Raw genomic sequence first — 64,226 nt, 5'->3', positions numbered from 1 at the left:
CTGTATTGCCACCATGTGATTAGGTAACTGAGCTGTCAATCATGCTAGATATCGTGTTTAGACTTTATGCTGATATTGTTAGGACCCATAGTGGTCGTTTCTTGCTGTCATCTCACTGGTTTCATTGATATTTCGTACTCGGTCATATTCATGAATTCATATCATATCTCAGTCTCAGTTGTTGTTTATTGATGCATCATATAATTGTTGTCGGGCTAGTTTCATGACATTGTGAGCCCGTGAGTGAGACTGGAGAGATTGATGACTGAGTGAGGCTGAGGGACAAATTGTGAGGTTATTGATACTATAGCACACGAGTTGTCTGTGCAGCACGTGAGTTATCCGTGCAGATTCTGATATTGAGACTATAGCACGTGAGTTGTCCGTGCAGCACGTGAGTTGTCCGTGTGGATTCTGATATTGATACTATAGCACGTGAGTTATCTGTGCAGCACGTGAGTTGTCCGTGCAGATTATAGCGCTTCGGCTGAAGGAGCCCCTCCGGAGTCTGCACACCCCCAGTGAGTGCAGTCGACTATGTATATATATATATATATATATATATATATATATATATATATATATGTTGTGGTGTGTGTGTGTGTGTGTGTGTGTGTGTGTGTGTGTCTGTGTGCGCGTGCGCGTGTGTGTATGGATCGGGTTGCACGCCTCAACGAGTACTGTACAGTGCTGAGTGATTGAGTGTGCTGAGTATTGAGCAAGGTAAGAGATAATGCGAGACAGTGAGGTTGAGTACTCTGAGAGTGTGAGTACATGAGTTCATCACTGAGAGGCATTGCATTTGTCATACATACTTGAGAGACATGTATAAAGATGCATTTTCCTTTTTGTTGCCCGGTTTTGGTGGCATTCATGGTTTTTACCTGTATCTTGACATGCAGGCACAGAGATGTACTTTCCTCATGCTATCCGAAAATAAAAAATTTACCTTATGAAAAGTTTTTGGGAAAAAGTTATAATTTTCAAACTTACTCATATTTTTGACGATTTCGGTAAAGGATTTGGCTTTTCACTGATATACTTGAAAAGCGGAACTGTTTTCGGAAACTATGAAAATGCTGAGCATTTTATCTCTGAGCTACTTCTTTATTTACTTGCTTTACACTGTTATGAACTGCTATTGGTTATTGGTGTTGGACCCGACCTATGTTCCAGCTCGTCACTGCTTTCAACCTAAGGTTAGGTTTGTTGCTTATTGAGTACATGTGGTCGGTTGTACTCATACTACATTTCCTGCACATTGCGTGCAGAGTTCGGATGCCGATGTTGCTGTGCATTACGGGTGCTGGATTCGAAGGTGTACCTGCATCCCTGTTGTAGCTGCCTCTTGTTCATGGTAGCCTTAGATTATCAAACTTTGTTTATGTACTTCTCAAACAGAATGTATTTACTTCATATCAGCTTTGTAAACTCTATTCTTAGAAGCTCATGATTTGTACTACCAGTCCTTGGAAAATGTATAAGATTCAGATAACTTCTTTGTTTAATTGTCTTAAATATTATTGAAACTGAATAGTTATTAGTTGGCTTACCTAGCGGGTTGGGTTAGGTGTCATCACGACTAGTGGATTTTGGGTCGTGACAGACGCTATATATTTCGGGATATAATATATATATATATATATATATATAGAGCATGATGATGCTGATATGGCATACATCCTTACTAATATGTTCCACAAAGAATGACATATTTTTACAGTTAAAAAATTTAACTTTAAACTTTTCATTTTTCTTTTTTTATCATTAATGAGAAGTTTTTATAGTTACACAAATGTTGTTGCCACATAAAGCTTTACCCTTTATACTTTAAAGACCATAAGTTTTAATTATTTTTTATATTAAATATTGTGTGGAGTCAAAATATGCCATATAAATTGAAAGGGATAGAATATTAATTTCGGAAATTACAGGTGCAGTTTGATTTGAGTGGTTACATTAATTCTATTAGCAAGCCGTAAACTGCTTATTTTATATAACTTCATTCACATGGATCATGTTTTTGTCCGTTAGTGTATGCATCCCTTTTCGAAAACGATGCGATTAGTTGGTTCCTGAAACTATTTTTCTAATAATGATAATGAATTATTTTCTTTTGGCCTAAAAAGATGAACTATTTTTCTTTTAAAAAGCATATATTTATTACACTCACTTTAATTAATTATTTTGGAATCTTAGATAAAGAAGAAGAAGAAGAAAGAATCAAAAAAAGAAAAGAAAAGGAAACGCATACAAATATATGTTGCTATACCAAATAATCGCAATGCACAAATTGGTCATTCACAAAGTGAGATTTAACTAAAAGGAGCCAATTGTGTAAAAATAATGAGGTACAAAAGAATAATAAGAAAGGACCACATATCTATTACTTAATCAACTTGGCCGTATTTTTGAATTTTAACTAGAATTATAGTAATATTTCCTATTTGCAAAACAAAAAATGACACCACTTAAATCATAATACAGTCACAAAAATGTCCAAACATAAATAAAAGGCAAAATACATAGTTTACCCATCGAACTTACACCGAAATCCCTGTTACACACCTTTTCTTCATGAGAAATCTTTTACACACTCGACCTTTCAAAAGTGTGTCTAAGACACACCTATTCAGTGTCTGACCATTTTTTTCTCAACAAGTGTAGCCACGCACCAATAATAATTTAACACGTATTATTGACTTTTTAAATAAAAAATATATTTCAATTTACAATTATATCCATCTTCTTCATCTTCCCCAAGCTATACCACCATGGCTGTCCCCTCCCAAGTGAGTACTTCTGCACCAGCATCAACCATGATTTTTTTTTTTTTTTTAGTTTCAATTTTTAAAATATTAGGATGATATTGAATTTCTATCATCATTACCAATTAAATATTTCCCTAAAATTATTTGTATCATCCTTGACTTAACTGATATTGAGTACCAGACTATTTATACCAACAACAATAAGACCAGAAAAGAATTAATGAAAAATTTCCAACCCATCCATGACTGAAATGGAAGAAACTCCACGAATCCAGTACCCGCAAATCCTCACGACACATACGAAGAGCTCCATGAATTTTTCTTTCAGATTTGGCCACTCACCAAGCGCACCCGTGACACAGTCATTCAATAATTCACTATGTTGAATGTTAAATTTTAATTTTCTTATCCTCCTTTAATTCTTGGCAATAATATTTGTTGGTATGGTGGTAGAAGAAGGTGATGGTGCAATAATTGAAAGAAGATGAAAAAGACTTGGTAGAATTTTTTCTAAAAACGAAAGAAAATAATTTAGAAAAAATGAGAAAATGAAAAGGCTGGAAAAGTGGCGTCAAAATGAGACTTTAGACATAAAATTTTAATTGTCCACTCGCCACTTATATGTGTATAACACGCGAGTGACACATAATAAAATTGGTGCGTCTTAAACAGACTTTTGAAAGGTTGAGTGTGTAAAAGGTTTCCCGTGAAGAAAAGATGTGTAACAGGGATTTGAGTGTAAGTTCGATGGTTAAATTATGTATTTCGCCTAAATAAAACTCCAATCTAAATTTATATATGTAAGTGTTAAAATATAAAATATATACATGTTTAATTAAAAATAACTTCAATACAGATAAAAAATAAAAAATATTACATAAGAAAGCACTCAAAGCCCATCTTCATCTGAATCTGAAAGAAGAGGAGTTGGTAAATGTGACGTGGGAGATTGACGTCTTCCAGTTCCTTTGCTCTGCACACCAAATAAGTATCTGAAACTTGAGATTTCATTCTCCCTCCACATCAACAGTCTCCTCACTCTCATTTTTCGCTTTCATCTGTTGCGCTGAGTTCATACATTAACTTAGAACGAAAATGTAAGTGCCAACCTGCAAAAATAAAATTCTGACTTAGAATTACGTTTCCTATGTTTTGGTGAATGTGATTTTTGTGTATAATTTTGGGGTTTTCTTTATTTGGTATGTTCAGGGAGGGTGAACTGAAGCCCATGGATGCAGAGCAACTGAGAGAATATGGTCACAAAATGGTGGATTTCATTGCTGATTATTACAAGAATATCGACAACTTTCCTGTTCTCAGTCAAGTTCAGGTTTTTCTATAACTACTCTTCAATTTATTTCCCCTTATTATTTCCCATGCACAATCCTTTTACTCGCCAAGACGTCTGAATCTGAATACATTGTGGTGAATTTACTAGAAATTAACAAACCTATTTTGAATGATATTAGTAAAGCTCACTCTTTTTAGAATACATACATGTCTTACTATCCTAGTTGGTCAACATAGGAGAAATCATCGTTCATCCTAAGAATTCTGTTTAGTTGTTACTAGTCAGTTATTGATTGTTTCCACGCCTTATCTTTGCACAGCCCGGTTATCTACGTAAGCTACTTCCTGAAACCGCACCTGCTCATTCTGAGACATTGCAAGAAGTTCTTGAAGGTGAAATATCTAATAATTTTGTGTATAATTGAAATTATTGAATCATTTGACCTCTCGTGTCGTCTTAAAAAGAAAGGATAGCAGGCTTGTAATTTGGATCTCGTGCCATTTGATCCAGATGTTCAGACAAAAATATTACCGGGGGTGACTCATTGGCAGAGCCCAGATTACTTTGCATATTTTCCTTCTAATAGTAGTGTAGCTGGATTTTTGGGGGAGATGCTCAGTGCCGGGATTAACATGGTTGGTTTTAGTTGGATAACTTCCCCAGCAGCAACCGAGCTCGAAATGATCGTTTTGGATTGGCTTGCTAAAGCACTTAAGTTGCCTGATGAATTCCTTTCAACAGGTAATGACCCTTGTCTTCCACTCACTCGAAAAAGTCAAATTGTAGATATGCGTGCAAAACATTTGTAAATATGAATCTTTTATTTGGCACTTATTGGAACAAGATGAAAATTTGATATCACAGGCAACTTCTCTTTGAGCACACTTTATCTTGAGTTTTGGTTAAAAGTTGTGTACTAGAAAATTGAGATAGGCGAAAAGCTAGGAGGGAATAGAACCTTACTTTTATAAACTGGTTGGAAGATGGATGATCAACTTATATATGTCCACCGTTTCCAAAAGACATCTTTGCTACGGTCAACCAGCGGAGTTGATTGGCCATACAAAATGGTTTCCTTTTGTTGAAATTGACTTTCAGGTCAAGGAGGTGGAGTCATACAGGGCACTGCAAGTGAAGCTGTTCTAGTTGTGCTTTTAGCTGCCCGGGACAAGGTTCTGAGAAGGGTCGGAAAAGATGCAATTGGAAAACTGGTGGTCTATTGTTCTGATCAAACTCATTCTGCTTTACAGAAAGCTTGCCAGGTATATGTCAAAATTGTTTGACGTTGTGCATGATTGCTAATTTACTTGACAAAAGAGGTAACAAGGAAAGGTTGAGGATGAAAAGAATTCACGTTCGGTTCACCAATATTTATCTGCATCAAACATGCGAAAAAGGATGTTTTTCTGCAAATAAAAGTTTTTTTCTCTAACCCACTGGCTTCGTCTTTGAGATTAGTTACTTTTCGTTTCTTTATTGTGGCAGATAGGAGGAATTCATCCTGAGAACTTTCGGATGCTGAAAGCAGTCTCATGCAGGGATTATGCTCTTTCTCCTGACGCACTTTCAGAAGCTGTATCACATGACCTGGCCACTGGTTTAATACCCTTCTTCTTTTGTGCTACTGTAAGGAGAATAGAAAAAAGAAGATACCATGTATATCTTCCAAACCATGTCTTCAAATGTATTAGGAAAAGAACTTTTTTCTTCGGTTTACTTTTTGGGTCTCTTTCATTTCGTGTAAGATGCTGCATAGCCCTTAGGTCTCATTGACAAGATAAGACTGCAAAATCCTGTTCAAGAAAAGAGAAAGTAAAGCATTAAATCCAGCTCAAAACTTTGATGACGTCAAATAGTTATCACTTTACTTTGTTAGGATATAGGTATCTTGAACTTAACTTCGAGTTTGAGACTTTTTAAGGTTGTCCTAACCTTTTAGTATACATATTCGTTTACATTTTAAAAAAATTGTAGTTTCTGTATTCATTCCTTTCAGTGAATTACGAAGCTATTTATATTGGCTTGTCAAGTAAGCATATGGTGATTTCTGTATTGATAACATCAATAAGGACCCTTTCTCTCATTTACAAAAAGTAAAACTTATCTCGGTGATTTTCCATGCACAAGTGTTCGTTTACTTTTGTTTATGTGACAGTAAGTTGGTTGAGATATAAGTACTTTGAGATGTGAGACATCACGAGTGTGAGCTTGGTTATAGTGTTGGATGCAAATTGTTGGTAATCAGTCCTTAGGAATTTATTCAGATGTGTGGAAAGCATAAAACAGTAAATTTAGTACATAAAATTAATGTGTAGTAAAAATTGAAGGATGCCACATTTTGAAATTTTCTAACATCTCTTTTGCTTGTTTTGACATGTAATTTCCTTGCTGTGGATTCTAAAATGCTAAAGCAGTCTTTTGCTGTTCATTCACAGATTGGTACAACATCTTCCACTGCTGTGGATCCTTTGCTTGCGCTGGGAAAGATTACCAAGGTAAAGCATAGTAAAAGGGGTTGGACATCATGAGGGGAGAATCTGTTACGGGGGATAATTTATTTAGCTTATAGGCGAAGAAAGGAAGTATGGCCATTTCTCAAATTAGGGCTGGCCATTGGTTATTTCAGTCTGCTTCGTTTTATTCGATCTCAGTTTTCAGTTTTTAGATGGGCAAACCAAGAAGTTCAATCTTTTTCACTTGGATCGTTTTGACTGTTGGGTTTTTCAGTGTTGGGACTTGGAATTTTCACCTTGGTTTTAAATCTTTTCTCTGCTGCTTCCTCATTATACCTTGTGGACCGACAGAATCGATATATAATCTCTAAGATATTCCTTATTATCTACATTTAGTCATTAATTGCACCATTCATCATATTTTATGTATAAATTTGAATTTACATACTTCAAGTGTATATTTTTAATTCTGTTTGTCATAACTTTAGTTCTCTGCTTTGGGTCGAATCAGAAAACGAAGTTTTCAGGCCGGTCGTTTTTTCCTGTTGCATATAACTCACCACTAGCTCAGATATTAACTTCTCTAATTATAAAGGTCCAAAGGTGTACTTGGATGCTCTAGAGTGAAGCTAAAATGCTGCTTTTTAGTTGTAACCATGAAACAACAATGTTAAGTGTCCAACAACTTTAGGTACACTAAACTTTCCCTCTATTGTGATTGATAGACTTCTTTACATAAATCCACAGAGAAACAAAAAAAATGGCAGCCGGTGCACTAAGCTCTCGCTATGCGCAGGGTCCGGGGAAGGGCCGGATCACAAGGGTCTATTGTATGCAATACTGTATTTGTTGCTCACTACCAGCTCAAGTATTCCAGACCCCACTGGTGGGATTCCACTGGGTTGTTGTTGTTGTTGTTGTACTAGCTCAAGTATTCAGAACTTCACTTCAAGATGCCACACTAAATTAAAACCATAACACATAAACAGATAGGGTTTAGCCTCACTGGTGTCAAGCACAAACCATATGCGTTATGCCCAAAGCTACATAAACACATAACTTGTATATGTTGTGGAGTAGATTATGGAAGCATCTCATACTTCTCTGTGTCCGCTCCTGTAAGCCATTTAATGATCCTTTTGATTCTTGAACTCAGTTTCTTAAGTATTAATGATTTTGTATCAGATGTTGTAATTATCAGCAGTGGTGAAACCATGTTGTTTTGCATCATTGCTAGTGTCCATACAGTTAGTGTCTAGTCCATTGGGTAGTGTGTACGCAGACCTTACCCCTACCTTGTGAGGATAGAGAGGCTGTTTTCAATAGACCCTCGGCTCAGGAAAGTATATGCACCACATTAATGAAAATATAGAGAAGAAGGGAACTTCACAATCACTTAATAGCTCTGAATAGGTCGATATGATTAAGATCTATAACAGAGACTTAATTTCTTTAAGATGCTATCATCCATATTCATTATTAAGTGCTGTCACCACCTACAATTATCAACTACCACCATGCTACCCACCACCACCATACTCAACCACCACCACCACCATCCTCAATCATAGCTGCCGCCATCATCAACTACCACCACCCACCATCCCCTCCACTCCCACCAACATCTTTCTCAACCACAACAAAAACTCATCCACCTCAACTACCACAACTAACCACCCCATCACCATCAACAAACATAGCCGGCACTGCTTGTCATTATACACCACCATCACCCGCTACCACCTTCCTCAATCACAACCACCGGCACCACCTGCCATTATTAACTGTCACCACCATCCTCAATCATAATCCCCACCACTACCAATGACCACTATTTACTACCCTGAACCACCACCACCAACCAAAACTACCATCAACCACCGCCTCTAGTCGGTATTCACAAGCACTACCGTTAGCCATTACCACCAGCAACTATTATTTTAAAAAACTATATATTTTATTGATAGAATATTGGATTAATTAGTATTTCATTTGAATTTTATGTTTATTAATTTTCAAATAAAGGTAAATTTTATACCTTTAGATGTTAAAAATCAAACAATATTAGTTATTTAGTATTCAGATCTTAATACACATCTTAATCAGATTCAAATATTTTAATCTTAATACACATCTGATTAAAATATTTGGATCTGATTAAGATGTGTATTAAGATCTGAATACTAAATAACTAATACTATTTGATTATTAACATAAGGTATAAAATTTATCTTTATTTGAAAATTAATAAACATAAAATTATTCAGATGTGTATTCAGACTCAAGACGTGTTAATCTTAAAAAAAAACAAATGAGGCCTAAGTCACATGCCTATTTGACAGAGTAATAGCATGTGGTTTCATGTGGATGCTGCCTACGCTGGAAGTGCATGTATCTGTCCAGAATTCCGGCACTATATTGATGGTGTAGAAGAAGCTGATTCTTTCAACATGAATGCACATAAGTGGTTCCTGACAAACTTTGACTGTTCAGCTCTCTGGGTCAAGGTACAGTGCTATCTTCTGGTGTATTCCATAAACTAAATAGAAGTGCATGCAATTCCACTATTACGGGAGTACGTCGGTGACCTTCGGACATCTCCAAATACTCCTGACTGAATAGCAATGCATGTCATCTTAACCGATACTGGAAACAGCTTTATAGTTGGCCAGATTTTGTTTGAGTTGCTGCTTTGGTAATTCATCTTTTTAATAGTTCATATACTGGACACATACTTTTCTGGACACCGGAGATAACATGACTTTGTATATTTTGGGAAACTGGGCTTAATGGTATTTGCATCTGAACAGGACCGGAGTGCACTTATCCAGTCACTGTCAACAAATCCTGAATATCTCAAAAACAAAGTAAGTATCCTTAAGTTCAATACTCATATTTTCAGTTTTTGTCAGTAGAATAAATAACTATAATATCAGGAACAATAATATTATTCCACCTGATAAAATAAGGCTTATTTCTTGTTTATCAAAGTATGAACATGGAAATTGAATTTGTGAAATGTAATCACGCGTCAGGTTATTTTTACTTCCCCAACCAATAATGATCAGTGCTTGTGTTGCTTGATAGGAGTTTGGTGACAGCTCCCTTTCACCCTTGTGAAGACGGCTTCAAACTTTTATCTCCTTTTCTATGAATTGTTCTTTGCTACGCATATCATTGTCTTTGACTGAATGGATTTCTCTGCAGATCTGTAACTTAAATTTGTTTTGTAAACTTGTTATCTTGTGCTTTTGAGGCATCAGCTCTATCAGTTCTTTGGATCTGATAGCCAAACTGCTAATTAAAATGCTTTTTTATTGCATGAAACAAACTGTTTTTGGAGTTCAATATGTAACCTTTTTCCTTTGAAGTTATTTCGAAAGTAAATGTTACTTTTCAACAGGTTGAATTTTCTTTTTGGTACAACATTGTCGAATAGTTTAATCATGCATGATAACCAGTTTTCTTGTGAAAATTTTGCCTCACCTATAGTGATAAACTTAATAATCCAGGCTTCTCAAGGGAACTTGGTTGTGGATTACAAAGACTGGCAAATTCCTCTTGGGCGCAGGTTCAGGTATGCCATCAAAGTTGTATAAAGTTTGCTAGAAAATACTGATTTTGCTAGTTGCCGAGGTTATCGCACTATGACATGTGCCCTGTTGGTGCCTGTTGAATTGTATGCCACTCCTCCTAAAATTGTAAGTTGTTAGAGAGGAGACACATTTATTTATTTATGTTAGCTCTGCAACGAAGTCCTCACAGCTGTTACAAGTGGAAACATGCCTTAAAAGCGAAACAAGAAATAATGTGAAACACAGTGAAAGCATGTCTTAAACCTAAATGACTAATAATATGAAACACTGGACACTGAAAAAGTAGCATCATCTCTGATTATGCGAGCTGATAAGCGCTACTTCTCCAGGGGGTGAAAGAATTATATGTACAACCTGTTTATGCAGATACTATGATGGCTCTTGAAAGTTAGCCTGACAAAGAGGGTTTTTGAAGTACCTTGGACTTTAAAAAATAAAGTGATACCAGCTTAATGGTTCATAAGATATAGTGCTTGAATTCTTACAATTTTTCTGTAATTCAACATCATTTCAATTTGCTTTGGTAGGATACTCAAAGAACGTTCTTTTAGGAAGTTCATATGAACTTATTGCAGCATTCGGCTTCAATTTTCTCATATATCTGATTTGGTTTATTAACCAGATCATTGAAGCTGTGGATGGTATTGAGACTCTATGGGCTGGAAAAGCTTCAAGCTTACATAAGAAATCATATAGAATTAGCAAGGCGTTTTGAGGAACTCGTTGCTCAAGACCAGAGGTTTGAGGTAAAATTTTCATATCAATGCAAAGTAACCAATAAGGAATGTTGACTAACTGAAGTAGGGTATTTACAGGGACAGACATATCTACCTTTCAGAAAGGGGATTCCCTTTGATTGGTAAATTTCACTGTTTATACATGTCAATTACATGTTGAAAAATTAAAATTATGTATGTATTTATGCTATTGAACGTCGTTGCTACAAGAAATATCTTTACAATTGTGAGAAATAATACACAGGGAAAAATATTATTGATGTATTAACAACGATACAATGAGCCCTATATATAATACATCTACTCCTACTACATATAGGACTAGAACTAATTACATGTATACATATTCTAACACTCACCCTCAAGTCGGTGCATACAAATCCTATGTACCGAACTTGTTACATATGTAACTAATACGAGGACCAGTGAGAGACTTGGTAAAAATATCTGCAAGCTGATCATTCGACTTCACAAACTTTGTAGCAATATCTCCTGAGGAGTAAGGTTAGGTGCAGGATGTGAATCAGCTGGTCCTGATGCTGGGCGCCGCCGCCGCCGATAAGTCAAGATTAGTGTTCCTGTGGCTGGGGATCTGGGAGGAGCAACACTAGACTCCTCAATGGTTGGTATGAGTAAGACTTCTGTGGCTGAGGGTGATGGGGGAGCTATAGTAAACTCCTCAAAGGTCGGTATAGGTAAGACCTCAGATATATTAAGGTGATCAGAAGAGGTAAATGTTTAGACTCAAAAAATATGACATCAAATGATATAAGGTACCTACGAAAATCAGGTGATTAACAACAATATCCAAACACGAGAATAACCAAGGAAGACACACTTGAGAGCACGATGAGCTAACTTATCTTTCCCCGAGGCTAAGTTATGAACATAACATGTGCTCCCAAAAATACGAGGGGAAGAGAGTATAAGGAACGGGGACACAATACTGAATGCGAAATCTGATTCCGGATGGGAAATGAAGGCATCTGATTAATCAAATAACAAGCTGTGAGAACTGCATCGTCCCAAAAAGGCAATGGAACATGAGACTCAATGAGAAGTGTGTGAGCAGTCCCAATGAGATGCCTATTTTTTCTTTCTGCAACCCCATTATGCTGAGGGGTATAAGGACAAGATGTCTGATGAATAATCCTTGAGAAGTCATAAACTGCTGAAATTGAGAGGATACAATATTCTAAGGCATTATCACTGTGAAAAGTGCAAATAGAAACACCAAATTGATTGTTTATTTCAGCACAAAAAATCTGGAATATAGGAAACAACTCAGACGATCTTTAATTAAGAAAAGCCAAGTACATCTTGAATAATCATTAATGAAACTACAAAATAACGAAATCCCAAGGTTGAACTGATTCTACTAGGACCCTATGTATCATAGTGAACTAAAGAGAAAATAGACTCTGCATGACTCTCAACACTACGCGGAACGGTGGCTCGAGTATGTTTCCCAAGCTGACACGACTCACAATCTAAAGTAGACAAACTAGACAAACTAGGCACCATCTTCTGAAGCTCGGAGAAACTCGGATGTCCTAAACGTGTGTGAATTAGGTTTGAAGGATCTATAACTGGACATGTTGTGGAAGGTGAGTGAGTTAAGGTAGTAAAGGCCTTGTGATTCATGTCCTGTGCCAATCGTCTGTCCCCTACTCGGTCCTGCATAATAAAAGAATCATCAATAAAATATATACTATAATGGGGGCACAAGTCAAATGACTAACAGATGCTTGATTAAAAGGACAACCCAGGGACATAAAGAACGGAATCTAGAGTGATAGAAGATATGGGGTTTGCTTGTCCAACTCCTATTGCTCTAGTTAGGAACCCATTGGCCAAACTAACAGTATGAAGAGACTGTGAATATACAATATTCGACAAAAGTGATTTATTACTAGAGATATGATCAGAAGCGCTCGAGTCCATGGCCCACGGTCCAAGAGTACCAGACCGGGAAACACAAGCAAAAAATTACCAGCATCAGAAGTATCAGTCTGAGTAACCGAGGCTACTTGTGGAGATGTCTGCTTACTTGCTCGATATGGAAGGAACTCATTATATTCCCCTTCGGATAAAGAAAATCCCTGGTTACCTGTAGTCTCGGTCTGAGCAGTATAAGCATTTTTGTGTAGTTGACCATTTAAAGAATAACACACTTCACGAGTGTGTCCAAGTTTATTACAATGAGAACACTTGGGTCGAGATCTTCCAAAACGACCTCCTCCTCTATTCTCCATAGTTTGAAATGCCCAATTTTCCATTGTCTGGGATGCGAGAACAGAGGAGCAAGTGTATGTGATTAGATTACTGAGTGTTGCAGCAAAACGAAGTAATCGAGATAATAATTCATCAACTGTAGGGACAGTCGGAGTAGCCAAAATCTGGTACTGAATCAAGGCCACTAAGAAACATCTTCTGTCGTTGCTCTTGTTGCTTTTCAATGCTTGGCATCAACTTCTCAAATTCTTCCAGGACTGCCTGTACTTGTTCCAAGTAAGTAGACATATCAAATTCTTGTTTATTCAAGCTTGTCATTCACGATATCACATCATAGAAATGAGATAGTCATTTTAGTGTATGTATTGCGAGCCTTTTCCCAAACAAAATAACATGTTTGGAATGGACGAAACAAGGGCATCAGTTTGGGATCAATAGATTGCCACAAGATACTACCTAATTGAGCATCCATCTTTTCCTTAAGTGCTTTGGCCTTTTTATCTCCCTCACTAGCCTTTTTGGTTAAGTGATCTTGAACACCTTGACCCTTGCACCACAATTCAACCGAGGAAGCCCAAGCTAATTAGTTTTAACTTCCCATTAAGGGCTCTGAAGTAATCATGAATTTTTGAAACCCGTGTTTTTTTGGAACCAAATATATCAAATCCCAAAGACATCGTTGGATTGAAGAGGTCTAGAAACAAATAACAAAAATAATCAACTGTATCTCGCCGAAACAGGGAAGGAAACACTGTTTATGCCGGGTGCCGCAAAAAATTAAAAGTGATCGGAATAAAAAGAAAATATTATGAGTAGGCTCGAAATTACTTGGCGATCAAACTGTCCAAAAGAAATTTTTTCAAAATCTGGTCGGAACAGGCCTCACGCTCTGGCACGTAGGGCAGAGCGCTGTTGGAAACAGATCTCCGACAGCCGCGTGGGGGCGCGTCGAGAGGTCTTTGCCGGAGAATCTTCCTGGGGTATGGTCGCCTCTGTCTTGGGAACCTTGTGGTGGTGTTGGATTTTGCACAATACCAAGGGAAAAGGTGGGAACGCGCCCTAAAATGGTCGTCGGAATTGAAGCACGGCGGCTGTTTTGGCTGGGGTTTTCTTTCCCAGGTGTTTTTTCACTGTCGCTTTGCTACCATGTAAGAAATAATGCACGGAATTTTTTTTTTGATATATTAACAATGATACAATGAGCCCTATATATAATACATCTACTCCTACTACGTATAGAATTAGGACTAATTACAGATATACATATTCTAACAACAATAACGGTTACGGGGTTTCAAACTTTGTATAAGATCTCATGTTCATGCGTCGTTAGCTTTGAATCCCCTTCACTAAAATCTTGGGGTCCGGGATAAGTTATGGGGCTGCTATCCTATCAAATTTATCCCGTATATGCAGAATGTTGGATGACAGAAACTTTGGTTGGTCTTACATGTAGTATTTACCATTTACCAACATTAAGAAGGCTGTTTTTTCCCTACTTCCATCATGGTGATCCTTGAATTGTAACGATGATCATTAGAGTGAGAACTTATGGTTTTAACTAAATGAAAACATGATTGTGCAATGGAGACTTGTTTTTTGACTAAACCATATATTGTTGTACAGCATTATGCCTCTTTGTTGATTCATTTTTGATAGCATTTTCTTTTTTGGGAGATGATAGACACTTATTATTGTTGTTAGATAAGCGTCCTAACATCTCTTCTATATAAGAAATCTGTCCCCTGAGAAATTCATTGGCTGCAGATTGTCACCCCTCGGAAGTTCTCTTTGGTTTGCTTTCGCTTACGACCACCCCAGAGTAATGAAGATTATGCCAACAAACTGAACCATGACCTGCTAGATGCTGTTAACTCAACTGGGAAATTGTTTATTTCTCACACGGTATGTTTGAATTTTGCCAAGTATTTCCTGAGAACCTTGTTTTCGATTCAGAATTGGAGATTAAAATGATCTTCAGTAATTTAATAATATACATCTTACTTAATGTCAACAAATTGTGCAGGTTCTTTCAAATAGATACATACTACGCTTTGCAGTAGGGGCCCCACTGACAGAAGAGAGACACATTCTTGCAGCTTGGAAAGTTTTTCAAGATGAGGCTGCTACATTGTTAAGCAAATGTTAATAGTAAACCAATTATTTCACGTCATTATTAATTGATCACATTATTGAAATGTAACTTCTTTTGTCTTGTTCTCATTGACACTTCTATTACAGTATTTTACTTGAATGACTTTTCTGTTCCACTTTTAACAAAGCTTAGAATACTGCTGGGGTTTAACTTGCTATCTTTGATCACGCGATGCCACTCGAACTAAGAAGATCTTTAGTTCTGATGGTTGGCTGAAAGAATCATTTTTGCTTTCAATAATATATTAGTGACCCATTTATATCAGTTAGAGTAATATTTGTCATAACTGATATGATACTTTTCGAATAGCCTAAATAATTGAATTCTTATCACGAATCTTAATTAACTTCTTAGGGCTAATGAAATGATTATATGCATGATAAGAAAGGGGAGCGATACCTCGTCTATTAAATTAGACAGAATAATACTGCAAAGACTTGAGGATGCAAGAAGATCGAACTGTATGAGATTAGGATCATCATGAAGAGCAGAAAATCAAGGCACATTAGGTGCACACTGTATTGCAATGTAAAAGTGTAGACATCTGACAATAAATCTAACTCCGCACGACCAGCACTCTTAGGCTTTATCTAAAGTTGTATTTGATTTCCTTTCTGTTGTAACTTACATCAGTGAACTGCCAAAATTTAAACTACTTTTTATCCTAAATTCAATTTCCCGAGTTGCTGCGGCACGATAATCAAGGAGATGTCTTCTAAAGTGTGAATTGGTAGCTGGGGTTTATGTGGGGACACTAGTTAATGATAATCTTTTAGTAACAGCACAGCACGGGAAAGAGCTGTGTTGCTATTGAGATGAGTGAAATAAGTATTATATTACTTATTATATTCATGATACGCAGTAAAAGAAAGGGAGTAGTCATGCAGTCTCCAGTTGGCTTTCTGATGACATGTGTTTTCCCAAAAAGAAATAGATTAGACCATCACACTGACACAAGGGGCTAATACCGATCACATCCTTGTGTTCCACTACGCTTTACTCATCCATGGGCAAATCTGTCTGTGTCAAAGGCCCTCTACCTCCCACCAACACTTGTGTTACTTGCCCCAAGTTTTCACTCTATCCCTGTATAAAATATTTCTCTTTTCAGCCTCATCATAAGTAACAAACTGATCTAGTAGAACCTTGCATCTGGTTCACTCCGGTTAGCTTTCATTCTCTAGAACCAAGAACCAACCCTTTACATTGATAGCTGCAATACCGGAGGAGATGGAAAAAGGTATCCCGTTAGAATCTGCAAGTTAAATGCGTAGTGAACATAATGCAGTTTGTGGCAAATCTCCCATCTACTTTTTTAATGGATCTCAGCTGAATTTCCATGCACTTCCACTCAAAATTGGTTGTATCCACTGAAGTTCAAGGTGGGAAGTGCTAATCTTGTACTTTGAATTTTCTGCATTTGCGCACATTTGTTTGCCATTGTAGCCAGTCAAACTGTAATTCTCATCATTTGTGTATTCAAATTCCATTGCATGTGAAAACATCATATGAGAAAATGATCTGCATTCCCTTGAGGCTATAAATTGAGGTGGAAAATTGTGGCTATCTTCTGCTAAAATCACTGCCCAGCACCAGTTGTTGCTGTTAGTTGTGCATTTTGGCGTCCATAATTCGAGGTTGCTCCATGTATAAAAATATAATCTTCCTCCCAAATTGTATTCCTTGTATATCTTAGTTGATGAAGAAAAAGAGCTGCACCATTTGGTACATTGCAGTCCTTCGCTATGGCCAGTTGAAAACCATTGCCTCGTCCATGAAAAACTGGGCAGCATGTGCCTCTTCTGAATGTAAACATCATTTGAATCTTGTATTATCCAGATTTTTGATGGTGAGCTCAATTGTCCACGATCATGATGCCTGACAGTTGATCTGTTAGTTCATTGTGTTTTTACTTATGTTTCTTGTTTATTCTCGAACAAGAATGTGGGGTATATGTTTGCCTGTTGGAATCTGATCCTTTAGGTCCTGGTCCTCCTGGATATGGGAATTATCATTACATTTTCGACATACACATCATTCCATTTCCACTATTAAATGATTAAATTGTGGATTCTATAAAACTAGATTATCACTAAACTCACACTTACCCTTTAATCAATATATATGAGTTCCTAACTAGAACTAAACAAATAGTGAAATCTGCATTGATTCAAATAAATAACATGTGCTTTGGTAGAGAGCGCTTTACTTCTAAAGTGTGATTACTCGGCAGTGAACCGGGTGGGAAACCAAAAGAAAATGATACGGGTAGGTTTCTTTGGAAACAATTTCTACATCATGTTTTTCTTCCTACTCACTTGCTGATAAGGTTTTGGAAGGAGAAAAAAAGTTTAATTAGAAAGGTGGTAAGAATGGCTAAAATATTGTCTGCCAGTAAAGGCGCCCAAAAAATTCATGGTCTAGGGGAGAAATTATTTCTGTTGAATATGATTATGGTTTGTCCTGAGCTTGCATAAAAGGCACAAAAGAAATTGTTGCCTTCTATTTTGAAGTACATATTTGTGCGGTGGAAATTGGAAAGGGCTGCTATCTAGGAATTAGTTATTACGTCCTGAATTTTAGGAGAAATAGTTTTCTCCTAAATATGATTATATGTGCGCTTGCCCCTCAGGTGGGGTATATATAGGTTATGGCCGACAATGGCCCAATTTTCCGCTCTGTGTCTGAGAATGCAGCCATTTCGTCGGAATTGCCAAACAAAATTGGGCATCATATGGACGGTAAATGCTTACGCGCATTAGGTATTTATATCAATTCAATAAATGCATATATGTGTCACACATATAATTATTATTAAATTATAGTTAATTAATACGTATTTTTAGTAACTTTATCACTTTATTATGATAAATTAATATACTTTGGTGTAAATATCTGATAGAGCTGTCAATATGGGCCGGGCTGGGTTAGCCCAGTCCAACCCATGCGGGCTTTAAAAATTGCTGAGCTGGGCTAGCCCACCATATTGATGGGCCTTATAATGGTCAGCTCACCCCAACCCTATGTGGGCCGCGGGCCCCCACGGGGCGTCCCATTATTTTCTAAAATATAATTTATATTTTTTCTTAAAGTTCTGACCAAAAAAATGATAACTATTTGAAAGTTAAAAAATATCTTCTTGGAAATATTTTGCAAAACTTAATAATTTTTTATACTGTTTCAATATATCACAATAAACACTAAAAAAGTAAAAGATAAGACTATATTGCATTTACTAAAAGTCAAAACTCAAAACAAACTATTCAAGAAAATATCCATGACGCTTATGGGATATCCAAAACATCATCTTCATCACATACATTTGAATCCACTTGTGACAAGGTTGTCCTAACATCTTCATTTTTATCTACATCTACAATTCATGTACAATATTAATTAGTTAATTGATAAGAATAATTAAATTTTAAAAACTAATAATATTTAAATTCACAAAAAAAATATATTACCAGTTTGAGTTTGGGAAAAGCCATGCAGCCAATTTCGAGTAGTAACAAGTGTTTGGACATTTTCATGATGGATACAACTTCTGTACTTTGTAAGAACACGCCCACTAATGCTAAATATTGATTTTGATGCTATAGGGTAATAGAAAAACTAAGTACATCACGCGCCATCACTGAAAGATCGGGATATTTTCTAGAATGGTCCTTCCAATACGTGACAACATCCATCTCTTGAAACTTCTCAAGATCAAACTTTGGTTCCTCAAAGTAAAGATCCAGTTCTGACTTTCCATCGCTAGAGGCAATATACTTTTTATATTTTATATATTTTAATAAATAATTTTATTAGGCCCACGGGTCGGCCCAGCCCAGCCTCAGTCAAGCCTCACTGGCCACAGACTTATTTGGGCCGGGCTTAAAAGCCTCGTTTTTAAATGGAATCCAAAATTCTAGCCCAACCTTGTTAAATTATGGGTTAAGCTGGACTAACCCAACGGGCCAAGCCCATATTGACGGCTCTAATATCCGATGGTTAGATTTTTATCATCTATATGCAATGTTCTTCGTTTATTATAAAAGGCCTGTGGGTCCTGTTTGAAACAATGCTGACTGATCTTGTTGGACAATGTGTGTAACGGTTCCTATATTCAACCTCCGAATTTACTGTATTTTTGGCAAAGTCAAAATAAAAGCACTCAATGTGAGACAACTGAGCTGGATAAAGAACGAACATTTTGTATACGGTCAAATTCGGATTTGTCTATTTTTGTATGATTGACCGAAATCGGGGTGGAAGATGTAGGCTCGGCCTCGGTTATATCGGGTCATGGAACGGATATGGGTTGGTAAGCTTGTGGATCAATGGCTGATCAAGATCGATACCAGCCGTGGTCAAGACCGAAGTAAGATAGAAATCGAGCGAGATCGAAGGAAGCCTGCCAGGTCGAATAACAGAAAGCCAAGATATCCGTGATCGCACAAGGATCGTGGAGGAGATCTAGACACATATCAAGTCAGGACCGGTTATTTAGCCCATCATGGAATTTACTTCCGTAATTAGAATTATACCTTAAATAGGATTCATCTACTATATAAAAAGGGCCCAATCATCTTGTAAGGGGAGGGACACATTGACTGATAATCAAGCAATATACTACATCTTTCTCTCTTATATTCTCTTAAGCTTTACTATTCGAGTTCGTACTTTCTCAATAGCATATACAGTTGAATCGAAGGTGATTTAGCTTGAGGGCCACATTTGTTCATCACATTGGTTTGCTTTATTTTACTGCTAATTTCTATTATTAATTCTTACATTCATCAATTTGTGCCAAGTTAAATCACATATCCTTAAAACCACTTATAAGTTTAATTGTTATCTGATTTTAAGAGTAAACACATTGCTAATTGTCTTTTTATGCATGTGGAATCTCAACTCAAGTTGATTGCTGTGGAACATAAAACTTTACAATTTGTTATATGAACTATTTGAAATTAGAACGATTGAAATTAAAGAATAGTAAAAGTTGATTTATTGAAATTAAAGAGTAGAAGGACTTGATTTTAACATAAATATTCAATTCGAACTATAATATTACGAGTTAAGATCCAAAGTTAGATCACTGTCATGTGTGATTTGCATCATGCAGCTCAACTGGTCAGGGTCCTTGGAATTCGTAGGAATAAAATGATGTGCCACATTTATTCTAGTGATAAGATATTTACCAGTATTTGCAGTGTGGAGAGTTTAGAAACATTCTCCATCCACCTAAATCATGTAACGTACAATTCTCCTCCGTTTAGTTTATATAATGATTTTAAGAGTCCAAAACTTAATTAATAATTTTTTGAACATAAAATACATTTTTGATGTTAAAAAAAAAAAGATACAATAATGGGTATTTCGCAGTTTTATACTGCGAATTGGCTTAACGGATTTTTTGCCGTTAAGGCATTTCGCAGTATAACACTGCGAAATATTAAAAAAATAATTTTTATGACATTTCGTAGTACAGTATTGCGAAATAGGCTGATTTTAGGCCCCACCAATAATTAACTGACATAACAATAATTCAAATACATAAAACGCAGTATAATACTGCGAATTACTTTGAAAAATTGTACACCCCAAGGTCGGACTTGCCTTATTTATAAGCGCTTCAATTTTATAAAAATTCATTCAACACTTAAACTTCAAACATACGTTTATTCTCTCTTCTCCTTATCAATCAATTTTTTACAATGTCTGAAGTGCCAAAAATAAGGGTTTCACTGTATTGGGGGGAGGGGGGGTGAGATTGTGGTGGAGAATAACTCTGTGAGGTATAGCTCACCTCCACAGTGTCATGTTAAATTGCCGCTTAATATGGAGTACGATACATTGGTATCGTTGCTACGTAAAAAAATGAGTGAGCGGAGGCGTTCGGTTAGCCTTAAAGTAACCGGTAGATTTCCTTATTCAGTGACTCCGCAGGGGTTTGCTTATTATTCTGAGTTTAACATCGAGGATTATGAAACTCTTAGAGATTTTTTGCGGATTCCGGATGAATACAGGAAATTTATTGAATAAAATTATTGGAAATGTACGTCAAGGTGGAAGACGTTCCTAGTAATGAGGGCGTGCATAGCAGGGATAACCCCCAGTCATCGGGTGGTTATTCTGGAGCAGCGTTTGCCGGACAGATTGGAGATGAAAAAGCTTGCCTTGATTTAAACATGTCACCACAGGCGAATGAGCAGCCAGAAAATAATGTTTCCACTTTATATAATCAACAAGACGACTGGTAAACTTCAATTTTACTACGTTTTAGCGAATTTTTTTTTCATGTTTTAATTGGATTTGTATTAACACTCATATTTTTTATAGGGGGTACCGTCCGGATTTGAATTTTACAAGTTATGACCTCGCCCCTAGTTGGAATCTGCGTAGGTCTGGAGTATTGGACCACGGTGGTCCATCTGGGAGTTATCACCAACCTGAAAATATCCATCATGAAACGTCAAGACAATACGATTTGTAAGTAAAGTGATATAGCGATATCTAAAGTATTTTTCCTGAGCATTGGGTAAATTAGGTCTTTGTTCGTTTTGTGCAGTGAAAACGAGCTTCTTGAAGCTCCTCGCCTCACACAGTCACCCATAGACGACAATTTAACTCGTGATTTGGCAGATGCGCAGAGTCAGGAGGATGATAGTGATTATGACAACAATGCGGATGAGTCTGGGGATGAGACACCCTTCCATGATGAGGGTGATGATGAGGAGGAGGAAGTGAATGTTGAACCTGAGCTGACTAGGGAGCATGTTCCTCCACCTCCCGCTAGACCAAGAGTGTATGAGTCCCACGTGCCATTTCATGAGCGAAATATTCCCTACCTTGATAACTTGCCAAGCATGCCTAACGTTGATGCCCTAACAAGGGATGATGATGAATTACGGTCAGTGATGTGGGATGAATCTAGACCAGCTGTTCTTACAAAGGGCATGTATTTCCCCGATAAAGCTCGCCTAGTAAAATCTACAGTATAAGGGAGTGTCGTGAGATGACGGTAAGTGAGTCAACTACGGAGAAATACAAGGCTGTATGCCGTAGGTGGTTTATGGGTTGTCACTGGATGCTGCGTGCCACAAAGAAGAAATCAGGTTTGTGGAAAGTGGGTAAATTTATTAGCGAGCACAGATGTGAAATGGACACATTCAATGAGAATCACTTCAACTTGGATGTGGACTTGATTTCCCTTGTCTTGATTCCATTTTTGGAAGTGTCCATTAGGTTCAAGATTAAAGAGTGTATTACAGCCGTTCACCAGGAGTATGGTTGTACTATAACCAAAAGAAAGGCATATCTCGGTCGCAAACGTGCCTTTGAACTTATTTATGGCGATTGGGATAGGTCTTTTTCAAATCTACCCAGGTACATGGCTGCACTGCAACACTTTAACCCCGGGACTGTTGTTGAATGGAGGCGTGAGCGAAGTCCGGACAGACCGGAATATATATTCAACTATGTATTTTGGTCATTTAAACCAGTAATTGATGGTTTTGTGCATTGCCGTCCTGTAATTTCCATAGACGGTACTCATGTCTATGGAAAGTATGATATTAAACTTTTGATTGCAGTTGCTGTAGATGCCAACTGACAAATATTTCCACTAGCTTTTGCCATTTGTGCCAACGAAAGTGAAGAGACGTGGACGCAGTTCTTGAACCACTTGAAGCAGCACGTTGTCAAACAGCGTTCAGGTATTTGTCTAATATCTGATCGGCATGGTGGTATTTTAAGTTCTGTACGTCACTTGCCTGAATGGCAGGAACCATATGCATACCACCGTTACTGTGTGAGGCACCTGAAGGCCAATTTCCAGAAGAAATTTCCTGACAAGGCGTTGCATGACTTAATGTGGATGGCTGCAACTGAGCACCAGCAGTGTAAATTCACGAGGCGCATGGAAGCGATCTGGCATATAGAACCACGAGCCTATACTTGGTTGATGCAACATGACCCTCAAATGTGGACATTGCATGCTGATGGCGGCAGACGATGGGGAGCCCTCACTACAAACGTGTCGGAGTCATTCAACGGCTTGTTGAAGTCTGCCCGTGGACTGCCTGTCACTGCCATGGTCCGCATGACTTTCAAACAGAGTGCAGAGAGGTTTGTTGAAAGGCATGCAGCTGCATCGTCATTGATGGACAGGGGTGTTGAATTTATGCCAATACCCATGACAAGATTTGAAAGGTACAGGAGGCGGGCACAGTGGCATTCATTTCTTCAGTATGATCATGAACGGGTATTTTGAAGTTTTAAGACTGCTATCAACGGACACCGTGGGAATAATCTACAGACGGTGAATGAAAATAGAAGGTTATGTTCATGTGGGAAATGGACCATCTACCACATGCCGTGCCCACATGCATTGAAGTGCTTTCAACAAGTTTGGACATTGGGGCAACAAAACTAAATTGATAGCAATACAGTGTTGCAGCATTACGTAGACACGTATAGTGGGAAGTTGCATCCATTAGGTGCTGGCATTATTGGCCGCCGGAACCTTTTAAGTTTGGTATGTAACAAGGACTATTTGCGCAAGCTGAAAGTGCAAAAGAGAACCGCGGCTCTATACGGAACCAATGGATTGGTCGAGTCCGTTTATGCGCGTAAATGTGGCATATGCTCTCAAATTGGACATGACCGTCGTAAGTGTCCTTCAGGTGGTGGGCATGGCGGTGGTAATCCTGGTGCAAGTTCGTCCAATGTACCCAACTATCAAGAATACCCCTAGTCCTTTATTTTTAAAAAGCTGAGAAGCATGTGAAAACCCTGTTTCGTGTCAGGGTCATTTAATATGTTATTCGTAGTATAATACTACGTTTTGTGGATTTGACATGTCCTGCTGAAAAAGCTGAGAAGCACGTGGAAACTCTGTTTTAAGTCATTGAAATTTACTATGTAATTCGCAGTATTATACTACGTTTTTGTTTGAAATCTTGACTATAAATAACGGTTGCATGGTACTTATATTCTTCGCTTAACAATAACCAAAGTTTCTCTATAAGAAATGTCTGCACAAAACGTTTATGTCCCAAGGTGCTACTGCGGAGAAAAATGCAGTTTGTTCAAATGGTATCCAGAAGGTGCACGCCGCTACTGGGCATGTAAGAACAAGCTCGAGGAGTTACCCGGCAAGCCTACATGTGACTTTGAGGTTTGGATGGACGAACCATGTAAGCAAAAACGCTACAAAGAAAGAATTTATGAGCTTCATTGTCTATGTCATAGCCAAGCGGAGAGCGAGCGTCGAACCAATGAAGAACTTGAGGCGTTGAAGGCCAAACTCAACGAGGCAGAAGAAGAGAAAAAAAACCTGGAAGAGCAACTCGAGTGGTTGGAGCGAATTGTAAGACACGATCGTGATTAAATAGTAGCTTATTTTTAATAAGCGTAGTAGTGTATTTTCATGTTTCCATTGTCATGTGTTTGTAGCAGTTGTACTGTCATGTATCTTTAGATTTTCCCGCTTTTTGTGTTTGTGTTTCAAATTATGTTTCTTGTTCAAATTCTGTTTCAATAAAAAATATGTCGAAATATGCAAGTCTAAAGCTGTCATGTGGAAATTTAAAATGTTATGTCGAAAACCATGTGAAAAACCTATTTCATGTCAGAGAAATTTAATATGTAATTCGCAGTATAATACTACGTTTTGTGGAGTTGTCTAATATGTAATTCACAGTATTATACTACGTTTTACGGAGTTGTCATTTCGTTCTGAAAAAGATGAAAAGCATGTTGAATACTGCGAATTTGTGTCAGAGAAATTTAATAAGTAATTCGTACTCCAATACTACGTTTTATTGAGTTGTCATTTCGTTCTGAAAAAGCCGAAAAGCATGTGAAACCCTGTTTCGTGGAGTTGTCTTGTCTATGTAATTCGTAGTATAATACTACGTTTTGTGGAGTTGTCATGTTTGTAATTCGCAGTATAATACTACGATCTATTTGATATCTTGCCTATAAATAACAAGCGCGTTCGAGTTATTTTCTACGCTTCAAAAGAACCTATAATCGAGATTTTCCATAAAACCAAACTTCTCTTTAAGAAATGTCTGTACGACCCTTTCGTTGCCCAAAGTGCGAATGTGGAAACAAAAGCGTGATGTACGATGAATGGGAAGAAGCTGGATACTCACTTTGTTCCCCGAGGTGTCCGGAAACAAGACACACCCGAAAAGCAGGAGCAACGCCAACCGAGTGTACCGCTGAATCCAAAGATGCTCTGTCTCGTGGGTAATATCTGGGTGCAATACCGCCATCTGATCTCTAATGAATGATAAAGCCACGCGACTGCCACCCCGGTCACCCAGCGGTCTCGAACCAGTCAACTGCCCCATCATGTCCGCCAACTGTGCACGTGTCATCCCTCTCCAGCGGTGGGGCAGTGCGAAGGCGCGCCCCTCTACGCGCAGTCCATATAAAACCTGGACATCCTGCAACGTGATAGTAGCCTCTCCAGTGGGCAAGTGAAATGTATGCGTCTCCGGTCGCTACCGCTCTATCAAGGACGTGATGAGCGTCCAATCAAGCTGCATCCATCCAAGCTGAAAAATGGTATATAATCCCGAAGTCTGGAGGATCTCTACTATGCGCGGATGGAAACGATGCTCCGCAATAAACTCCCACAAATCATCAGGCCTCCTGGGGCGGAGAGGCTGCATCGCTAGCTGTCCCTCCCAAACATAGGATGACCTATGGTCGCCCTGCAGCACTAGTAGCTGATCCTCGGCAGGTCCAGGATGCGCAGGCGGAGGAAACGCCATGTCGTCTACTATAATTTAAACAAAATTAATTGTTTGTGTTAGTGTAATAAATTAAATTAAGTATGATTTTTGAAATTGGAGATAATAGTTATGTATGGGTTCCAGGCTTGATTTTTGACGCCCGGTGCCACCGAATAATTCTTAATTATTATAAGTCTCAATTTCAACATTTTTAGATTTTTATTAACTTAATAAATTAAATTAAGTATGATTTTTGAAATTGGAGATAATAGTTATGTATGGGTTCCAGGCTTGATTTTTGACGCCCGGTACCACCGAATAATTCTTAATTATTATAAGTCTCAATTTCTACGCTAAAAGGCTCTACATTTTACTACGCTAAAAGGCTCTACATTTTACTTCGCTAAAAGGCTCTATATTTTACTTCGCTAAAAGACACTATATTTTACTACGCTATAAGGCTATACAATATGAACATAACATCAACAATACAAATAAATAAAATAAATAATATTATTTAACACAAACAATCAAGTAGCATTTTTGGTCACAAACATAACATAAATTCGGATATCAAATAAATCAAACCGGGTATATAAAAGAAACAAAATTAAACACTAACATAACAAAAATTCACATGGAAACATACTAAACAATACTAATGCATGACTATATGAGTTTCGGCATAAACTAAATTGAAATACCTCGATATAAATATTATTGAAATCGAATTTTTGCACCCGAAACACGCAATCCAAAACTTCTTTTGTGTGTGGGACCTACACTTCTTGCTCTTTATGGGACGGATGGAGCCGAATTTTTTTTTTTTTTAAATTGTAGGCGGGGTGGGGAATTTTTTAATGGAGATCGTTGTCTGTGGGAAGAAGACAACCCGTTTTTATTAGGGAAATTCGTAGTTCGGTACAACGAATTGTAATTCGCAGTACTGTACTACGAAATGTCATAAAAAATTATTTTTTTTTAAACTGCGAAATGCCTTAACGGCAAAAAATCCGTTAAGCCAATTCGCAGTATAAAACTGCGAAATACCCATTATTGTATCTTTTTTTTTTTAACATCAAAAATGTATTTTATGTTCAAAAAATTATTGATTAAGTTTTGGACTCATGATTTTAACTAGTTACTATAATAATGGGAGAAAATATTAAATTTATGATTTTTTTTTTGAGTGAAATGAATCACATCAAAGCTTAAGGTAAATATTTCAATGAGCTGAGTTTAATTAAAAGATGTGAAACTTGTAAAAGTTTTACTCATATCAAATAATCTTATTTGTAAAGTGATGTTAGAAATTATATACAGTATAGAATGAAAAAGAGTGTCATATAAATGAAAAATGAATGAAATAATCATAATGAGTGCTCGAGTTTTTTCTAATTTCATCCTTGATAAAAACGTTAACTAATTTTCCCAAGCGCTAGGCCGCAACTGTTGGACTTTAAGCTTGGTGTAGCTTACTTTTAAGCTTGGTGTAACTTAAAGAGGATGAATGGGAAATGGATGTAAAATGAAATATTTGAGTTTCCCTCCTTGGGAAAGGGATATTGTTCCATATTGAAGGAAGAAAAGACTTTTGATGGTATATATACAATTGCTCTTCTTCTAGCTCTTAAAGAGTTAAGAAGAAGCAAGCCTCGCGCCGTTGTCGTCGCTCGACTTCAGCTTCGGATCCGGTATTGATTAATCTTTTTGGATAAAATTCCTTTCAATTATTTAATTAATTAACGAAAATTCAATCCGGAATAAACCATGACCCGCGACCCGACCCGGTCCGGGTTTTAATTTTCTCGCAATATTCCCACCTGTTCACCAGAGTTTTTGGTACAAATACGCTGGTGAGTTAAATTGTTCTATCCTAGGAGGATAATATTCCAACACCTCGGGTACTTGGAGGAAATAATTTCCTTAAGGACACACTGGCATTCAGTGGGCTCAATTTATTCCTATACTGTTATTCAGAATTTATTTCGTTAAACTAGTGTTACTAACTTTCTGTTTCTGTTTCAGAAAGTTTAATAGTTTAATTGTTTATTACAGCAATACAGTTCTAACAACAATCTTAAGGAAATTATTTTATTATATTCTGTATTCTGTTTGTGGAGATTAAAACCTGTGTGATTTTCTACTCCTTTTGAATTTTACTATTCTGATTTGAAAATATAAAAACTTCATCAGAGTATTGAAATTTAGATAACGATTTGAAGAACATAAAAACTTCATCGTTTTCTGTGAAGCAGTATACGTACTATTTATTGTTAATTACAGTATAGTTTACTGTTCTGGTTTTGCCATTAATTGAACTCTTCTGTTGTTGACAGTGAGAAATAGCAATTGATAACGAAAATCCTTCTTGTGACGACCCGACCGACCGTCTTAACAATTTACGCCTCGATCCCTTATACTATCTTCCCCAGGTTTATTTCTGCTATTTTGATTTGCCGGAATGTTCGGTTTTGAGTTTCGGAGAGTTTTGGGACACTTAGTTTACAAATGAGAGCTTAAGTCTTGGAAATTTGACCATAGTCGGAACAGTGTGAAGACGGCCTAGGAATGGAAATCCGATGGTTCCGTTAGTTCCGTTGGGTAATTTCGGGCTTAGGGGCGTGTCCAGTCTGGTTTTGGAGGTCCGTAGCTAATTTAGGCTCGAAATGCCGAAAGGTCGAATTTTGAAGTTTCCGGTTCGATAGTGAGATTTTGATCCGAGGGTCGGAATGGAATTCCAGAAGTTGGAGTAGCTCCATAGTGTTGAATGTGACGTGTGTGAAAAATTTCAGATCGTTCGGACGAGGTTTGATAGACTTTTGATCAAAAGCGGAATCCGGAAGATTTTTGAAACTTAGGCTTGAATCCGAGGTGTTTTGGTTGATTTGATGTTGTTTGAAATATTTTGATGATTGGAACAAGTTTGAATAAGGTATTAGGATATGCTTGTGCTTTTGGTTGAGGTCCCGGGGGCCTCGGGTGAGTTTCGGGTGCCTAACGGAAGTTGAATGTGGCCTTGAGAAGATTTTTATTGCTGGTATCTATCATAACCGCACTTGCGGTTGGGTTCCGCAGGTGCAGAGCCACAGAAGCGGCTATTTCATCGCAGAAGTGGAAAAAGGGAGGGCCAGCATAGACCGCAGAAGCAGACGCTCCATCGCAGAAGCGCGTCCGCAGAAGCAGACGCTCCATCGCAGAAGCGCGTCCGCAGAAGCGGACTCTTTGTCCGCAGATGCGGAAATTTCCGCAGAAGCGAGATCTCTTCTCGCACCTGTGGGACCGCAGGTGCGGCTCATCTGGTCGCAAATGCGAAACTTGCTGGATAGAATGTTTTAAGTTCTGAAAATGGGACTTCGTCCCATTTTCCATTTTTGCCAATTTGGAGCTCGGGGAGAGGCGATTTTTGGGAGATTTTTGAGAAAAACAACGGGGTAAGTGTTCTTAACTTAATTTTGGTTAGATTATTCGAATCTATCACTAGTTTTGCCATTAAATCTGTGAATTTAGTTGGAAGAGTTTCAAAAACCCTCTCGGATAGATTTGAGGGCCGAAATGTTATGGGATTTGGATAATTTTGGTATGGTTAGACTCGTGAGAGTGCGAGGCTTCTGAAAACATAAATTTTTCCCGATTCCGAGACGTGGGCCCGGGGGGCGTTTTGGTCATTTTACCTAATTTCGCGTATTAGCTTAGAATTTAATTGTGGAATCAGTTACTTGAGGTGTTATTTACATTATGAAATTTGCATTGAATAGATTGGGGCCATTTGGAGTCGAATACTCGTGGCAAGAACGTGATCTCGGGTTGATTTTGAGCCGGATCGAGGTAAGTGGCTTGTCTAACCTTGTGTGGGGGACCTTTCCCCTTAGGATTGATGTTGTGGTAATTGAAATGCCTCGTACGTGAGGTGACGAGCGCGTACTTGTGCTAATTGTTGAAAATCCGGTTTTTCATTAAAAATAGCCTTGAATTGTGTTCTTCCTTTTCTTACTTACATTGTTTGGGAACTAAACCTGCTGTAGCCTAGAGAAGCATTTTTGCTTGATTAAATTGCTCTATTTGCCTTAACTGCCTTAATTGTATTGCATGAAACATGCTAGGTTAGGATTACCTGCTTCACTTTGATATGAAATTGATTGGATTGAATTCTTGTTGTTGCTGCGTATTTACTTTGGGACTACGGGACGGTATCCCAGGAGCTACCCTGCATGTTTACTTTGGGACTACGGAACGGTATTCCTGGAGATCCCCCTGCACTTTTACTTTGGGACTACGGGATAGTATCCCGGGAGCTCCCCTGCATGTTTACTTTGGGACTATGAAACGGTATTCCGGTCGATCCCTGTCACACCTCCTTTTTTACACACCACCCCGAAGGATAATGTATAAGGGAGTTTTTCCATTTAAAGTGACATTATTCGAAATGGGATTATTTATTTGTTTTTAGAGTCGCCACTTGGGATATGATTGGCTTTTGGTGTCCCAAGTCACCAGTTTTAACTTGAATCCCAAATCGAGGAAAATTGTCGACTTCCCAATTGGAGTCTGCGAACCAGAAATTCTGAATACGGAATTCTATTGACCCGAGGGAAGGTGTTAGGCACCTCTGGATCCCATGGTTCTAGCACTGTCGCTTAAATTATTATAATTGGCTAACAATCTAATTTTAATACATCTTATAGTGCAATTTTAAGATTATTTACCGCCTTTAGTTGATTTTTAAGAAAGTGAACGTCGTTTAAGAACGTGTTTTTGGATCACATCACATGAAATGCACCCGGATCCTGGACATATTCTTATTCAACGTTTTGGGATTTGGATTTGGGTTGCATGAAATGCACACCCGTATTTAGGAAGGTAAAATTATTAAAAGCGCGCCTAAAGCGACTAACGAGTTATTATCTTTGCGGGAGGCCGTGAAATTCGCCAAACGGCACGCCCCGAATTCTAAGTATTTTAATTAAGCATTCAATGAGGGCCCCGCAAATTTATGTGTTTTGTTTGGCGAGGCTCATCTCACTTTATTATTTTAAGGCCATCCTAAAGCAAACTATAATTTTTTATTGAATTGGTCTCTAAAGAGTCCTAGTTAATTTGATATTATAAATTCGGGCCTCAAGTTCAAGTCCGAATTCAAACAAAAGGGAAAACCTCTTAATTTGAACCCGCTACCTAACTCGTAAGCCCAAATTTATGTCGCCAAATTAATCTTAATGCTCTTAAATGGAATTCGAGCTTTTAGCATGTTGGGCTTTGAAATTAGCCCGACAATTTTGGTCAGTTTTTGTAAGCAGTGCCCAGTTGTGGGCCTTTGCACAGGCCCAATTGAAACAAAGCCTGAATTAAACCCCCTACCCAACATTAGAGTTTCAGCTGTGAAGCTAACTCTTAGAGTGGGCCTTGGATCAGTTTCGCATGCAGCTGCTGGGCCATTTTGTTTGAGGCCCAAAGGTAACAATGGTCCTTGAATTTCCGGTATCTTTGCCTGAATTCTATATTGTAGTAATAGGGATCATTTTAAGAACTGAAACCAGTCAATCACCAATTCAATACCTACTGCACTAAAACGAATTGAAACTTATTGAAACAAGTGAAAACAAACACTATTCGCAACCTGATTTTGAAACTTATAAACTTATTTTGAATCTTATTTTTACACCTACATCTGGAATGTGTATGTCTCTATGAACATGTATTTATCCGGGGTTTGTGTTGAAGGGAACATGTTTGAACCTACATACTACCAGTGCAATATCTATACCAATAAGCTGTGGAATTTAACACGAACTAAACCATGAGCAGAACTTCATTGAACATAGCTTTAACATGAGTCAAAGAATTTAAATTCATATAAGTCCCAAAGTGTTCATGTTCAAACAGTCCTAATTATACAAATAGTCCTATTTAACATTTATACATATTCGTTCAAATGAAGCTACAGCTACATATTATACTAGTAATGAGAACAGAGGTAGATTCGTGTGATAACATAGCAAGTCCTCATCATTTGATGTCAAAATTGTTCACATACATTGAGTGAAACTTCAGAGCATTAGAGACAACAGTGTACCTGGAATTGAGCAAAGTAAGAAGGAAATAAGATCAGCAACAGTTCAGCAGATCACAACAACGAAATCAGCAACAACATAGCTTACACAAGGCTAATTCTCAACCCAAATCAAGCCACAATACCCAGGGAGGAACGATAGAAGAATAACAACAATAAATGACCAAAGTCACACTGATTTTCACCCAAATTTAGTTGAAATTGAACCAGGAATGTCTTAAAGGACTTCAATCACTAGAAACCGAGCTAGAAGATGCCAATCTAACACTACAACTTGAAATTCAGCCCAAAGTCACAATAGAACAGTATTTTTGTTGAGTTTTTGCTGTATTTTTTCTTTTGTTTTTGGTTTTTTTTGGAAGAAATGAAGATCTAAGAGAAGTTGTTGAACTTTAGGACTTCAGATTTGAATATTTGAATTTGAAATTCAAATTTCAGATCTTAAACTTGCAGAAAATGTATATTTGGGGGAAATTTGGAGCTGGAAGGTTTTGGGGAATTTTCAGGGATCTAAAACTTGTATTGTAAGGCAAGGCAATGCCCTTTTATAGACAAAATTAGAGTTGCCTACAGATTTTCACTTTACCGCTAAGTCCCTCTTTTATTTTCAAACTTTTGCTTAGTTAGTCCTTAGAATTTTTGACTTGTTGCCTAAGTTATTATCCTAAGTTCTTGAAATTATAGCTAAGGCCCTATTCTAGAAGATTCTAGGGAATTCTATCTTAATCTACAGTATTGTTTTCTATTTAGGAATGCCTATACTACCCTTGTCCTTATCCCTAAATTACATAGCCTAATCAAACTAAACCCCAACCCTCTTACCTTGGTCAGTAACTATGATTAATTACTCACAGGAACTGAAAAGTTCAGCTAAGTCCAAACAAATCCTAAAATTGAACTAATCACTCATCCCAACTAACCAGAACATGGGAATTGAATCTAATTAGACTGTTAATCCAAACTAAATTTATTCACTAAACAATTCAGCAATTCAAATGAAATTAAACTGAGGCCAAATTATCAGTAACAATCAAGAATTATTCAATCGAAACCAAACCAAAATCAAAACAAAGCAAAAAACAGAACAAAATTAAACTAAAAGTAAAGACTAAAACAAACAGAATCAATTAACATAAAGAAAAATTAATCAAATGAGAAGAAACCTTACTGACTTAAAACGAACAATCAAAAAACTTAAACTAAAACCTAGAACACTGACTATGAATTAACGACAAGAACTACGCTTAAACTAATCTTAATAACAGAGAAATCAAACAATAAAAGAAAAGAAAAACTTACTTATGCAAGGATAAACAAAGCTGAACGCCGATTCAAGCACCGGAATGATGTAAACGTGTGTTCTTCACCAAGAACAAACGAACACATTATTTCGTGGCTCGACTCAAACTTTGGACTCAGGAAATTGGGGAGAACTCGAGTAATTCAGACTTCTAGGGTTCTGCCGCTCTAAGATCTGCAATTCGAGAAGCTCTGGTGGGTTTTAAGGGAAGATGATAGGGAATTCGTAATGAGGGAGGGAAGAGGGTGGTTCGGTGGAATTTGGCGAGATTTAGAGAATTTAGGATTTTGGCCGGAATTTCGATTTGATATTTGAGAAAATTGGCTAGGTTTTGAGGGAAAAGGGTTGTAAATTTGGAAAGAGGAAAGGAAGGTGGTTCAAGGGTGTTGATTTGGCGGTCGTTGGAGGTTCGCCGCCGCCGTAGGCGATTTCCGGCGGCGGCGGACGGCGGACGGCGGAGGGCGGTGGTGGAGCTAAGGTACGAGGAAGACAGGTTTGGTCTTTAGGGTTTCTACAATTTTTCAGACACTTTTATTAAAAATGAGGATCGATTATGAGCCGTTAGATCAAAGAGGATAGATGGCCCAGATTTATTGACGCCAAACGGCGTCGTTTTGTTAGCCTGGGGACTGGACCGGGTAATTCACAGATCTGGGCTGGACGAATGGAACGGGCTTGGGGAATTTTGGGCCATTTCAACCAAATTTGGCCCCAAAATTGGTGGCCTGCTTTTATTTCAAATTTCCTTTTATTTGTTTCTTCTTTTCTTTTTCCTTTTTATTATTTTCTGATTTTATTAAATGTAAGATTAAAAATAAAAGACCCAAATTGACTCTGAAATTATACTAATTAATTTCCAAAATTAACTAATTCCTAATTTTAAAGAAGACTTAAGACAAATTTTAAAAATTAAAAGTAGAGATGCAAAAAGAATCATTTTTGTTATTTTCTTTATTTTTGTAATATTAAAATGCACACTATTTTGTATTTTTAAAATTATATCAATTAAAATGCCCACAAAAATGCAAACAAGACACAAAATCATGCGATTAATTCCTAAAATTCAAATAATAAAAGAAAAATCTTAATTCTAAGGAATTTTATAGGAGTAATTTTAAGCGTGGCAAAAATCACGTGCTCACAATCCCCCTGCACATTTATGAGTTGGACTACGGGACTGTACCCGAGAGATCCACTTGATATGATATTTATATTTGGGGACTACAGGACGGTATCCTGGGAGATCCCCGGTTGTTATCTCGGAGCTGAGCTGTATTCTCTTTCTGTGTTTACTTGCCTTTGTAATAGTTGTTGTTGTCCTTCATATCCTGTGTTACTTATTTACACTGTTTATTTCACACTGTTAAACCTCATAGTATTATTTAACCTCAGTAGGGCCCTGACCTTCCTCGTCACTACCCGACCGAGGTTACGCTTGGAACTTACTGAGTACCGCTTTGGTGTACTCATGCCCTTCCTGCGCATGTTTTTCATGTGCAGATCCAGGTTCTTTCGCTCAGTCTTATCATCCTTGAGGCGAGGTATTTCTGCAGAGACTTCAAGGTATATCTGCCGCGTCGGCAGACCAAGGAGTCTCTTTCTATTCTTGCTGTTTAGTATTAGCCCTTCTGTATTTTCAGTTCTTGTTAGACATTCTGGAGTCAGAGCTGTGTAGTACTTCTTAGCTTGTGATTCATGGGTTTCCGGGTCTTGGATTTATGTGTTGGTTTTGAGAGTTAAATATGGTGTTTGCCGAGCGGCACATTTATACACTGGATATTTCTTATTCTGTTTTAAATTGTTTTACTTCCACAAATTTTTGGTTTTTTTCCGCAATTTAGGCTTACCTAGTCGTAGAGGCTAGGTGCCATCACGGTGGTTCACGGAGGGCGAACCGGGGTCGTGACAAGTTGGTACCAGAGCTCTAGGTTCATAGGAGTCATGGATCACAAGCTAGTTTATTAGAGTCTCGCTGATCGGTACGGAGACGTCTGTACTTATCTACGAGAGACTATGTAACTGTTAGGAAAATTCCACTTCTTGATTTCCTCATCGTGCGACTTAATTCCTTGAGTCTTATGCCCTTGTTTCCTTCCTACTCAATCTTACGCGACGCGAACCACTTGTTATAAATCGAGAATTGAAGAATTGTAATGGTACTACAGATGTGGTGCGGGATGTTTCTCCCGGTATAGTTGGGTGAGCTATTGTTGTCGCCTTGCGGAAGGATTTTTCTATCGTTTTGGCTCGATAGTTGTGCTCTTAAGAGCTTGGAGGCTATGCACAGGTTGCTATGATGCTCGCGATTGGTTATCGCACAGTATTGACTTGATGGTATTGCCTATGTGTTGGGGCAGTGAATGAGTTGAAAGGAAATCAACTTAGTGCAAGATTCAGAGATATGATATTTCACTTCCGGCGAAGGAAAAGCAATTGGCCTATGCATGTCCAGATTTGGGGTGATGGAGTAACAAGACTTGGTAAATTCGAGCGTGGTGGAATTTTTATCTGCGATGTAGTGTCGTCGTCCTCGATTGTATATGTTAAGTTCGCCGGTGTAATGGTCTTCTGCAATTCGCCCTTGGGGTAGGATATTGTGAAGTAATATTGGAGAAAAGACTATTGGATATCGCGGGGTGCGGTGGTTCAGGATTGAATCGGTGTTTCTAATGTGGACGGCTCGAGAAAGATGATCTCCGGAAAGGTTTAAAGTTAGTAGCGAATTGTGGGTTCAAGTGCTACAAAGATAGATTTTATTAAGGCGACAACTGAGCAGCAAAGGATGAGGAAAGACATGTGGGGAGTGTCAGGCGGTGGTTAAAATTTCTAGAAGGCCAGGTATAAGAAGCAAAGGTCGAGTGGTCGATTAGAGGGGTGATTTCCGCCAAAGTGGGAGAGTGGTGGATTTGCATATGGGCTTTGTGCTAGGATGACTACGCACCTTAAGGAGAGTTTGGAAGCGACTTGGGAATTTTAGTGATTGACGATTGGGGTCTACGGATTTAATTTGAAGTATTGGGCTATTATGCGGCAAGAGATTTGATATAACGGAAAGGAGCTACTTGAAATGAAGAAGGATACAACATAACTTTGAATTGGAAGGATGTTGCCGCATATTTAATTGATGTCCACGAGGGGTGAATGGACTTGTGCAACTAGAGAGTGAGCTTGGATTCAGGATTTATGCCTTGTATAGAGGCGGGTTTCAAGGGAAGTGATTCTGCCGGGTGCTTCGTCGAGAGGGTATTCACGTGCTAAAAGATTCATGGAGTTGGTTATATTCGGGACCAAGTCAGACCGGGTGGCTCTCAACAACGGTCCTAGTGGATTCAAAGGGGCAAGGCGTGGTGCCTAATGATTTCGAGCCTATTGGTACGGTTAAGAATCAAGCTTTGTAACAGCTTATGAGAAGAGGCACAGAATGTTCTATGATGTTTTGACTCGCAGTGTAGCATTTGGGAGGTATGAAATGGTTCGTGGGATTGAGACAGCATGGTCTCGTGATTCAAGGTCACCCGGGATGAGTGCGGATGTAGTGTGTTATGTGCTGAATGGAGTCATTATTATTCTAAGTCAATCAAAAATTAATTTGGAAGAAGATAGATTGGTTAGCCATAGTTGAATTGGCATATTGGTGGTAGTGATCATTTCCTTAAACGTGATCAAGTTATGCAAGTGATTCGTGACGGCACGTGTGAGGCTTGTCGACCGCCATAATTGATGTTATTTAGAAGTATTCCACTGCTATGGCCTGTCATGTGTAGGCGGATCCCAGAAGGGCTATGGTGGCTTAGACCACTACTTAGAGATTTGCATATTCTACGGTTATGAGAATTCACCTGTGTGTTGCTATGGTTCTCCTGAAGTGAGTTAAGTGAAAAGTTTTATGTGATGAAGTGTTAATCTATTAGTGGTTACAGAACTATGATGAAAATCGTTTTCTATCGTATATTGGCATGTGGGTGCAGTGTGTGGTATGGAATTTGAAGTGAGGATCAAGGTTGCAGTTCGGTGTTGACAAGCGCGAGCTCGGATAAGCAGTAAAGGAGTTTCGATGTTTAAAGTAAGTGGGTATCGTCTTCAGCGTCACCTGAGATCGGTGTTTTGTGAAAAAGGCCTTGCATCCTGGTTATGGATTCTTGAACGCTTTCTCAGCGTTAGTTCGGCTGGTGGTATGAATACGCATATTTGTTGTCTGTTACGGAAGGTCGTGGGAGCGTTCTCCACAGGAAGATTGTATAAGTGTGGCATGCAGTCATTTGGTTGAGTTAAGATTTAAACTAAGTATGAAGACGGTGGTGATATCATTAATTTGAGAATTTATGCTTGGAGGGCACTCGACTTATTGGGTTGTAGACCGTGGAGGATTTGCCCCGGTTATGATGGTAGTTCTCGTGTGTTATGAGAAAAAGGGAGTTATTATGGACCTTCGAAAGGTTATTAGCCTAGTTCAGTGTGATCAGAATCAGCTTGAGGTCTGTGGATGGATCTAAATGTGAATATGGGCTCTATATCGGGCCAGATGCGTTCATTTTAGCAATGCGCTCCTTTGAATAAGTAGTCGGGGTACTATTTCGTCGTCAGCTATTTCATGTAATGATATATTGCGCCGTATGAGTTGTGAGACGGCTTGATGAATTTCTTATGTGTTGAGGTTCCGCGTAGAGATGATGTTATATGAGCAGGATGGCTCTCGAGATTCAGACCGTATATCGCACCTCAGTTGTGTTTGAGTTTTGTAGCCTATGGCACTATATGTCTCCCCAGGGATGGTATTATGCACTTAGCGTGCTTGTGATCGATATTCGGAATTTTGTTATAATGAGCAGTTTAGCTTGATGTATATCTCCTTATGTGGATTCTATGTGTGGATCGGGTGGCACGCTGCCATGGGTATGTTATTTGGATCGGGTTGCACGCCGCAACAGTGTGATATTGAGTACAGTTTTCTATATGCCATTTTTGTATGCCTTGCTTCCTATTTTCTAAGGAAAGTTCATATTAGTGCGTGAGTTGAGTAGTTCCTTCTAGAGTTCGTTTTTTTTTGTCGCGTTCGAGTTCATAGCCTATTGGTACATTGTGGCATCATATGAGACTTTTGATCATGTCCGGGGTGGCTTATTGCCTGAGCGGTTCGTACTGGGTGAGACGAGATCATTGGATTTAGGATCAGTGCAATCTGATTATATGAAGTATATTAAAGAGCTAAGACCATTATTTGGTTTAGAATGAGGTGATGGTTCTTATCAGGAGTATAGGCCCAATGATTTGTTGATTCGGCAGTTGGGTATGAATTTCTACACACCTCTTCCGTCTTGGCGGCATTGTAAGAGTTAGAGCAAGACCTATGTAGGTCATGAGGTGCAATGGGAGTATCCGATTCGTGGAATTTCGACTAATTTGATCAGAGAATGTTATTGTGGTCCTGTGAGTAAAGTGGTGCAAGGTGTGAAGTCAGCTAAGGTATGCAGTCATGTTTTGGTACCGCGGGTAGTTATTGATACGGTGATCGTATGTTTGAACAGGCATGGCAGAGGATTCTAGATGTAGGTATTGGGCTCTAACGCTCATTTGCTTAAGTGAAAAAGGATATCTTCAGATTGATCGAGCTAAGGTACCCAACCTCGTTGTGGTAGCACGGGTAGGTACTCGAGGTGTTAAATAGTGATTTCGGATAACCCCAACACAGTTCTTAGCACGTTCGAGGACGAACGTATGTTTAAGTGGGAGAGGATGTAACGACCCGACCGACCGTTTTGAGCTCTAGCACGTCGCTCAGCAGTTTGGGACATGAGTAGCTTCACTTCAGGTATGTCTCTATGCTCGTTCGAGGACGAACGAATGTTTAAGTGTAGGAGGATGTGACGACTCGGCCGGCCGTCTTAAGAATTTACACCCCGATCCCCTATTAACTGTCTTCCCCAGGTTTATTTCTGCTATTTTGATTTGCCGGGACGTTCGGTTTTGAGTTTCGGAGAGTTTTGGGACACTTAGTTCACAAATGAGAGCTTAAGTCTTGGAAATTTGACCATAGTCGGAACAGTGTGAAGACGGCCTCGGAATTGAAATCCGCTGGTTCCTTTAGCTCCGTTGGGTGATTTCGGGCTTAGGGGCGTGTCCGGTCTGTGTTTTGGAGGTCCGTAGCTAATTTAGGCTTGAAATGCCGAAAGGTCGAATTTTGAAGTTTTCGGTTCGATAGTGAGATTTTGATCCGAGGGTCGGAATGGAATTCCGGAAGTTGGAGTAGCTCCGTAATGTTGAACGTGACGTGTGTGAAAAATTTCAGGTCGTTCGGACGAGGTTTGATAGACTTTTGATCAAAAGCGGAATTCGGAAGATTTTTGAAACTTAGGCTTGAATCCGAGGTGTTTTGGTTGATTTGATGTTGTTTGAAATATTTTGATGATTGGAACAAGTTTGAATAAGGTATTAGGATATGTTTGTGCTTTTAGTTGAGGTCCCGGGGGCCTCGGGTGGGTTTCGGGTGCCTAACGGAAGTTGAATATGGCCTTGGGAAGATTTTTATTGCTGGTATCTGTCATAACCGCACCTGCGGTTTGGGTTCCGCAGGTGCGGAGCCGCAGAAGCGGCTATTTCATCGCAGAAGCGGAAAAAGGGAGGGCCAGCATAGACCGCAGAAGCGGACGCTCCATCGCAGAAGTGCGTCCGCAGAAGCGGACTCTTTGTCCGCAGATGCGGAAATTTTCGCAGAAGCGAGATCTCTTCTCGCAGTCGCAGATGCGAAACTTGCTGGACAGAATGTTTTGAGTTTTGAAAATGGGACTTCATCCCATTTTCCATTTTTACCAATTTGGAGCTCGGGGAGAGGCGATTTTCGGGATATTTTTGAGAAAAATAACAGGGTAAGTGTTCTTAACTTAATTTTGGTTAGATTGTTCGAATCTATCACTAGTTTTGGCATTAAATCTGTGAATTTAGTTGGAAGAGTTTCAAAAACCCTCTCGGATAGATTTGAGGATTTGAGGGTCGAAATGTTATGGGATTTGGATAATTTTGGTATGGTTAGACTCGTGAGAGTGCGAGGCTTCTGAAAACATAAATTTTACCCGATTCTGAGAAGTGGGCCTGGGGGGCGTTTTGGTCATTTTACCTAATTTCGCGTATTAGCTTAGAATTTAATTGTGGAATCAGTTACTTGAGGTGTTATTTACATTATGAAATTTGCATTGAATAGATTGGGGCCATTTGGAGTCGAATACTCGTGGCAAGAATGTGATCTCGGGTTGATTTTGAGCCGGATCGAGGTAAGTGGCTTGTCTAACCTTGTTTGGGGAACCTTTCCCCTTAGTATTGATGTTGTGGTAATTGAAATGCCTCGTACGTGAGGTGACGAGCGCGTACTTGTGCTAATTGTTGAAAATCCGATTTTACATTAAAAATAGCCTTGAATTGTGTTCTTCCTTTTCTTACTTACACTGTTTGGGAACTAAACCTGCTGTAGCCTAGAGAAGCATGTCTACTTGACTAAATTGCTCTATTTGCCTTAACTGCCTTAATGGTATTACGTGAACCATGCTAGGTTAGGATTACCTGCTTCACTTTGATATGAAATTGATTGGATTGAATTCTTGTTGTTGCTGCGTATTTACTTTGGGACTACGGGACGGTATCCCGGGAGCTCCCCTGCATGTTTATTTTGGGACTACAGAACGGTATTCCGGGAGATCCCCCTGCACTTTTACTTTGGGACTACGGGACGGTATCCCGGGAGCTCCCCTGCATGTTTACTTTGGGACTACGGAACGGTATTGCGGGAGATCCCCCTGCATATTTATGAGTTGGACTATGGGACTGTATCTTGAGAGATCCCCGGTTGTTATTTCGGAGCTGAGCTGTATTCTCTTTCTGTGTTTACTTGCCTTTGCAATAGTTGTTGCTGTCCTTCTTATACTGTGTTACTTATTTACACTGTTTATTTCACACTGTTAAACCTCATATTATTTTTTAACCTTAGTAGGGCCCTGACCTTCCTCGTCACTACCCGGCCGAGGTTAGGCTTGGCACTTACTGAGTACCGCTGTGGTGTACTCATACCCTTCCTGCGCTTGTTTTTCATGTGCAGATCCAGGTACTTTTGCTCAGTCTTATCATCCTTGAGGCGAGGCGTTTCTGCAGAGACTTCAAGGTATATCTGCTGCGTCCGCAGACCGAGGAGTCTCTTTCTATTCTTGTATTTTCAGTTCTTGTTAGACATTCTGGAGTTAGAGCTGTGTAGTACTTCTTAGCTTGTGATTCATGGGTTTCCGGGTCTTGGATTTATGTTTTGGTTTTGAGAGTTAAATATGGTGTTTGTCGAGCGGCACATTTATACACTGGTTATTTTTTATTCTGTTTTAAATTGTTTTACTTCCGCAAATTTTTGGTTTCTTTCCGCAATTTAGGCTTACCTAGTCGTAGAGACTAGGTGTCGTCACGATGGTTCACGGAGGGCGAACCGGGGACACTTCTGCGACTGTTACTGCAACGACGATAGCCTCGTCAAGCCGCACCACTGTTCCACCGGCCGAGAAATCGGGAAAATTTTCTGGAGCCAACTTCAGAGGATGGCAGAAAAGGGTGTTCTTCTGGCTTACCACACTTGGTATGTAGAAATTCACTAGTGAAGAGCCTCCAGTGCCTGCTGCGGACATGTCGGACAACAAGAAATTCATGATTGTTGAGGCATGGAAACAAGCAGATTTTCTTTGCAAAGGCTATATCTTAAGCGCTTTAGAGGATGCCTTGTACAATGTGTACAGTGCGATGAATACTTCGAAAGAATTATGGGGCGCACTTGAGAAGAAGTACAAGACTGAAGATGCATGCTTGAAGAAGTTCGTGGTTGCCAAGTTTCTAGACTATAAAATGATAGACAACAAAACTATTGGAACCCAAGTTCAAGAGCTTCAATTTATTTTTCACGACCTTATTGCTGAAGGTATGGTCGTGAATGAAGCATTTCAAATAGCTACAATGATTGAAAAATTGCCTCATTCGTGGAGAGATTTCAAGAGCTATGTTAAGCACAAGCGCAAGGAAATGAAGTTGGAAGATCTTATGAGTCGTCTCAATATTGAGGAAGACAACAAAACAACCGAGAAGAAGTCTCGTGGAAATTCAACGATCATGGGAGCTAATATCGTTGAGGAGACTGCTCCAAAAAGTAAGAAGAGGAAGAGGTCTTCTGGACAGACTAAGGAGCAGAACAAAAAGAAATTCAAGGGCAATTGCTACAATTGTTGAAAAGTTGGTCACAAAGCCCCTGATTGTCGTCTCCCGGAAAAGGATAAGAAAAAGGGACAAGTCAACATAGTGGAGAAGAATGATGACATTGATGATCTGTGTGCAATGCTTTTGGAATGCAACCTAGTTGGAAATCCGAATGAGTGGCGGATTGACTCTGGAGCCACTCGACATGTTTGTGCTGTCAAAGAATCATTTGCGACTTACTCTACTGCTGGTCCCGAAGAACAGCTTTCCATGGGAAATAATGCAACAACCAAGATTGAAGGTTATGGGGAGATATTCCTGAAGATGACTTCCGGCAAGGTGATAACGCTCAACAACGTTCTTCATGTTCCTACTATTAGGAAGAATTTAGTTTCTACTTCTTTACTTGTGAAGAATGGATTCAAATGTGTATTTTTTTCTGATAAAGTTGTTGTAAGCAAGAATGAAATGTATGTTGGAAAAGGCTACCTCACAGAGGGCCTTTTCAAACTCAATATAATGGTTGTTGACAGTATGAATAAAATTTCAGCTTCTTCTTATTTATTGGAGTCAAATGATTATGTCATATTCGTTTAGGACATGTCAATTACAAAACCTTGCGGAAGTTAATTAATTTAGAAGTATTGCCTAAATTCGAGTGTAATAAATCAAAACGTCAAATATGTGTTGAATCTAAGTTTGTAAAGCATCCTTATAAGTCCGTTGAAAGGAATTCAAGTCCTTTAGACTTAATTCATACTGACATTTGTGTTATGATGTCGACACTGTCTTGAGGTGGAAATTAGTAGTTTATTACTTTTATTGACGATTGCACTCGATATTGTTATGTTTATTTGCTTAATAGTAAGGATGAAGCAATTGAAGCATTCAAGCAATACAAGAATGAAGTGGAGAATTAATTGAATAAAAAGATCAAAATGATTAGAAGTGATAGGGGTGGAGAATATGAATCTCCGTTTGCAGAAATATGATCGGAATATGGAATTATCCATCAAACTATTGCACCTTACACACCTCAATCCAATGGAATTGCGAAAAGAAAAAATCGGACATTAAAGGAAATGATAAATTCTTTATTAATAAGTTTCGGATTACCGTAGAATTTGTTGGGGGGAAGCTATCCTTACAGCTAACCGAATACTCAACAGAGTACCCCACAGCAAACGCAATCTATTCCATATGAAAAATGGAAAGAAAGAAAACCCAACTTGAAATATTTCAAAGTGTGGGGGTGTCTAGCAAAGGTACAAGTTCCTTTACCTAAAAGGGTTAAAATCGAACAAAAAACTGTAGATTGCGTTTTCATTGGATACGCTACAAACAGTAAAGCTTGTCGGTTTTTGGTTCATAAATCCGATAATCCCGAAATTCATATTAATACGGTAATGGAACCAGATAATGCTGAATTTTTTGAAAGCATCTATCCGTATAAAATTGAATGCGAGCCGTTAAATGAAAGACCTAAACGACCTCAGGAAGAATCAAAGGAAAATACTCCAAGTGTAGAAGATTTAAGGCGTAGCAAATGTCAAAGAACATCTACTTCCTTTGGACCATTTTGTGACATTCTTGCTTGAAAATGAGCCTCAAACTTTTAAAGCAGCTATGTCATCTTCTGATTTAGCGTTTTGGAAAGAGGCAGTCAATGGTGAGATTCAATCAATTTTGGATAACCATACATGGGAATTGGTTGATCTTCCTCCAGGAAATAAGCCTTTAGGTTCGAAATGTATCTTTAAACGGAAAATGAAAGCTGATGGCACTATTGACAAATATAAGGCAAGACTTGTTGTCAAAGGTTATAGACAAAAGGAAGGCCTTGATTACTTTGACACTTACTCGCCAGTAACGAGGTTAACATCTATTAGGGTGTTAGTGGCACTTGCGGCCGTGTATGGTCTTGAAATCCATCAAATGGATGTTAAAAGAGCATTCTTAAATGGAGAATTGGAGAAAGAGATTTACATGGAACAATGGTCACGCCCAACTATTCCTTATAAAAAGGACAAGCGGTCGTTGCAAATATAATCTGAGTATTTAGCCCAGAGTCGAATCCCACAGGGAATTAACCTACCAATTACTTTTGTTAGGCTCACTAAATTCTTCGTAATCAACTTCCCAGATATTTGGACTAACAATTGGTGATATTTTTACTCACTAGAACTGAGTAAATTTAAGTAAACTAACAGCTAACTATGACTGAGTTGTTAACAAATAAGAGAAGAGTCTAAGGTTATGATTTCCCGTATTGATGGAATCCCTTCCTGTTATATTTCGCACAGATTTGCCTAATCGTCTCTATCGATCATGAGCACTCTTACTACTGTAAATCTGTCCCGAGTAATTATGACAATTTACTAGACGCACTCTCCCGAGTTACGCTAGCTGGCTTTTATTACAGCTCACTTTAGATCGCACCTAAGGTTTCGTATCCCTAATCCCACCTTTAAACCCTCGGTTATTGATTCCTCATATACTTTGGGAGTGGTGTTGTTCAATAATTACCCAAATATGCACTCTCTCCCGAGTAATACATACTAAATAGGCACAGCTAAATGAGGATCCTATCAATTAACTACAACAAGAACGTAGTTGAACAAATAGAGATTAAACCGGACAACTATATTAACATAACAAGAAGTTCATCCTCAACAGGTTACATCAAAACCCTAGAAAAAATAATTAGCTACTCATAATCGTGTTCATAATAGCAGCAAAATTCAACATGAATGATAAATACAAAAGGAAGAAAGGTAGAACTCGATGTCGAATTATCCTCCTTGCCTCTTGCCTCTTCTTGCCTTTAACTAAATTGTAAAAACCTTGATAATGTCTCTTTGGGCGAGCTGGGCCTCTTATAGGTTAAGTGGAATTACCCCCAAACTCCCAAGTTTACCCCTGAACTTATGCGCTCCGGACTGTACTAGCGCAGCCGCGCTCGAACTGCGCATATTACATAGTGTTCTGCCTCGATTTTCTGGACTAGCGCGGTCGTGCTAAGGCCGCGCTAAGATGGTTCAACATTTTATCTCTTCTTTTCTCTCTTCTTTCACACGTACTCAGCTCCGAGGGGATTCCCTTACTTTAATTTAGCTCCAAACATTGTCCTAAGTCCTCATAAGCGCAACTTGCTCCTGCAAAACATGAAATTCACAATTAGAGCCAATTTATCATCATTTAACCATCCTAGAACAGTGAAGCATAGTCAAGTTGGGGCATAAACAGTTGCCAAACTACATGAATCTAGCCTATTATCAACACCCCACACTCAAATCATTGCTAGTCCCCGAGCAATCCACTATACTCTATAAAGGTTCCTTCACTAAGCTTTTCCCTAACGTATCACACCAAGAACGAATCACCAAAGTTACGTCTAGTAGTGTACCATCTTTGCCTCAAGAGTCGACTCTCACATGCCGTGCAATATTCATACTTACTCAAATTACTCTATACAGAGGTCAAGACTTACCTTTCCTTCGTGAATCACATGCCCTCACATCACACAAGAGGGTAGTTCCAAAAATAATAATATTAAGAACAATTCGAAACTTAGATAGACAAAATTCGCTCACTCTCAGAAAGAAAATTCATATGCCACACAGATGCACCATAGGCTTACCCATAGTGTACTACTCTACTAATCGAGCCCATTCAGTCTAAGATCAATTAGGACTTCATTTCGTTGTAATGTAGGCTAAGGGACGGGTAGGATATATTTGGATATAGTGACTAACCTCCCTACGAACTTTTAATACAATCACATTCGCATTCAAAACCATACTTATGCCAGTCCAGATATTCCACCACTCTTCTATTTATAATACCCCAAACTCCATTAGGTGCAATTGTATCAAGCCACCACTTATCAATTAGTACACTTACTTATTCTCTTTTGTTTTCTTTTTTTTTTCTTTTTTAGTGGCACTTATTCTTTTGTGTTTCAAAATACTGCACCTTTTCTCTATTTCCTTGGTTCCACTCAAAACTAAACCACCACACCACACTTTAACTTTTGCATATTTCATAAACATTCAAGTGCTCATGGGAGGTAAAGGGGTTCAAACAAATGGGCCGTTCAAACAATTGGGTAAGGTTTGTAATGTGGTTGCCAAAGAAACAGGCTTATAGGCTCAACGGGGTTAACTACGATTTATCACATTTAGGTGGGTGTACTTTATATATCTGGTGGCCAGCGCATCAACACGTGTACCTAAGTCGGCGACCGAGGTACGCAACCCTGCCACCTACTGCTCTAAAGCTGTGAACCAGGTAACTCGAGCAGCCCCAGATGGTCCTGCAGCCTCTGCAATTTGCTCATGGTCCGGTGACTCGGCCCTTGCTTCCTCTTGCTCATCCTCCCCTTCCTCAGAGTCATCGGATTCAGCACTATCACCACCACCAGCTGCCACAGGCTCCTTCCCAGTAGTTACCTTATCAACTCGGAACTTGGAGTCTCTTCGCACTAACCTATCCACATTCAAATTTTCCGGCACCCGAGCTGCCCGCAGAGTCTAGTAACTAATGAAAGGAAGAAGAACCCATACCTCTTTACCAGACAACAGGTAAACATCTCCTCGTGAATGAGCTTGGCCACGTCAATGTTGTGACCATTTACAAAGTACCAAATTAGAGCAGCTCGAGGAGCATTCACCTCCGTGGTGTTAGAAGACGGGATCAGGCGGTTGTTGATGACATACAACCAGCAATTCCCTTCAAAAGTGAGCACCGCGAAATGAAACTTCTTCCCATACTTCATCCATACAATTTCCTTGCCGGGCACACATATGGTTTCAAAGAACATCTCCCACTGGGTGTATTTCCTCCCATACATTTCATAGTAGTCGTCGTACTCCCCCACAGGTGCGGGCAGCTAGTATATCCTTCGAATAGCCTCAACAGAGGCATCCACGGCCTTCTTGCGCGCAGTTACTACGCCATTCACATGTTCCTTTATGTTAGCGTAGAATTCACAGACAACCATCAAATTCCCCTCGCCCGGCTCTTCAAAAAAGATTTGGAGCCCCCGCCTGACCAGCTCAGCATACAAGTTAGGGCAGCCCAGCTGGAGCGACCCTGTATCCATGCCCCTCTCCGGTATTGGTTTCTTAGGGGCCTTATCCGCAAAGCGGTCCTGAGCCTTGGCGGAGACAAACCTGCTGCTATCAAAAGGACGAGTAGGAGCTGACCCGCATGCCCTGGACGATCCAGCTTGACCACTGGATGAAGCACCGGTGGTTCGGCATTTCCTGGAGGGAGCCATAGTACCTGGAAGAACAATAGCCTTAGCACAGCACAAAAGGTGTGACTCAACTGCGGTTACTCAGACTTCACTCGCACAATTGGTCACCATTACCCATTTACACTTACTGTGGCATTTAAACAAACACCTTGTGGACATTATATACCGAACCTCCAATTCAAACATGTTGTAACCCCAAGACCACCACAATTTCACCAAATTCACCCACTAAGTTAAGAGACAACTCCACCAACATTACCACCCACAAGCACTACACAAACACTACAAATTACTACAAGGAAAAGAGAAGAACAAAAAAAAACTACTACATAATTAAGAAATCAAAAAAACATCTACAAAACTTGAAATAAATAAACAAAAAGAAAACCTTACCTGCAGTGAGAGAAGGTGGTGAGAAGTGAAGAAGAATAGTGGAGGGTTGGGCTTGAGCCTTGGGGAATTTGGGAATGGAGAAGAGGGGAATTGTTAGAAGAGGGAATTTAGGGCTGGGGTTTTTTTATTTATGCGTTNAACTTCTTTCTCAGCCTCAATCTGTGTGTTGGTTTCTTCCTAGGCAGGTTGTACTATCACCTCTGTCAGTTTTGTCGAATCATCCAGCTCAATGGGCACTGGTACAAGTGTCTCATCCTGTCTGCTTTCTCGAGCCCTCTCTTGCTCCAAGTCTAAGTCTCTACCATTGCATAGACTTACTGTCATTAGCTGCTTCGGGCCTTGATCTTGTGGATTTACCAGAGTGGCTGCAGGCAATGTCCCATGAGGACGATTATTCAAAGACATCGAAATCTGCCACATTTGCACTTCAATATTCTTTATAGCTGACTCATGTGCATCTACTCTTTCACTCATTTTCGCATTTGACCCAATAACCTGCTGCATCATTGCCTCAAGTCTAGCAAACCCATCTTCCTGTCTCCCACCATGTTGCTGCTGAGGAAGATGATAACCCTGCTACTGATTTTGATTGTTTTATCCTTGTGGCCTTTGGTAGGGCGCCATATTATTGTGAGGTCGCATGGCTCCCGTATTTCCATTGTTGTGTTGTGGCTGGACTGGCCTGTATGGCTGATTCTGCTGGCCCCAATTCTGACCACCCTATCTCTGGCCCCCATAGTTAGACACATAATTTATGTCCTCAAGGTAATGATGATGATCACTTTCAGTATTCTATTGGCTACCAATTGGATGACTAATGCAAGATGTGCATAAGCCCCCATTGGTTGTATCTACAATGTGCACTTGCTGCTTCTGCGCTGACTCTTCCACCTTTTTGGTGAGTATACTCATTTGTGTCATTAAGGTGGCCATATTTTCAGCAAGAGTGTTGGATGGATCTAAGGGCACTGAGTGAACTACTGGAGTGATATGTGCATTCCTGGTTGTCCACCCCGAATTCTGTGCCATCTTGTGAAGCAGGACCTGACTTCTCTCCATGTTTTGCTCAAGAATGCTCCACCATCTGAAGCATCAACATTAGCCTTCACGCTATCTGTCAGACCCATGTAAAACTGCTGCCCCAACATCTGCTCTAGAATACCGTGGTGCGGACATATGACCAACATCCCTTTGAATCGTTCCTATGTTTCTTGCAGTGTTTCCATTGATTTCTATTTAAAGCTCAAAATGTCATCAATCTGCTGAGCAATCTTGTTCGGTGGATGAAACTTATTCACAAATTGCTTGACTAACTCCTCCCAAGTCCTGATGGAGTTAATGGGGAGAGAGTTTAGCCAAGTCTGGGCAGCTCCTGTCACTGAGAGTGGAAACAACAACAACTTTATTGCTTCCTGAGTTACGTTGGGCTGCTTTTGAGTTTTGAAGATTGACAGGAAATGCTGTTGAGGATCTTCAATGTATGACCCCGAAAATAGTCCCTTGTTTTACAACAAGTGCAACATGTTGTTTGTGATTTGAAAAGATTCGGCCTGTATCTGCGGGACTAATATCGCTGTGGCCAAATTCTCAGTTGTGGGTTGCGCCCAGTCATATAGAGGAGCCTCTGGCACAAGAGGTGCCACTACTTGCGCAGCCGGATCTACCTCGTGATCCCCCATGTCTCGTTCAAGTTGTTCAGTTGATTGTTGTTGTTTGTTTTTCCGGTTGGCCCGATTCAAGGCCTTGAAAACTTTTTCGGGATCTGATAATGCTTCAAATACTTCACCAGTTCTCGATGAGTTTCTAGGCATGCACATATACAACCAAGTTAACAAACGTTAAAATTTCAATGTCTGGATTGAAAATAAAGAAAACTGACTACACTAAGAATTTTTGTATTTCTTTCAATTGTAATTGATAACACCGTTAATTCCCCAGCAATGGCGCCAAAATTTGGTCACGCCCAACTATGCCTTATAAAAAGGACAAGCGGTCGTTGCAAATATAATCTGAGTATTTAGCCCAGAGTCGAATCCCACAGAGAATTAACCTACCAATTACTTTTGTTAGACTCACTAAATTCTTCGTAATCAACTTCCCAGATATTTGGACTAACAATTGGTGATATTTTTACTAACTAGAATTGAGTAAATTTAAGTAAACTAACAGCTAACTATGATCGAGTTGTTAACAAATAAGAGAAGGATCTAAGGTTGTGATTTCCCCTATTGATGGAATCCCTTCCTGTTATGTTTCTCATAGATTTGCCTAATCGTCTCTATCGATCATGAGCACTCTTACTACCGTAAATCTCTCTCGAGTAATTACAACAATTTACTAGACGCACTCTCCCGAGTTACGCTAGCTGGCTTTTATTACAGCTCACTTTAGATCGCACCCAAGGTTTTGTTATCCCTAATCCCACCTTTAAACCCTCGGTTATTGATTCCTCATATACTTTGGGAGTGGTGTTGTTCAACAATTATCTAAATATGCACTCTCTCCCGAGTAATACATACTAAATAGGCACAGCTAAATAGGGATCCTATCAATTAACTACAACAAGAACGTAGTTGAACAAATAGAGATTAAACCTGGCAACTATATTAACATAACAAGAAGTTCATTCTCAACAGGTTCCATCAAAACCCTAGACAAAATAATTAGCTACTCATAATCGTTTTCATAATAGCAGCAAAATTCAATATGAATGATAAATACAAAAGGAAGAAAGGTAGAACTCGATGTCGAATTATCCTCCTTGCCTCTTGCCTCTTCTTGCTTTCAACTAAATTGTAAAAACCTTGATAATGTCTCTTTGGGCGAGCTGGGCCTCTTATAGGTTAAGTGGAATTACCCCCCAAAATTACAAGTTTACCCCTGAACTTATGCACTCCAGACTGGACTAGCGCGGCCGCACATATTGCATAGTGTTCTGCCTCGATTTTCTGGACTAGCGCGGTCGCGCTAAGGCCGCGCTAAGATGGTTCAGCATTTTATCTCTTCTTTTCTCTTTCTTTCACACGTACTCAGCTCCGAGGGGCTTCCCTTACTTTAATTTAGCTCCAAACACTGTCCTAAGTCCTCATAAGCGCAACTTGCTCCTGCAAAACATGAAATTCACAATTAGAGCCAATGTATCGTCATTTAACCATCCTAGAACAGTGAAGCATAGTCAAGTTGGGGCATAAACAGTTGCCAAACTACATGAATCTAGCCTATTATCAAACAACCTGAGGGTTTTGTGATTCCTGGTAAAGAAAAGAAAGTGTGCAAACTTGTTAAGTCGCTTTATGGACTTAAACAAGCACCCAAACAATGGCATGCCAAATTTGACCAAACGATGTTGGCAAGTGGGTTTAAAATCAACGAGTGTGACAAATGTGTTTAAATTAAAAACATTCCAGGTCATGAACTCATTGTTTGTTTATATGTTGATGACATGTTGATAATGAGCAAAAGTATGGCAGATATAAATGTTACTAAGAGCATGTTAGCTAACAAATTCGACATGAAAGACTTAGGAGCTGCTGACGTGATCTTAGGAATCAGAATCCATAAGACTCCACAAGGTCTAGCATTATCATAGTCTCATTACATTGAAAAAGTACTTGACAAGTTCAAGTATTTGGATTTCAAGGTTGCCAAGACTCCAATTGACGTGAGTTATGCACTTCAAAAGAATGAGGGTGAAAGTGACTCACAACTGGACTATGCAAGAGTATTGGAAAGTTTGATGTATATCATGAATTGTACGCGACCACATATAGCATGTGCTATTAGTAAACTGAGTCAGTTTACAAGTAATCCCAATCAAATACATTGGATGGCAATGAAACGAGTTTTGGGGTATCTGAAACATGCCCAAAATTATGCTTTGCATTATAACAAATATCCCTCCGTGATTGAGGGATACAGAGATGCAAATTGGATCACCAGATCATCTGAAGTTAAATCCACGAGTGGATATGTCTTGACAATTGGGGGTGGAGCAGTTTCTTGGAAATCATCCCAACAAACATGCATCGCCCATTCTACAATGGAATCAGAATTTATAGCTTTAGATAAGACCGGTGAAGAAGCTGAATGGCTCCGGAATTTCTTGGAAGATATTCCATTTTGGCCCAAACCTTTGGCACCTATTTGTATACATTTGATAGTCAAGCGACAATAGGCAGGGCTGGGAGTATTATGTATAACGAAAAATCTCGTCATATACGACGGAGACACAATACCGTTAGACAACTACTTTCTAGTGGTGTTATCACGATTGACTACGTAAAGTCAAGAGATAACGTGTCGGATCCACTTACAAAAGGCCTATCTAGAGAGGCAATTGAAAAATCATCAAAGGGAATGGGGTTAAGGCCTAGGACAAGTCATCATGGCGGTAACTCTACCTAGCAGGCTGGAGATCCCAAGAGCTAGGTTCAAAGAGATCAAATAAAGTTATGAATGACGGTTCAACATGCCAAATAACTCAACCCATTCTCGTGATGAAGACAATGTTCAAAATCGAGGTAAAGCATTAAGGCTTTTTGATGAGTCAATAAAGCTTAAAGCTTTTTAATGATTTGCTAAGTTTGGCAAGATATGACCAGATAGTGTGTTTTTAGGATTACACGCTTAGGAATCACCTATGTGAGTGTGAAGTGTAAGCCGCTTCAAGGGGAATGAAAGTAATGCCCATTTTCTAAGCACTCATGAAATCAGGCAGTGTTCATGGCCGAAACGAACACAACCGTGAGAACCATAGATGGTTAAGGATTGATTGTGTGAGTTATGTTGTCTAGGTATACAACAAAGCTCAACGGTTCAAAGATATCAAATCTACCAATTGACCGAGTATATCCGATATAAGTTCACTACGGAAAGTTCAAAGGAAAACCTACTTATCCAGATGCAATTAATTCTTGCATGTAAAACACATACGCGCCCGTGCATTCCTTTATTTTATACTCATTCCCCATTCATGTGGGGGATTGGAGCGATGGGGTCATTTTTCAAGCACGAATAGAACGATCTAAAGGGGTTGGGCTTTAAGCTTGGTGTAGCTTAAAGAGGGTAAATGGGAAATGGAGGAAAAATAAAATATTTGAGTTTCCCTCCTTGGCAAATGGACATTGTCCCATATTGGAGGAAGAAAAGACTTTTGATGGGTATATATACAGTTGCTCTTCTTCTAGCTCTTAAAGACTTAAGAAGAAAGCAAGCCTCGCACCGTCATCGTCGTCGCTCGCTCGGCTCGGCTTCAGCTTCGGCTTCGGCTTCTGATTTGGATTTGGATTTGGATTTGGATTTGATCAAAGATCGATTGATTGATTAATCTTTTTGGACAAAATTCCTTTCAATTAATAACCCATGACACGCGACCCGGTCCGGTCCGGTTTCTTTCCCGGATTATTTTACATCCGTTTTCTAATTTTTTCGCAATATTCCCACCTGTTCCAACAACTATGACTATTCTGAAAGGTTGCAAACTTTTTCAAAAACAATGTCAAATGGGCTATAAATATGCCCTGAATCCCAGAATTTTTACTTATAAAATTTTCTGAGTATCTTCTTCTTCTTCTGCACAATATTTTCCAGTGTGTTTTACGATCATTGAGTGGTTCGCCGTTCACCAGAGCTTTTGGTACCAATACGCTGGTGAGTTAAATCGTTCTATCCTGGAAGGATAATATCCCAACACCTCGGGTACTTGGGGGGAATAATTTCTTTAAGGACACACTAGGCATTCGGTGAACTCGATTTATTCCTATACTGTTTTTCAGAATTTATTTCGTTAAACTAGTGTTACTAACTTTTTGTTTCTGTATATATTTCAGAACGTTTAATTGTTTATTACAGCAATACAGTTTTAACATCAGCAACTACTACACCATACCATATTTACTACACGATTAAAGGTTTTTATTTATTCATACTCGATAATTATACTAAAACCTATTAAATATATAATTAGTGTCTTTTGCATACACTAGTTATCATGACTAGTTAGTGCATGCATATTGTCATCTTAATTCATAGTGTATTTATATGGTGTAAAGATCGGATATAAGTAAGTTTTTTTTTTTCTTAATTAAGGTACCTAAACAAAGATGATATGAGTTAAACCAAATGAGTAGGTCAAAAATAGTAAAGATAAGCATAATATATACTAAACTTTGATGTGAAAAGAAGGATAAAGTAAAGTGCAAATAATACTATATATATAGTGTAAGAAAAATGGGCTTACATTACTAAAATATTTGGGGTATTTGCATCTATACCCGCTTTTTGGGTCACGTTTTAACTTGTGTCCGCTTTGGAAAAAAATTTGCAAGCGTACCCACTTTTTCGCGTAACTTTAGCATACGGGACTGAAGTAGCAAAGGTAATGACGCAAAACTTCAGCATTCTAGTAGACGGGCCTGAAGTAGCAAGTGTGCTGAACCAAGTGTGCTGAAGTTTTTGTTTGTAATTGCTGAACTTAAGCATAGTAGCTGAAGTTTTGTTCTCTATTTATTGAAATTTTTGTTTGTAATTGCTGAACTTAAGCATAGTAGCTGAAGTTTTGTTCTCTATTTGCTGAAGTTTTTGTTTGTAATTGCACTAAATAAGCTGAAGTTTTTTTGTCTTGGATTCATTAGTTTTGTCATTAAGCTTTTTCAAAAACTTCATTAGAAGATGCTGGAGTTATTTAGTTCATTTATAAAAACTTCGGCACTAAATAAGCTGAAGTTTTTTGGTCCTGGATAAGCTTTTTCAAAAACTTCAGCAGAGATGCTGAAGTTATTTAGTTCATTTGTAAAAACTTCAGCACTAATTAAGCTGAAGTTTTTTTGTCCTGGATAAGCTTTTTCAAAAACTTCAGCAGAGATGCTGAAGTTATTTAGTTCATTTGTAAAAACTTCAGCACTAAATAAGCTGAATTTTTTTTGTCCTGGATTCATTAGTTTTATCATAAAGCTTTTGCAAAAACTTCAGCAGAAGATGCTGAAGTTATTTAGTGCATTTGTAAAAACTTCAGCACTATAAAACTGATGTTTTTGAAAAAGCTTTCTAACATACTAGTCAGATTGAAACACTAGTAATTCATGGTTCAATTTTCTTAACACACGATTATTATGGTGTCTGTACCCTGTTGGTGCAGAAGCTATATTGTAAAAACAAATAAAGGATGAGCAACTGAGAAAGGGAAAGATACAATACAGAAAGCAAAAAGAAGAAGAAAGAGAGAGCGAGAAGCTTCATAAAACCCTCATGAACTTGATATATGAGTCATCGGGATTCAACATATATCTGTATTACTGTATATTCATAGCAGCACCAACAGCAGCAGAATAAAGAAGAAGAAGAAGAAGAAGAAGAAGAAGAAGAAGAAAACGAATGAGGAGAAAGGGGGCTGAAGTTGTTTAAAAAGTGGGTACAAGTTAAAACTTTTAAAAAAAATGGGTATAGGTTAAATGGGGGCGACAAAATAGGGCGCCCCGTGCAATTTTTACAAAAATATTTTATTTATATGCGATTTAATGATAGTTCATAACTATGAGCCCAACTATGAGTGTGATAATAAGTTATCGGGCTGTGCACTTTATGTGTTTGGTGGTTCTAGTGTGGTGATAAGTGTAAGCTCAACCCGACGAGGCTGGTAACAGGAGGGCCCATCAGAATTTCATTAATTACACGTTCCCCTCTATAGCCCTTACAGAAATACACAATCAGAATTATTTCATAACATTTGATGGGTGTGATAGTTGTCCATTAACCTGTCATATTAAAGGCTAATCTTTCATCAATTCGCGGTATAACTTAAACATATACTTTCTCCGTTCCAATTTATGTGAAACTGTTTGACTGGGTACGAAGCTTAAGAAAAAAATGAAGACTTTTGGAATTTGTGGTCCTAAACAAGTCCAAATGGGGCCCAGAGTATTTGTGTGGTTATAAAAGCTTCTCATTAAGGGTAGAGTTGTAAGTTTAAGCTAAATTGTTACCAAATATAGAAAGGGTTCATTCTTTTTGGAACAGACCAAAAAGGAAATAGGTTCACATAAACTGGAACAAAGGGAGTATGTAATAGTAATATTTATCATTCTAAGTTATTCAGTAATTCTTTTTGGTGGTCACCTTGTTCTAGCCGATTTTAGTATTGCCATTTCAAGTATTGTTCTTGTTGGGCTTCATATGTCGGGATATGAATCAAATAATAAATATTCCCTTTTAGGCGCTTTACAGGCAATTGCTCAATCAATTAGTTATGAAATACCATTATCTTCACGTGTGTCATCAATATCTATACGTGTAATTCGGTGAGACCTAAAATATCTGTTCTTCCTAATCTAAATTTAATTTTGTGTCCTAATACCATATTTAATCTTAGGTTATATTATGTCAATGTTCTTACATAGGTCATAGAGGCGCTGGTTGTGCTTGGTTTTAAACGTACTTGGAAAAATCCGCCGACTAAAGTGAGGTATCTGATGTGTAAAGTATCACTAACAAGTGTTTGACAAGCTTTGCAAATTGGGAATGACGCCCATTCCCCAAGAAAGCAATATCACTAACTCTCCACCTTTTTTTCACCTTTCATGCCGAAAGGCTGTTTTTACTTTGATCTTTCTTTTAAATTTTATTCTTCCGTTTCAATTTATGTTAACTTGTTTGACTGGAGCACGGAGTTTAAGACAAAATGAAGACTTTTGGAATGTGTGGTCCTAAATAAGTCAAAAAGGGGTCTAGAGTATTTGTGTGGTATAAAAACTTCTCATTAAGGGTATAATTGTAAGTTTAAACTAAATTGTTTCCAAATTTAGAAATGAATCATTCTTTTTGAAACGGACCAAAAAATAATTAAACGGAGAAAATACTTTTTATAAGAAATGCCTAGTCCATCTCAGGGTCACGTGCTGGCTAACAAAGATTGGTACTCGTAGGAATATACGTGTTGGCTAGAAAACGAGGTTGATTGTCCCTAAAGTTGTACGGATTTCGAAAGCAATTTATAGTGACCAAAGTTAATTCATTTATAGTCTTAGTTATTTTTATATGGTGTCGACATCATATTTTTTTATTCCGTTTCCATAATCGTTTTAAATAGGCTTTTTTTTTATGTTTATTCCTGGCGCAGCAACATACATTGAAGGCTGGTCAATTAAATACTCCTCATCGAAAAAATATATTATGTATATAAAAAGTTATATTACGTATATAGGTTAAAAATTATTTTTTATATGTATATTTTATGATAAATATTCTTCGCGAAATTTCTGGCTTTGCCACTAATGTTTACTCTTTGATCTGTTAAGCCAACCCTGAACACTAACAAGCAACAAAATGGCTAATCTTAAGTACGAATTGAAGGACTATATTTGCATCTATTTGGGGATCTATACGCTCAACTGGAACTTGAATCATTGTTCGTGTTATAAATAGAAGGTTTGGATTCTGCCCCAAGTTGAAAACATTGATCGATCAAAATCAAGAAAGAACGTGTTCTTCATTATATTATCCCCAATATTTTAAGAAACAAAATGGTGGGACTTTAAGGGTTTGCAGATATGAATAAAGAAATGACAGAAACGACAATGCTGAAAAGTTGTACTCCTACTCAGAATCCACTTTCATAGTGGAAAACAGCAAAGTCTTGTGTACATTTGCATGTTACTGTTATCCAGACCAGCTCACAAGGAGTGATTTTATTTTGTGTCTCACACAACTTACACTAGTTGTGTGAGACATCTTTTTATCTTATATATTTGTGGACCCATATCTTATACATCTGGGTTCACAAAAACTCTGGGATCACACAGTCGTGAGACAAAAAAGAGGTTTCACATAATTAGTGTCAATTGTGTAAGGCACAAAATAAAAATTTTCCTTCTGCTACTCAGTAGTGACGTGTAGGGGCGGAGCTAGATAGTGAAGTTTGTTTGGTTTTAGTTTGTCTTATAAAATTTATTTAATATGTAAAAGTAAATTACTTAGTATTCAATAACTTTAAAAGACTATAAGAGTTCAAACTGCTTTAAATCCTATCATTGCCTCTTATGACATGGAATTATAAGCAAATGAATGTTAATGTGTAAGTTTCTTGCCGAACATGCAGTGGACAAGAAATGAAGGTACGGTATCTTCAATACTTGCACGGTCTGTTTAATTAATTTTTCTGTTTTCCCTTTCCCCATTATTTTTCTTTCCATTCTAAGAAAAGTGAAAGAGTAAAGGAAAGGCTTACGTGATTAAGGCAGAATTGACTAATTAAATCATCTTTGTGAGAATATTATACCGGTATTGCATTTTTTTGTTTAATTCCTTTGTTAGAGTTCCTGACTCCACTATCTGTCATGATCAGATCTCACATATTTCAGTATGGATTTTCCTTTAAGGCGATCCAAAAGTTTTCGGACTTATACAAAAGGAAAGTTGCATAAGATTTACTTTTATATTTCTTAATAAAACGTTTTCCTTTGTTATGCTTTACCAAAAAAGAAAAAGCTAATCAGTTTGTGACCTAACGTGCTCCCATAATTACATATAATTAAATTATTTATGGTAAAGCACACGTCCACTAGCGTGCACACATAGCTATCCAAGTTTTTACCTTTACTTTTAAATTTTAATAATCGTATAAGGGAAACTAAGCATTTGACCAGTGCCGGACGTAGGGGAAGCCATTTAGGGGCCCCTAGAATTGAAGGGCCCCAAGAATTTTAAATTATATATTATTACATATTATAACATTATTAACAAAAGATACTAGATTTTATATTTCTTATTTTGGAATGTTATAAAAGTTATTCAAATAAATAACTCGAGTTTTATTATAAATATACAATACATATAAAAATAAATAATTTAATGATGACTTTGATAATTGAAGAACGTAACAAAGTCTTTTATAGTATCTTATAGAGTTGATTATTTCTTATAAAGAGTGGATTAAGTCATTTGCACTTCGAAATAGATAAATTATGTTAAATGTATAAAATTATACTAACATCTATTTTGTGGTATAAAATTGAGATTATGCGATGATGAGAATTTATAAAAATAGTATTAACAGTCAAATATTTTTCTTATAAAAATATTATCTACAAACGTTAGTGAGTAGAGTTATAAAATATTTGCAATGAAGAGCTAGCAGGTTGAATGAATGATCAAGATATATACATACAAGATGGTACGTATACCATCATTATTAGGGAAATATAATGATGGAAATATACCTCTTATTAAGTTTCAGTCTAGGCCACCAATATTATTTTGTCGCCCAAATATTTAACAGTAGGTTGAGGAATAATTGGTTTGTATTAGCCGTAATTGTTAGAGGAAGAAAATTAATGCATGTAGTATTTCCAACTTTGTTGTCCAGATTTCAATTCCTGTCTCAATCACAAATTCGAATAATAGAGGAGGATTGTGAGCACTACATATATTATATTATACTAGTTTTTGGGTATGCGCATTGCGTGTGTACCCAATATCAACATGTAAACTATTTAAAACCAAATAAATATCCCAAGTTTCTGAATAATGGAAAAATGATGAATGATGATGTTATAACTCGCTAATATCTTCATGTAATATCTTATTGAACTATCGCATATCATTGAATTTCACTAAAAATGTGTAACGACCCGACCGGTCATTTTGAGCTCTAGCACGTTGTTCGGCGGCTTGAGGCCATGAGTAGCTTCACTTCAAGTATTATGACTTGTACGTGTGGTCGGAATTGAATCTCGGGAAGTTCGGAGTTTATTTGGAAAGAAAATTCTAATTTCGGAAGCTTCAAGTTGGAGGAATTAACCAAGGTTTGACTTTTGGGTAAACGACCTCGGAATCGGGATTTGAAGGTTCCAACAGGTTCATATGATGATTTTGGACTTGGACGTATGTCTGGATCGAGTTTTGGATGACCCGGGAGCGTTTGGCGCTTATTGTGGAAAGTTGGCATTTTGAAAAGATTTCATAAATTTGGGTTGAAGTGTATTTTAATGCTATCGGTGTCCGTTTGGAACTTCCGAGCCTAGAAATTGCTCAGTATGGTGATTCTGGTCTTAGGAGCACGTCCGGATGTGGATTTGGAGGTCCGTATGTCATTTTGGGGTCATTTGGCGAAAGTTGAAAGTTGGAGGCTTTTGGAAGTTTCACCGGGAGTGGAATTTTTGATATCAGGGTCGGATTCCAATTCTGAAAGTTGGAATAGGTTCGTAATGTCGAATATGACTTGTGTGCAAAATTTGAGGTCAATCGGACGTGATTTGATAGGTTTCGGCATCGAATGTAGAAGTTTGAAATTCTAAAGTTCATTGAGCTTGAATTGGGGAGTGATTCATGATTTCAATGTTGTTTGGTGCGATTTGAAGCCTCGATCAAGTTCGCATCATATTTTGGGACAGGTTGGTGTGATTGGATGGGGTCCCGAGGGCCTCTAGGGTGTTTCGGGCCAAATTGGGCTAATTTGGAACTGGTGTGCTGGTGTCTGGTTTCATCTTTCGTGAACCCGAAGGAGCTCATGTGTTCGCAAAGAGGAATTTTGGGGCTGCTAGGTTTTGGCCTTCGCAAATGCGAGGTAGAGGAAGCGAATGCGGAGAGATGCCTAAGGAACCTACGCGAACGCGAAGGGTCAGTCGCGAACGCGTAGAAGGAAAAGGGGGAGCTGGGCCTGAGGCCGTTTGGCCTACGCGAACGCGAAGAGGGGAATGCGAACGCGAAGAGGCAGGGTCAGCTGGCCTTCGGGAACGCGCTCTGGGGGTCGCGAACGCGATGAAGGTCGGGCCTGGGCAGATTTGTTTTAAAGCGAGATTTAGCTCATTCCACTCATTTCTCTCTTGGTTTGGGCAATTTTGGAGTGGCTTGAAGGGGAGGTTTTCATCATCTATGTCAAGGTAAGTGATTCCCGCATATTGTGAGTTAAGTACAAGGTTTATATATGAATTTATACATGAAAATTTGTAAAAATTCGGGATTTTGAAGAAAAACCTAAAAATTGGTATTTTTGGATTTTGACCACGAAATTGGACATGGTGTTAAGAATAAATTATGTATTTGAATTCGTAATGTTATGGGTAATGTTTATCTTTGAAATTTTTTAGAATCCGGGTACGTGGGCCCGAGGGTTGATTTTATTGACTTTCCGAGCGGAGTTGGAAATTATTTAAATTGATTAGTTATGGGTATTAGAACACGTTTTGATTGGTTTGCACATTGGTTGCGTAGTTTTGGACCGTCAAGCATTGGTTTGAGGTGTTAGAATGGCGTTGGAGCCGGTTATGGAACTTCGGAGCGAGGTAAGTCTTTTTTCTAACCTTGTAAGAGGGAATTAACCCCATAGGTGAATTGATTTAATATGTGCTTCTATTTGTGGGGTCTACGTACGCACGAGGTGACGAGAGTGCGTACGTAGATACTAATTATGCTTATGTTTGGGTAGTCTAGGACCAAATCATATTATACTTGCGATGTTTGCACCCTACTTATTAATTTAGTTGCTTAAATCATATTGGAACGTGATAAAGGAATTGTAAAAGGTTAAAATTCATTTACTTGAGTTTTGGACGGGTTACTTGACCGTTAATGAGAATTGGTATTTCTTGAATATTAGCCCTTTGATAATCTTAAATCAGCTGTTTTAATGTATTTTCTCTTCTTGTGGAGCGGGCCGAACGCCTCGGTAGCAGATAGATTCATCTATGGTTCATGCCATTCGACCCTCGGCAATGCACATTTTATATATTTATATGTTGGATCGGGCCATACGACCTCGGCATAATTCGTGTGTGAAAATTTCTTAGAGTCCAATTTTAATCGATATTGTTTCATTGGCTTGAGAGATTAATTTGTTAAATGATGAAAATAAACTTGGAATTTACTATCAATGAAAGAATTATTTACTTATTTCTTATTATCAGTTTTCAGCTGTTTTTACATAATTCATGCTTAATTATAATATCGATATTTTATTGTTAGCCCATAGTAAATGTCGGAGTCGACCCCTCGTCACTACTTCTTCGAGGTTAGACTAGATACTTACTGGGTACGCGTTGATTTACGTACTCATGTTACACTTGCTGTACATTTTGTGCAGGTACACATATGTTTAGTGGTCTCGTAGGCGCAAAGGCGCGGCTATTGCGGGGACTTAGGTGAGCTGCATCCCATGTTACGAGGTCGCAGCACATAGAGTCTCCATCAGAGCTATTTACACACTCCTGTCTAATTTCCAGACAGATGTGGTATTTTACCATATTTCCTAGTTGATGCTCATGCACTTGGGGATGCTTATGGGTTATTCATTATTGTAGTGGTGAAAAATATTATCATTTACCATGTAAATTTTATTTCTTACTATTTTATTGAAGGAAGTTATGATTTCAAAAATACTAAAATGAGTAATTAAGTTAATCATTTATTTGTTGGCTTGTCTGACGGCGGTGTTAGGCGCCATCATGATCTTTAATGGATTTTGGGTCGTGACAGCTTGGTATCAGAGCATTAGGTTCACTTAGGTCTCACGAGTCATGAGCAAGTCTTGTAGAGTCTTGCGGATCGGTACAGAGACGTCTGTACTTATCTTCAAGAGGCTACAGAGCTGTTAGGAGCACTTCCCTTCTTGATTCCTCATCGTGCGATTTGATTACTTTGATGCTTATGCCTTGATTTCCTTCCTACTCAATCCTATGCCACATGAAGCGCTTGATACGACAGACGTGGAGCAGGATGTTTCTCTATGCGCATTCAAGCAAGTTATTATCGTTTTCTTGCAGAAGGATGTTCCGCCATTTCAGCTTAGCAACTGTATTTCTGATGGTTTTGAGGCTATGCACAGGATCGCCATGATGTTTATAAGTTGTTGTCGCACCGTGTTGGTGTAATGGTATAGTACTTATTTATGGATTGCGGCAGTAAATGATTTGATAGAAGAATTTCACAGTTCATGGCTTAGAGGTTCAACATTTAGTTCCGGCGGAGGAAAGGCAGTCAGACTATGAATGTTCAGGTTTGGGTTGATAGAGTAACGAGGCTTGGTATTTTCGAGTGTTTCGTCGGTATTATGGTCTCTTGATTTGCCTACGGGGCAGGGTGCTGCGAAATGGTGCCTGAGAAGCGTCGTCAGAGATAGCAGTATGCAGTGGTAAGAATTTGAATAGGTGTTTCTAATATTGATGGCTCGAGAAAGATGATCTTCTAGGAGGTTTAGAGTTGATAGAAATTCACTAGTTCCGGTGCTACAGGTATGGATTTGATTTGAGGCAACATTTGGGAGCGAAGAATGAGGAAGGACATGGTGGTAGGTTTCTCGCGGTGGTTGAATTACTAACAGGTCAAGTATGAAAAGGAGAGGTAGAGCAGTTACATAAAGAAGATGGTTTAGCCAAAGTGGGAGAGTGGCAGAGTAGCATAAGAGTTTTGTGGTGGGATAGCCACCCTCCTAGAGGGAAGCTTAGCGCAATTTGAGAATCGTAATGGACAGTGACTAGGTCTACGGGTTGGCTACAATACTGGGGAAGATTGGATACGACAGAAGGATTTTGCTTGATATGAAGAGGAATGCAACATGACTTTGGGTTGGAATGTATTGTCGCACTTTTAGTGATGTCAATGGGGAGTGAACGGGCATGTACAACTGGTGAATGAGAACGGGCTCAGGATGGTTTACTGATTTAGTAGTAATTGTACCTAGTGCAGCATCGTTGGAAGATGTCGGCATGGAATTTCCACAGGTGGGTTATCTCTTGTGAGCAGGTTAGCGGTTGCATGGTGTTGACGAAGCTTCTACGAAGAATTCTACTGACTCTCCACTAAGAGGTCGAATATGTGAATGTGGCTAGCGATTCAGAATGTTCATGAAATGTTTAACAGGAAGATTTCGAGAAATTTGGCCGGTCGATTGTGCGAGATCATGTCAATGAGGAAGAAGGAATCTTGGTGGGTTCCAGGGTTATATAATTGTAGCATCAAACTAAGTGGGAGAGCCCCACCGTCTATGATTGGATTGCATGGTTGTCTACTTGTGAGGTTTCTGGTTATCG

At 38.6% G+C, this 64,226-nt stretch overlaps 1 protein-coding gene across 2 annotated transcripts; it reads left to right on the top strand.

The window, feature by feature from the left end:
- Positions 1–3,668: 3,668 nt before the first annotated feature.
- Positions 3,669–15,340, top strand: LOC109207292 (tyrosine decarboxylase 1). 2 transcript variants are annotated; one of them, XM_019370181.1, is made up of 13 exons: positions 3,669–3,868; positions 3,981–4,101; positions 4,382–4,454; positions 4,573–4,803; positions 5,161–5,324; positions 5,548–5,718; positions 6,498–6,557; positions 8,858–9,022; positions 9,326–9,382; positions 10,028–10,092; positions 10,734–10,857; positions 14,851–14,988; positions 15,110–15,340. In XM_019370181.1, coding segments are annotated over exons 1-13 (1,494 nt in total). In that variant the 5' UTR covers positions 3,669–3,866; the 3' UTR covers positions 15,233–15,340. The 2 variants fall into 2 exon arrangements, with proteins under 2 accessions (XP_019225726.1, XP_019225727.1); XM_019370182.1 differs by having other exon boundaries at positions 3,670–3,868; positions 5,548–5,688.
- The last annotated feature ends 48,886 nt before the right edge of the window (positions 15,341–64,226 follow it).

This window comes from Nicotiana attenuata, unplaced genomic scaffold (assembly GCF_001879085.1).
Source record: "Nicotiana attenuata strain UT unplaced genomic scaffold, NIATTr2, whole genome shotgun sequence".
In the NCBI taxonomy this organism is placed as follows: domain Eukaryota; kingdom Viridiplantae; phylum Streptophyta; class Magnoliopsida; order Solanales; family Solanaceae; genus Nicotiana; species Nicotiana attenuata.
Note: the sequence above shows the minus strand (reverse complement) of the source record. Positions and strands in the feature narration are given on the sequence as shown.

Bases quoted from the DNA above. Each gene is read 5' to 3' on its own strand.
- LOC109207292 (XM_019370181.1), top strand. The intron at 4,455-4,572 runs GTGAAATATCTA...CATTTGATCCAG, and splicing joins ATTGCAAGAAGTTCTTGAAG to ATGTTCAGACAAAAATATTA. The intron at 4,804-5,160 runs GTAATGACCCTT...ATTGACTTTCAG, and splicing joins TGATGAATTCCTTTCAACAG to GTCAAGGAGGTGGAGTCATA.